Source organism: Phodopus roborovskii, unplaced genomic scaffold (genome assembly GCF_943737965.1).
Source record: "Phodopus roborovskii unplaced genomic scaffold, PHOROB, whole genome shotgun sequence".
In the NCBI taxonomy this organism is placed as follows: domain Eukaryota; kingdom Metazoa; phylum Chordata; class Mammalia; order Rodentia; family Cricetidae; genus Phodopus; species Phodopus roborovskii.
In genome coordinates, this window is record NW_026126647.1 from 30,002 (window position 1) to 102,090 (window position 72,089).

Consider the following 72,089-nt stretch of genomic DNA (forward strand, 5'->3'; position numbering starts at 1 on the left):
AATGGCCATTAAAGCATTAAATGGCCAGTACAGGCTTGAATGGCCACTATGGCATTTAATGGCCATTACAGAGTTTAATGTCGATTACGGACTTAATGTCCATTACGGCCTTTAATGGCCAATACGGACTTTAATTTCCATTACGGAAATTAATGACATTTCGAACTTTAATGGCCATTATGACCTTTATGTACATTAGAGCTTTTAATGGCCATTACGGACTCTAATGGCCATTATGGCCTTTAATGACCATTATGCCTTTAATGGCCATTACGGCCCTTAAAGCCATTACAGACTTAAATGTACATTACGGACTTTAAACGCCATTAAGGCCTTTAATAGCCATTACGTCTTTTAATGACCATTATGCCTTTAATGGCCATTACGGCCCTTAAAGCCATTACGGACGTAAATGTCCATTATGTCTTTTAATGTCCATTATGGCCTTTATTGCCATTACGTCCTTTTTGGCCATTACAGCCTTTAATGGACTTTATGGCCTTTAATGGCCATTATGTCCTTTAATGGCCATTACGAACTTTATGGCCATTATGGTCTTTAATGGCCATTATGGCCTTTATCACCATTACGGCCTTTAATGGCCATTACGTCCTTTAATGGCCATTACGGCCTTTATTGCCATTATGGCCTTTATTGCCATTACGGGCTTTAATGGCCATTACTGCCTTATGGCCATTACAGCCTTTAATGGCCATTATGGCCTTTATCGCCATTAAGGCATTTAATGGCCATTACGGACTTTAATGGCCATTACCGACTTCATAGCCTTTACGTACTTTAATGTACATTACGGCCTTTAATGTCCATTATGGCCTTTAATGGCCATTACAGACTTTAATGTCCATTACGGCCTTTAATAGCCATTACGGACTTTAATGGCCATTACGGACTTTAATGGCCATTATGGCCTTTATGGCAATTATGGCATTTTATCCCATTACGGCCTTTATCGCCTTACAGCCTTTAAGGCCAATACGGAATTTAATGGACATTATGGCCTTTAATGTCCATTACGGCCTTTAATGGCCATTATGGACATTAATGGCCATTACGGCCTTTATGGCAATTGTGGCATTTAATCCCATTATGGCCTTTATCGCCTTACAGCCTTTAATGTCCATTACGGCCTTTAATGGCCATTACGGACTTTAATGTCCATTACGGCCTTTATCGCCATTATGGCCTTTATGGCCAATATGGCCTTTAATGGCCATTACAGCCTTAAATGGCCATTATGTCCTTTAATGCCATTAATGCCTTATGGCCATTACAGCCTTTAATGACAGGAAAATTCTGGTGACTTCTCAACTAGTTCAAAAACAATTGGATGCAGGACATGTGATCTCCTCTACCTCTCCCTGAAATTCCCCTATATTTGCGATTTAATAGCCTCCGGAATAGGAAGATTACTCCAGGTTTTGAGAGCCATTAATTCAACAATGCAGCCTATGTGAACTCTTCAACCTGGCTGCCCTCACCTATGGTTATTCATAAAGATTGGCATCTACTTGTTAGTGATTTAAAGGATTGCTTCTTTTCCATCTGCTGCACTCCTAAGTTAGCCCCAGGTTTGCATATAGCCTTCCTTCGATTAAATTTCTTTCACTTTCAATGGGTGGTGCTGTCCCAAGGAATGGCTAATAGCCCTACAATATTCCAGGCTTATGTGCCTGGATCCTATCAGGCACAAGTTTTCTAATCTTTACATTATCCATTATAGGGATGATATTCTGCTGGCAGCACCTGCTGTGGAGAGATGTCTTGAAATGTTTGCTAAATTACAGGAGCTCCTTGAGGCTCATGGATTTATTTTGGCCCCAGAAAATATTCAAAAGAAACCTCCTTACACCTATCTAGGCCATCGGATCCAACAGGCTGTCCTCCAGCTTCAAAGACTCCAAATTGATTGTTCAAATTTAAAAACTCTTCACGATTGACAAAAGTTTTTGGGAGATGCTCAATGGATCCACCTCTCTCTCCATTAAAACAGGGGAGCTTAGACCAATATATGATATTCTTCCAGGGGATCCAGCTCAGACCTCTCACAGACAAATTACACCAAGGCCAAAGAGGCTATCCAATGCTATTAAAAATCATAGAAAAAGCCCATCTTTGCCGCCTAGATTATCAACAGCCTCTTGTTGTAGTTGTACTTTCCTCCAGTTTTTCACCCACTGCTGGTTTTTGGCAAACTGGCCCTTTATAATGGATTCATTTGCCAGCCTCCCCTAAGAAGTTGTTCAGACCCGGTCCAGACCTGTCAATACAAATACTAGATCTACTTCCCTAGCGAGATGTTTTAATGGGCAGGCCAGGACTTATCTTACTATGGCACCTGTATATGTCTGCCCTGGATCCCATCGAGACCGATCTATAGAGGACAAATGTGGCATTGAACAAGATTACTTTTGCGCTGCCTGGGGATGTGAGACCACTGGGGACACTTATTGGAAACCCTCCTCTAGTTGGGACCTTATAACGGTTAAGCGCCTAAATCCCCCTTCTTATGAGTTAAATTCAGGACCTGTTCCCTACAATCGACAATGCTCCAATCACTGGTGTAATCCTTTGTTGATATCTTTCACCAATGGGGGATAACAATTACAAAATTGGCCAACTTGAGGGGCTCAATGGGGTCTTAGCCTGTATATTTCAGGAGAAGATATAGGACTTACCTTTAAAATACAGCTACAAAAATCTCTTCCCTCAAGCCCTAAAACAGCCGTTGGCCCCAATCCTGAATTACACCAGAAGGGAAATGTCCCTCGTAGGCCTCCTGTTAGACCCTCTACAAAACCTTCCCCTTCCCCCGTGAAGGTCACAGGAATTTTTCAATCCACCTTACCCCCTGGACCTCCTTCCTCTGCAGAATTGATTCTTGCATTAGCCAATTCAATTATTCAAATCCTCCATCTGACCAATAATACAGACCTACAAGAATGCTGGATTTCCTTTTCTCCAGGTCCCCCTTTTTATGAAGGAATTGCTGTTTTTGATAATGTTATCTTTACTAATGATACTAGCCAGTTAAGATGGATCCCTACTTCCCCCACAGAACAAGGCCTAACCATTGGCCAAGTCTCAGGACTGGGTCTTTGTCTTCTTGGTCCTCACATGATTCCTCCCTCCTCATTAATTCCAATATGTAACCAAACGGTCGTAATTTCCTCACAATACATTTATGTTACAGCACCAGAAGGAACCTATCTTGCCTGCTCCTCTGGATTGACTACTTATGTGGTAGTCTCAGTTTTTCTAAAGAAACGAGACTATTGTACCTTGGTCCAGTTGGTACCTCGACATACTATACATGATCCAGAAACCTTCCTTAACTTCTGGGGTCGAGATACTTTCAGCCATGTAAAAAGAGAACTGGTAACTGCCATTACCTTGTCTGTTATTCTAGGTCTTGGAGCTACTGGGGCAGGGACAGGAATAGCCTCTCTAGTACAGACTAACTCCCATTTCAATAGACTCACAGTGGCAGTAGACAAAGATATTAAAGAATTACAATATGGACTAAAAATCTAAAGGATTCACATACTTCTTTAGCAGAAGTTGTGTTACAGAATAGAAGAGGGCTTGATTTATTATTCTTGCAACAGGGTGGCCTTTGTGCAGCCTTAAAAGAGAAATGTTGCTTTTATGCTGATAAGACTGGCTTAGTGAAAGACAGCTTAGATAGAGTACAAAAAAGTCTTGAGGAACGTAAACGACAGCGGGAACAGGCAGAGTCCTGGTATAAAAATTGGTTTTCCACCTCCCCTTGGCTTTCTACCTTGCTTCCTTCTTTCCTGGGACCATTGGTAGGATTATTGCTACTGCTGACTTTTGGGCCTTGGGCATTCCAGAGACTAACTCAATTGATCATAACTCAAATTGATTCCATACTCAAAAAACCTATTTCTGTACACTACTATCAGCTTTTGGAAAAAGAACAGGACTCCTCTGAGGAACCTGTTGAGGATGGTGACAATGCAAATTCTGATCCCCCTAGACAAGGACTTGATTTCACAGGACCCGGAGTACCTGGTTCTCTCAAATATGGAGACATCAATGACTGGAGTATCGTGGTGCCCCAAAACGGATGCAGACTCTCCTCTTCGGCTGGAGGTCCCCAACGACAGGAGTAGCATAGGGCCGTCTCTCAGGAGCCCATTCATCTTGCCCGAGTTTCTCGCCTGATTTTTGACTATGTCCTTGAGTGCTGAGGGCGGATGCACCCTATGTAGCCTAAGACAGAGGTCCTACCCATTCGTCACATAGTGACAAGCCCATCCCCAGTGTCCCAATTGTGGGAGCCCACTGTGTAGCCTAAGACAGACCCTCCATAAAAAATAATAAAATAGGGGGATATGTTGGGAGCCGGCCTTGAGTCACATCCTCTTGCAGAATTACTTACACCTTAAAACTCTAATTGAACTTTATCTTGGTAAAACAGAAAACTGCTAAAAAAAAAAAAAAAAGAAAAGAAAGAAAGAAAGAAAAAAAAAATCAGTCTGTTCCATTCAACCCAGGAACTGAGATGAACCAAGACGCCAGGAACTGAGATAAGCAGACATTTAGGGTCTGATATTTTTTGGCCAGGGAAAATACCAGAGCCCCAGAGTCAGCACAGCTACCCCTCCCCATTTCCTCCCTGTTTTGCTTTAAAAACCCCTCTTTGTTCCTAATAAAGTGAGACCTTGACAAAGATTGCTTAGTCTCGTTCCTTCTTCTCTCCCATTATTTTCAGGTTCTAGCCCACCTCGACCCATGAATAACTAGGCCCCACTGGTCAGCGCAAACTTATGCTGGAGAGGATGTGGAGAAAGGGGAATACTCCTCCACTGCTGGTGGGAGTGCAAACTCATACGGCCATTTTGGAGATCAGTATGGTGATGCCTCAGAAAATGGGAATTAGTTTACCACAGGACCCGGCAATCCTACTCTTAGGCATATACAAAATGATCCACATTCATGCAACAAAGACATGTGCTCAACCATGTTCATAGCAGCATTATTTGTAATAAGCAGCATTATTTGTAATAGCAAGAACCTGGAAGCAACCTAGATGCCCCTCAACTGAAGAATGGATAAAGAAGATGTGGCACATCTACACAATGGAATACTACTTGGTGAAAAAAAATATATATATATATATACTTCAATCTGGAAATCCGCAGGCAGGTGGGTGGCACTAGAAGAAACCATCCTGAATGAGGTACCCCAGTCACAAAAAGAGGAAAATGGTATGTACTCGCTCATGTATGGATTTTAGTGCTAGAGCAAAGGATCACCAGCCTATAGTTCACAGCACCAGAGGAACTAGGATACAGGGTGTATTCTAACAAATTCATATAATTTCACTCACAGAAGTGGGAAGGGACAAGTTCCACAGAGCACATGGAAGTGAGGGTGGGGGACAGTGAATGGAGAGGGAACTAGCAGAAAGAGAAGGGGTGAACAGGAAAGCATGTGGACTAGGAAGATTGAATCAGGGTAGGAATAGAAGACAGAAAAGAGAGCGAGAGAACATTAAAAAATGTAGCCTGGTGATGGTGACTCATACCTTTTAACTTCAACAGGCAGATTTCTGAGTTTCAGACACACCTACTCGACACAGGACAGCCATGGATACACAAAGTACACCCGTTTTCAGAAAAAAAAAAAAAAAAAAAAAAAACGAGAAGAATAGGGATAAAACACATGACTCTCACAGGATATTTTGGAATCCAAAGCATACAAACAGCCAGAGAGTGGTATCACATACCTCAAATTCCACAGCAGCTAGGAGACAGTTGTGTCACTGTGAGTTTTAGGCAAACCTAGTCCACAGAGAGTCCAAGACCTACCAAAGCATAGAAAAAGAAACAGCTTATTCTTAGGGGGAAAAGCAAGTAAAAGCTTGGAATGAGAGGTAACCACCATAATGCACTAAACAAAGCTATTACTAAAATCTTTATAGCATAAAAAGTGTAACAAGAACTAGTTCATAATAACTCTGCTGTTCTCTAAGAATCCATGTAGAAGGAGTTCTATTTCAGTTATAGCAACTTTGTGTACTATTTCCCATCAAGCAATTCTATCCATGCAAATGAGGTCATTTTTGTGGTAACTGATTGCAGGTAATTCTGATGGCTGCCCGATTCTGACATTTTGTGTCTCTGGTTGAGTAGAGGAATTCTGGGTTTTCTGCCCAAGGAATGTTTTTATAAGTTGGTTGAAAATTAGGTATGTGCTCCATCTGTGCTTTCTCTCCCTCTCCCTATCTCCCCTCACTTTATTATTTTATGCCTGACTATTTTGTCTGTTTGAATTAGTGGGTGCCCCACATGCATGCCAGGGGTGAGCAGAGTCCAGAAGATGGCCTCACCTATCTTGGAAGAGGAGTACAGGGTTACACCATGTATTTAAATTAAAATATAAGTAAATAAACAAAGCATCAGTCCTGTAACCTTGACTCACTCAAGACATAACTATGGCGATTTCCTGGGTTTTTGTTTTGTTTTGTTTTCAAGGCAGGGTTTCTCTGTGTAGCACGGGCCATCCTAAAACTTGCTCTGTTGACCATTATAAGGTTGCCTTTTTTATTATTATTGACCAATGACATTTGACTAAAAGGACAGAAGGTAAATAGCATATCCAGTCATCTGTGAACCACTTTATTTCACCATGAGAAATGCATGAAGACCGATTAGCCAGTAGATGTCACCAAAACACCATCTTTAGATTCCATCTTTTAATTGAGCCACTCCCTTTGCTTATTTTCATTTGTTCGTTGAGGTTCAGATTGTGTACCTCTTAGCTATCCACGACCAGGCTGACCTTGAACTCGGAGTTCCTCCTGTCTTTGTCTCCTCAATGCTAGAATCCAAGTGGATTCGGACCATGTTTACACATGATTCTGTGTAAACATGAATGGAAAAATGGAGAGCACATTTCTGTTCTAGGACCCTTGATTACTTACTTAATTACTTATAAATGAGTGAGGCGATGGTCCTGGGTATGTATGTGAAGGTCAGACAACAACTGCAGAGTCTTTTATCTTCTATCATGGGTTCTATGAACCCAATTAAGATGCTAGCACTTTTATACCAAGAATGGTCTGCTCCTTAGTATTGGTATTCCACCTGCATCACTAGGCATCACCTTGAAGCAATTTTGTTGAGTTGTTGTTGTTGTTTGCTTGTTTGTTGACACAGGGTTTTTCAGTATCTCCAGTCTTTCTGGAAGTCAATAAATACACCAGGCTTGCCTGCAAATCAGATATCTGCCTGCCTCACCCTCCTCTGTGCTTAGATTAAGGTGTGGACACCACACCTAGCCCAGGAGATATTTTCAGGGACTGACATTAAAGTTAGTAAAATCGTTCCCTCCTCTATCCATGTGATCACTGTAAGCAATTATAGTGAGACCTACTTTGCCTTTCAGGCGATGTTATCAAAGTTTGCCACCAGTTAGTAACATTTGGCAGACATGTTCAGCAGCACCTGATTCTACCCAGAGCTTCATGAAAACTTAACACTCATGAATTGGGTGTGCAGGTCTCTCAGGGATTATATCACAATCATGCCACACAGTCACTCAAGATAACTTCCAGGACAATGTAGAAGGTAAGATACATGGGTATACTGCTGTAGCAACTCATTATAAAGTTTCAGAAGCAGGTGTGAGTAGACAGTGAAGTTTCTGGCCAACCAGTTTGAGAAGCTAATTTTATCATTTATTGAGTGTTGGTGTTTTGCCTGCCTGCTTGCCTGAAAAACCCTTTGAGTTCCTGGAAGTAGTCTTCTGTGCTAATGTGTTCAAGGCTATTTCCTGCTTTTTCTTCTATCAGGTTTTACATAACTGGCATTATGTTGAGGTCTTTCATCCAATGGACTTCAGTTTTGTGCAGGATGATAGACATGGATCTATTTGTATTCATCTATATGACAATATCCATTTATGCTGACACTGTTTGTTGAAGGTGCTTTCTTGTTCCCAATTGTACAATTTTGGTTTCTTTGACAAAAACTAGGTGTTCATAGCTGTATGGATTAATGTCAGGATTTTCAACTTGATTCCATTGATTCAAGTATCTGTTTTTATGCTGCTACCACCCCCCCTTTTTTTAGGATGTTAGCTCTATTCTAGAGCAAGAAGTCAGGGATAGTGATTACTCTGGACATTCCCTTATTGTAGGTGGAAAGTTTTAGCTATCCTGGGTTTTTTGTTTTCCCATATGAAGTTGACTGTTGTTCATTGGAGGTCTGTGAAGACTTGTGTTGGTATTTTTATCTGTACTGTATTGAATTTGTGGATTGCTTTTGGGAAGATTGTCATTATTGCCAGGTGTTGGTGGTGGGCAGAGGCAGGTGGATCTCTGTGAGTTCAAAGCCAGTCTGCTCTATAGAGAGACTCCATGATGGGTTCCAAAAGAATACAGAGAAACCCGGTATCTAAAAACAGATTTACCCCAAGACATTTCATATTATTTGTGGCTGTTGCAACAGGTGTTTCTCTGACTTCTTTACATTGCCTTTATCCTTTGTATATAGGAGGGCTATAAAAATAAACACCAATGACAACTTATGCTGGAGAGGAGGATGTGGAGAAAGGGAACACTCCTCCCGTGCTGGTGGGAGTGCAAATTCATATGGCCATTTTGGAGATCAGTATGGTGATTCCTCAGAAAATGGGAATTAGTTTACCACAGGACCCGGCAATCCTACTCTTAGGCATATACAAAATGATCCACATTCATGCAACAAAGACATGTGCTCAACCATGTTCATAGCAGCATTATTTGTAATAGCAAGAACCTGGAAGCAACCTAGATGCCCCTCAACTGAAGAATGGATAAAGAAGATGTGGCACATCTACACAATGGAATACTACTTGGTGGACAAAAAAAAAAAAAAAAAAATACTTGAATCTTGAAATCTGCAGGCAGGTGGATGGCACTAGAAGAAACCATCCTGAATGAGGTACCCCAGTCACAAAAAGAGGAAAATGGTATGTACTCGCTCATGTATGGATTTTAGTGCTAGAGCAAAGGATCACCAGCCTATAGTTCACAGCACCATAGGAACTAGGATACAAGGTGTATTCTAACAAATTCATATAATTTCACTCACAGAAGTGGGAAGGGACAAGTTCCACAGAGCACATGGAAGTGAGGGTGGGGGACAGTGAATGGAGAGGGAACTAGCAGAAAGAGAAGGGGTGAACAGGAAAGCATGTGGACTAGGAAGATTGAGTCAGGGTAGGAATAGAAGACAGAAAAGAGAGAGAGAGAAAACATAAAAGATGGAGTCATTATTGGTTTGAAGAGAAAACTGTACCTAAAGAAATGTCTAGAGACCTACAAGACTGACTCCAACTAACAATTTGAGCAACAGTGGAAAGGCTACCATAAATGCCCTTCCCGGATAATGAGATCAACAAGTAACTTATCCACCATCATGGAGCCCTCATCTAGTACCTGTTGGAAACAGAAGCAAACACTCATAACTAAACACTGAGTCAAACTAGAATCCAGATGCAGACAGAGGACAAGACCAGGCTGCAGAAACACATAGAGACAGCTGACCTGAACAAGGAGGAGCTAATGGGCGCCCAGACTGATAGCTGGGAATCCAGCATGGGACTGATTCAGACACCCTGAACATGGGCCTCAGCTAGAAGGACTGAACAGTCTAAGCGACCTCAAACAGTGGAACCACATGACTATCTATGATTTTATGTGTACATAAATTAAATAAACATCTCATTAAGGCATTTTCTTAACTGAGCCTCCTTTCTCTGATGACTCTAGCTTGTGTCAAGTTAACACACAAAAGCAGTGCTACTGATTAGAAAATTTCTGAGGTACAGGACTTCTCTGTTGGATTAATCTCTTTCCTCGTATCCTCTACAGCTTTGCCACTGAGTTTCTGATACACAATCAAGTAAGTAGGTCAGCTTTGTCAAACCTGTTATCTGGTGTTTTTCTTCTGACATTCTCACATGGCACAGCTATTCTTGCCTCTGCCCAGAGACAGCTCTCTGCACGGAAGCTTCTCTCTAACCTCATCACTCCATCTGCTTCAGAGCAAGGATGTGGCTGTCCACAAATCCCACTCAGTCTACACCTGTGCTGAACTCAGCTTATCATATATTTACAAAAAGGGGTAACTTTAAAGAGAACCATTTACATATTTTAGTTGAGGTCTTAATTTCAAACAGTACCTTAGTTGAATTCTTTTTCCCCTGGAGAAAGGGTTTCTCTGTGTAACCCTGGTTGTCCTGGAACTCTCTCTGTAGACAGGGCTGACCTTGAACTCAGAGATCCGCCTACTTCTGCCTCTGGCTCTGAGTTGAAATCTTAATGTCATCTTTTTAAGTGCCTAAAATGTGGCACTTAAAAAGTGTGTTCTAGAGATGGCACAGTTGGTAAAATGCTTGCTGTGAAAGCATAAGGACCTGAGTTCGGATCCCCAGTGCCCACAAGAAAAGCCAGGCACAGCAGGAGCTGAGGAGAGAGGCAGGAGGGTCCCCAGAGCTTGCAGGCTAGACAGTCTAGACATAATGTTGATCTCAAGGTTCAGTAAGAGACTACTAAGACGGGGAAAAGTGAGGAAGATATCGGCATTCAACTTCTGGCTTCTGTGGGTGCATGGGTGCAGCTGGGCACGTGCACTCACACAGGCACACACGCGCGCGCGCACACACACACACACACACACACACACACACACACACACACACACAATACTGCTGTCACACAGAGTGGTAATAGGCCTCTGTTGAGTAGAGTTTATCCAAAACTAGAAATACTAAGCCACCAACCTGCTTTTGAGCAGTGTACTGAAATTAACTGCTTCATGTCAGAACTGAACAGTCTGAATGTTATGTTTTGGGAACAAACTTATTACAATTAGCAATACTACCACACTAATCTAAAAAACATTTGAAATAACACAAGTACACAAGTATTATTTAGTGTCTACAAAGCCAAGCAATCAAAGTTTCCAGTGTTTCCCACACTCCCCAGTCCAGGTTGGTCTCAAACTCTCATTAGTCTAGGGGAAGTTATCAGCCTGGGGCAGGGGACAGAAGACAGGGGTCAAGTGGTCATGTTGCTCCCAGTCAAACTTCTACCTTGTAAACAGCTAAAAAGCCTCTCTTCCTGTCAGAGTTCTAAAATTCATTTATTTAAAAACTGCATTTTAAAAATAACCCTCTTTGGGATGCTTATAAATCCAGAATTTTAATACTGGTATTGTGTATTGTTATGACAGTTCAAAAAAATAGTGTTTTAATAAAGCCATTTATTTGTTGTTTCAGACAAGGTATCATGGTATGACCCTGGCTGCCCTAGAACTCACTGTGCAGACCAGGCTGGTCTTGAATTCACAGATCCTGGGTCTCCTGAGTGCTGGGATCAATAGCATATATGCCTGGCTCTCTAACAAAGGTTTTAAAAAAGAACTGTGGTGAAACATGCATAACGTTTACCACCAGTGACACTTTGTACCTTCACCATTGTGAAAGTAGTTCCAGAACGTTGATCCCCAAAGGAAACTCCCTACTCGTCAAGCATCCATATCCCACTGTCCCTCACAGTCTCTGATCACACATTTGCTTTTGTCAGCTTCAGACACTTCATCCAACACACAGCCTCTCTCTCCATTTCTCTGGATATATACATACCCTTATATGTATGTGTGCAGTGTTCAACCTGGTGGATGCTTGGGCCATCTCCACCTTTCTGTTGTTATGATTACTGTGAGTATTCCTGTATGAAAGCTATTGTTTGACCAGGTTTCCAGTTTCTGGCATACAGCCAGGAGTGGGAGTGCTGGGTCACCCAGCAAGCTGTCTCCGCAGCTGCACCATTTTACATGCCCACAGTGAAAGGATTTCTCTGTGCATACTCCAACACTCATTTTCTGCTTTTAAAATTAGTCATTCTAATGGGAGTGAAGCAGTATCTCATTGCACTGTGGATTTGCATAACGACCAGTGATGGTAATTGTCTTCTTATGTGCTTGCCATTTGTATCGCTGTCTTAGACCTCTACTTACATCCTTTGAACATTTCTGACTGGATTGAAGGTCTGAATTCCTTTTATAGTCTGATTTCTAGTCTCTTACCTATGTATCATTTGCAACGGTTTTCTTCCATCCTGAGTTGTCTTTTCCCTTTCTGTGTGCAATTCCAGGCCAGTCCGGTGTTTTCCTCTCTGTCCTATTCCCCTGAGACAGGGCCTCTCACTTGACTGGAAGCTTGCTTTGTGCTTGGCTCATGGGCTGAGAACTCCTGGGATCTGCCTATATCTGCTCCTAGTTGCTGGGGTTACAGCAATGTCTGCTCGTGGAAACGTGGCTCCTGGGGACTGAAACTCAGGTCCAATTTATTTTTATTTATTATGGTTTTAGTGTCATATCCAGAAAACAATACCTAAGTCCAAGGTCACCAAGGATATGTTTCCTTCTCAGTATTATGGTTTTAATTCCTACTTTTAGATTTTTGATCTATATTGTATTAACTTTGCACACAATGTAAAGGACTGAACTCTATTCTTTTCCATGTGGGTATTTTTCCTAAATGCTTTGGCTTCCTTGCTGGAAATCAGCATGTCTAGTGCATTTTTCAAAGTTACTTCTGGATGTTTTCTTCAATTCTATGGTCTGTATGTTTATTTATGTACCAGTACCACACTGTTTTGTTTAAAGTAGCTTTGAAAAAAAAAGGGGGGGGAATTTGACACCTTCCCCCCTTTTCTTTTTAATTTTCTTTTTCGAGACATGGTTTCTCTGTGTAGCTTTGTAGACGAGGCTGGCCTTGAGCCCACAGAGATCCACCTGCCTCTGCCTCCGCAGTGCTGGGATTAAAGGTGTGTGCTACCACTGCCCAGCTACTCATTTCCCCATTATTAAACATGCTTGTTTTATTGGTCCTTTGGGGTCTCTTACAATTCCATATACATTTTAGGATTAACTTTCTCAATCCAGCAAAAAGTTCATTCAGGGCCCTGCAGGGAGTGTACCCAGCCTGTGAATGGTGGTGGGGTTGATGTCGTCTCCACACATTTCCAACCTGTAAACACAGGATACCTCTGGAGTATTTTCATCTCTTCCATTTCAGCAGCGTACAGACAGATCATCTACATGTGCTACCTCCTTGGTAAGTGGGTTCTATGTCTCATTTTCCCCATGTTATATGGTGCCTCCTTGATGTTCTCTCACTCTCCTGTGTGAGTGCATAGAAGCGTAACTGGCTTTCTGTGATCTTATACATAGCAACATTTCTGAAACATCAGTTAGCTAGTTTTTGTTTGTTTGGTTGGTTTTTGGCAGATTCTTTAGACTTTTTAAAGTGTAGGATTATACTGTCTGTTAATATAGGTTTTTATTAAAATCTGAATTCCCTATTTCTTATGTTCCCTTTCTCTAATTTATCTAGCTGGAATGCTAGCTCAGTGTTGGACAGCTCCACAGATGAGACATTTCCTTGACTACACTCTTTCATTGTGCAGTGGGTTTTCAGAAAGGCCTTTAGCAGGTTAAGGGAAGTTTCCACTTCCTAATTTTTTTTAACCATGAAAGGCTATCGCATTTTATTGAATACTTTAAAAATCCCCTCGTACTGCTCTAGAAGATGACAATGCTTTTCTTAAGAATTTTTTTGATTATTGACTTGGGCTCTGTACTTGCATAGATTTTTCACTTTTTGAATCAGTTTTTATAATTTGTATATAACTAGGCATTTACCCACCTAGTCTAGGTTATATGATTTTTTAGGAATTAATACTTACTTTTAATACATTTGTTTACATTTCAGTCAAGGTCTGATGCAATTCAATATTAAGACACTTGAGATGTTACGCTTTACACATTTACTTTCTTAGAGTAAAATGTATATATAATTCTATGAGTGATTCAAACAAACTTTTAAATAAATATTAAGGAACTTGCTGGGCATGGGGGTGCACTCCTTTAATCCTAGCAATTAGGAGGCAGAAGCATGGATATCTCTATGAGTTAAAGGCCAATCTGGTCTGTATAGTAAGTTCTAGGCCAGTCAGAACTACATAGACAGGGTCCCCCCTGTCTCAGAAAACAAAAACAAAAACAAAAATCATTTCAATAAAAAGGGACTCTGTTTCACTTTTTAAAGAAAGCAACTAAAATAAAGGCTATCCTAATATAAATAAGAATATATTAAGCATAGCATTATACTCTGAAAGAGTGGACATTAGTTTACATCCATTTTATATTAAGGTAATGACTTCTACCTTAAAGAAAATTTCATACAATATTACTGCCCGGGGCATTTACAAACAATAAACAATTCACTGAGACTATTAACATTCACATATGTAATTAGAGCTTACAAATGTACAAAATTTTGAGTAACAAACACTTTAAGCTTATTTTTCAAATATTAAATTAGCATCCCCCCTCCCAATTTTTTGATTACAAAGAAGCACAATGGGTCAAAATGTGAGATACAAACAAGGCAGCAGCAGACAGAATGTAAGAACAGGCAAACAATTGCATCAGTATCAAAAAGACAAACTCAAACAATCTTTTGTAGTATAAAAGAAAATAATCCACATAATTAAATACTAGTTAGGTGGAAGAACATTACTGAGTCTATAGTATTTGTTTTCTATACATAAACTTGCATATCTTAATATAAAGCATCCTGCTTTAATTGCAGTCATAGTCTACCACTCACAGTTCTTGGTGGATCTAGATGGGATGGAATGGCTATTTAAGTAGGACCTAGAGATCCTATCAAGGTTTTATTTGGTCAGTTTTATTTTCAATACTTCATATGTTTTTCTTTATTCTTGGGTTAAACCAGTTCTAGTAATAAAATTCACAACTAGAGTATATCATTGTACCTGAAAAAAACAGACATCATAGTCTTTAGTATGTCATTAAAATAGTGGTTTGGTTAAACATTAAAAAGTATGGAAGCTCATGTATGACAAACTTATCAAGTAGTATTTTAGAAGTTTATATGCTTGTACTATAATAACTATGGACAATGTGAATAAAATGTTCCTGAATAAAAATAGATGAAATTAACCAGTTAGTGCTGGATTGTTCTGGAGCAGTGAGTGCACTTGTCTTCATATTGTGTATCAGGAAGGTATGATCCCAGTCCGCCAGCTACAGCTTTAGTTTACAAAGAGATGAAGTATCTCATCCTGGTCCATCCATCCCTCCCTCCATTGTTTCAACATCTTCATTCTGAAATGAGGCACTCTGTGCCTAGGAATGTGGCATTGCATGCTCACTGTAAATGAACCCACCGATAGGACTGTCCTTGTAGAAATAAAGGGAGAGGGCAGCATCATTTAGAGAACAAAGCATAAAGTTATATCTTCACAGTCACGACACATGCTCCAGCTCGTCCTAGGCACAGTGGAGCAACCTGAAAAACAAGAGACACAGATGTTGGGGGTGAAAGAAGATGGATCATCTAGGTGTCCAGTGTGGAAGTTGAGTGACATGACAACCAGACAGACAGTGTAGCTTAGACAACTTGTTAAATACAACCACTTCCTGCTTTGGGATATCGGTGGCAGTGGGGTGGACAGTGACTGTGGACTTTGCAATCCCATTTCAGCCACTCTATAAATGTATTTTTTATACATTTGTTAATGTACTAAAATGAAAGCAGTTATTCTTCAGGCACTACAAGTCTAAGCTCATATTTTAAGTGCTTAAAACAGCAACAGACTAGTAGTACCTAAACACGACAGCTATGTGGCTACAGATTACTCACTTATAGTAAAGGCAAACTAGGTTCATTATGATTAAATCTCTATTTCTCAGGGATTTGCCTGTGTCCCACCTGTAATCTTAACAAACATGGTTCTAGGAAATGGCAACCATACCTTTGTTTCAGGAGATTGTTATGATCACCTTGCAACTATACCTTTGTTTCAAAAAGGTATGACCACCCTTTCCCCAAGTTGCTTTGTGGTTAATCTTCATCATTCATTTTGCTATACTCTAAAATCATGTAGGCAACACCTTTGCATGTGTCTGTGAGTGCATTTCCAGGGTCTTAATTAGGAGGGACAATCCATCCTGAATGTAGGTGGACTCATTCCATAGGGTCCTGGACTGAATTAAAAAGGAAAAGAATGGAGCACTGAATAAGAACGGATCCTCATATATTTGCATGCATGATCCCCAGCTGAGGAACTGTTTGGAAGGATTAGGAGGTGTGGCTTTAATGAAATAGCTGTGATCTTGGAGGAGATGTGTCACTGGGACTGGGCTTTGAGGTTTCAAATTTCCACACCAGGCCCATTTTCTCTGATGCCTATGGATCAAGATGTAAAGTTCTCAGCTCCAGGGCCATGCCTGCCTGCATAATGCCTTGCTTCCCATCATGATGATAATGGACTGGCCTTCTGAAATTGTAAGTAAGCCCCCAATTAAATGTTTTATTTTATAAGTTTGTCTTGGACGTGGTGTTTCTTCACAGCAATAGAACACTGACTAAAACAGGCATGAATATTTATTACTCTATACTTCCTGATTGCATACACAATGTGACCAGCTGCTTAATGCTTCTGACACTGTGCTTTTCCTAAAAGATGTGGCTTTTCCAGAATGAGATGTGGTTAGTGAGAAGTCTTTAATTAATAAGCTCACCACACTGAGTTTCTAACTTGTTAACGTAATTTAGGATTGCCATGCTTATTAGATTATAGCCAGAAAATATGCTTCCAAAATATTATTTAAAATTATTACTTATATCTGGGTACACTGTTCAAATATTTCTGACTGCTATCCTTGCTTATTTTCTACAGTATCCTCTTCCCTTGTACAACCTTCCTGCAGCCCTGTCATCTCTATCACTGCTAGAACATTTCTTCAAATGAATGGTAGTTGATAATTTATCTGAATATTAACTTCTACTTTAGAGGAATTTGGATTTTGTTATAAAATCATACACTTCCCCTTGTTTCTTCATATTTAATCAAGAGGCAACTTTATTTGATTAAAAAGATTGCTTTATTTTTGTTTTATGTGTATGAGTGTTTGCTTGCATGTGTGTATATGTACCATGTGTGTGCAGTTCTCATAGAATACAGAAGAGGACATTCAGATCCCCTAGAAATGGAGTTAGAGGATACTGTGAGCCTCCGTTCAAGGGCTGGGAATCAAACTTGGGTCCTTTGCAATAGCAGCAAATGATCTTTACAGCTGAGTCATCTTCCCAACCCCCACATTTGTGTGACACATGTCAATGTTGGATAAAGTAGAGAGGGTCTTTTCAAAAGAGTTGTTTTCACACTAGGAGACAAGTGAGACAATGAAAAATGAAATGGCATACCTGGGTCCATTCATTTGTTTGAGGGTCATAAGCCTCCACTATGTTCAGATAGGTCTGTCCATCATAACCCCCAACAGCATACAGCTTGTCACCAAGTAAACAGACGCCCACTGCATCTCTGCTAATGCTCATGGATGCCACTGCAGTCCACATGTCTGTTTTGGGATCATATCTGAAAGAAAATTTTACAGCTGGAGCTGACATTGCTCTTGAAATATTTTGTGTAAAAATGTTTGTCCTTCAAGTCTACCTTCTGCCATTTCTGTGATATAAATATGCTGAATACCTTTTAGAGAGAGAGTACTTTTCCAAAAACTTCCAAAGTGCATTGCTATAGATCATTTAGTAGATATAACACACTTAGGAACTCAACATGAATATAATAGTAAAACTGCTTCAAGACTTCAGTGTCCCTGTTGAAAACGTGGACAAAGCAAGATATTAAGCTCTGTGCAAGATGACTTATACTCTCAACTACGGTGGCTGTCATTGTTTTGGTCTTTCTATTCTTTTTAAACTAGAACTGCTCAATGACATCATTTAAAGGATAGAGACTTCATGCTAACATGCTATATTGCTTCTGATGTTTCTGGCACCAACACTCATCTTTTCCTTGGTGGACCACGTCACATAAAAGATTCCTGGATCTCCTTCTTGGATCATTACACAGAATGAACAGAGCTGGAGTCATCCTCTCTCCACTACAGATGAAGTGCAGCTGTAACAACCTCCTTCTGAAACAACACAGGTCTGCTTGGAATTCGAGACTGTTGGGTATCACCAGCAAGCGTAGACTTTAAGTCTGTCAGCCCTCTTGTCATTTATAGTTTACTAAGTGAATAATTCTAACCTTTAAAGAGTGGATCCATTCACCCTTTCTGCCACTCACATGTTATATTCTCCTTTAAAGATTTATTTATTTATGTGTTTATTTATCTGTGTATATGAGTATTTGCATGTATGTCTGCACACCAGAAGAGGCCATCAGATCACAAGGGAATATAATTGTAGACAATTATGAGCTGCCATATGGGTGCTGGGAATTGAACTTGGGACCTCTGGAAGAGAAGCTGGTGCTCTTAACCACTGAGCCATCTCACCAGCCCCTCATATTCTTCCTCTATCTCTTTGTCTCTCTCCCCCCCTTCCTCCCTCCCTCCCTCCCTCCCTTCCCTTCCCCTCTCTCTCCTTGGTTTTTCAAGACAGGGTTTCTATGTGTAGCCTTGACTATCCTGGAACTTACTACATAGGCCAGACTGGCCTCAAACTCATAGGAATCCATCTGTCTGCCTCCTGAGTGCTGGGATTAAAGACATGCACCACCACTGCACAGCTCATATTCCCCTTTAAAATCTAAAATTGTTATTAGTGCTCCAGCACTCTGTGTGACCCTCTCCATTTAGTCTGTCCATCCTGGTACTCTTCCATCACTCTGCTCTCTGGACACACAGTAGGCCTTCATTTTTCATGAGAACCATAGGCTTTTCTGTTTTTAAGTGCCCACACACAATTTCTGGTGATTCTTCCTCTACAATGCATTCAATTCTCTCTTATCCTTAAACTAAATAAAAACATTATATGAAGACCTACCCTGCAACTCAAATCTTCACTGCTAGTAGGTTCTCTACCCGATTTAAAAGCTGAGTTTCATACAACCACTATGGATGACTTGGTGAAGCCCTTAAGAGCTTTCCATTTTACTTTCTCATTTTCAAATATTTCATTGTACATCGAAATAGGTCAGATATGTCCCCTTCCTTTCCAGCTATTGTATATGTGGCTTCCAGCCCCTAACTCATTCTTTCTGAGATTCATCAAACTCCTTTGCTTTAGTGGTAAGGTTCAGAGTCCAGTACAAAACAGCTACACTAACTGTTTATCTCAATGGATGCATCGTGTGCTCAGTCCCAACCCATGTAAATGTGTGCGAGGCAGATGGTGAAAAAGCCAGAACAGAGAACCCAGTATCCACAGAACTGCATAGAGGCCACATTGCATGGGATGGATACTCAGTTCACACTTGTTACTTTGCCTAGAAATGTGAGAAACTTTTTTTTGTTGCTGGTTCTTAGTTTTCCTTCACAGGAAATTACCTCTCCACACAGTCTGAAAGTCTGGAAGTCAAGTTGGATGTGGGAGCATCGTGTCCTCCAATAGCATACAGCAGTCCGTTCCAGGTTGTCACTCCTACGCCGCCTCTCCTTTTTGACATCTGGGCACATGGTGTCCATTTATTAGTGTGAGGATCAAAGCATTCTACAGACTTGAGACAAGAACTCCCATCACGACCACCAACTGCATAAAGTCTGTAAAAAAAGAACAGAGGGAACAATAGCTAGGAAACAGAGCTGTGGTCAGGCTCACCACAAAAAAGCTATTCCTATGACAGTTCATTGAACTTAAGGTGCCACTGATGACACAGCTTGCTGAAGTTATGTGACGTAAAGAAAGAAGATATGCTACCAATTAGATGATATCCATCTAAAAATGACTTCCATTTTTCTGCCCATGAGGCACTTACAACAATACCACAGAACAAATGGGTCCTGAGGAAATAAGAGCTTAGGCATAAATAGAAAAATATTTATTAATACTTTCAATTTTTTATTTTTTGAGCAAGGGTCTGGCTTTGCAGTCTTGGCTGGCCTAGAGCCCATTATGTAGAACAAACTTGCTTCAACTTCAAAGTTGCTTCAAACTCAGAGTTCCACTTCCACCTCCTGAGTGCGGGGATTAAGGATGTGTGCCGCTTTACCCATCATCTTGTTTTTCTTATATCACAATTGTACAAATACCTTTATGGTCTGTTTTAACCTTCCTCTTCCCTTTTTCGGTGTTTACACAAAGGCAATGAAACAAAGAGATTGATTAAAAACCATTGAGGTATTTATTTTATGGTGAAAGAAAGGGTTAAAAAGGTTTGCATTTAGTCCTCATATAATTGAGAGCTGTGAGACCCTGGATAAATCTGTTTATTTACAGCAGGCAAAGGGTGAGCAAACACCTTTTCTTAAATCCATTCTGAGGTCACTAGTCTCCCAGGATAAGAAAGAAGAGGCACAGAAGTAAAGACCATGCAGAGAAATTGATGGAGAGAAGTTTTTAGGGATGCAATTTTTAAATTTATGCATCAATTTTTCCATTTTTCACATATGTAGACATGCATGTTTCCATATTGGGTATGTGGGCACACAGGTTTGTGGGTGCACATATATGTGCATGTGTGTGCATGTGGAGCCTGCGGTTGATGTCAGGTATCATCCTCCTCCATGGCTCTTCTACCTTATTTGCCAAGGCAGGTCTTTCAATCAAACCCACAGCTCCTGGATATGGTCAGCTTGCTAGGCCATTTGCTCTGGTGACACTCTGTCTCTGCCTTTCCAAGCTGAAATGACAGGTGGGCTGCAATACCCATCTGGTACTTGCATGGGTTTTAGGGACCCAACTCTTGTCCTCATGCTTATTTAGCATGCACTTTAACTGCAGCCATCTTCTGAACCAGCTGCAGTACTTTAAAAAGAGCATAAAATTTAAAGGTATTTAAAACACCAGATTGTTGCTATGCAATTTAATATGGGACATTTATATAAAACTTATTCACTCCAGATTAGAAATGTGAGGCTTCTACACATTAGAATGAAAGCTCAACTTAGCAACGAGCTATTAGGGCTATTATTTGTCAGCTTGCTCCAAGTACTCCCCTATACAATAATAAATGTGTTTATTGTGTCTGAAACAGAACTTTGAAATCTCCTTACTTTCCACTTAGTACTGCCACACCTACTGTGCTCCTGGGGGTGGACATCGTGGCAACAAAATTCCACTGGCGAGCCTGAGGGTCCCATCGCTCCACTGTATTCAGATAGCTCCAGCCATCATGCCCTCCTACTGCGTACATGGGGCCTTCCAATACAGCCACACCTACAAGTGGACAGGAAAGAGGGAAGGGTGTGAGATATGTTCAAAACTCATATTTTAATTAAGATTTAAGTACAATAAGTGTGAAATATTCAAACGCAACCAATCACACACTTAGGCTATAGATACTGGTCTTCCTCAAGGGTCTTCTGAGACAGCACTCCAATTCTTTTCCTGAAATTTAGAGACAGTATTTTGACTGCCAGATTGGCACACACTGCTATCATTAAAACATCCTTCAACACTCAGTGCTTTCACTCTCCCCTCTAGTACCTCAGATTCCTGGTAGCTGTTCATTACCATGGCCTATTGGTGTCACCATCAGGGAACAGAGTCAGAGCCATTTGTTAATTTATTCAGCAAACACCTCTTACGCTTTCACTAAGTTACAGGCACTCCACAGAACACAGAGGTAAGGGCTGGGCCCTTGTCCCAGGAGACAGATGCGACATTCACATCAGGCACATGCCAATTTAAACAATGGAGCAATGAAATTAAGGGTAGAGAGAGCCAGGAAGACCAGCACGATGAGATGACACGTGAGTAGAAGAACATGTACAGGAGAAGAAGTGAGACACAGTAACAGCATGTGAAGGACTGAGGGGTGCTTAACATGGCTGGGGTACCAACTATGTCTATTTGGCTGAGCACATAACTGAAGGGGAGAGGACAGAAGATGAGAGAGTCAGAAAATGCATTTGATCTTATCCCGTATTAGGACTTGAGATTTTATTATGAATGTGTGATGAGTCAGTCAAGGATTTGTTTGTTTGTGTGTCCTTGTTTTTTGACACAGGATCTCATTATGAAAACTAGGCTGCTCTCAAGCTAATGATTTTCCTTCCTTTGCTTCCCAAGAGCCAAGTGTTGGAATTACAGGTGTGCATCAGCACATGTGGCTAAGTAGACGATCTTGAGGAGGTATGACATGATCATGGCCAAAAACATCTCTGTAATTCAAACTTAGCAATCACGGCCAAGTCAGATAAAATAGCCATCACTTACATGTGACCTAAAACAACTAGTATTTCACTTGTTTTATATACACACACACACACTATACATACATACATACATATATATATGTATATGTATATGCTTGTACACATTACCAATTTTACAGAATATATCCGGTTTTACATATGCAAAGTATTTATTAAGGGCCTAGAAGGGTTCATTTTGTGTAACCTCTTCAATGTTGGGTCTGAAAATGTTGGCAAGAAAGTCCGTTTCCAAATTAAGTCTTCATGTAATTCCCATACAGAAAGAGATGTAAAAATGTCTTCATTAAGTTTACCTTGTAAATTCAGATATATAAAAATTATCTGCCAGGTGGCACACACCTTTATTCCCAGCACTTTTGAGGCAGAGGCAGGAGGATCTCTGTGAGTTCGAGTCCAGCCTGGTTTATAAAGCTACACAGAGAAACCCTGTCTTGAAAACAACAACAAAAAAATAAATAAATAAATAAATAAATAAATAAATAAATAAATAAAAAATAAAATTTATCTACTAAGCAAATGTAGTTTGGGGGAAACATTGGTGAAGCAATTAACTTTGATGTGCTATAAGGATTTACTCTAAATTAGAATTGTTTCTTTCCCTTTGGTGGTGGAATATACAAATTAATTACAATGGCCCTGGATTTTATGGTAAACCTAATTCTACAGGTTTCATTCATTATTAAAATATATTTTCCAGGATGGAGGTATATCCCTGTTTGATCCCCAGAATGGTGGTTTGTTTGTTCTTTTGAAACAGGTTTTCTCTGTTTAGCTTTAACTCTTCTGGAACTTACTCTGTAGATCAGGCTACCCTTGAACTCACAGGGATCCATCTGCCACTGCCTCCCGAGTGCTAGGATTAAAGTGGACACCACTGCCAGGTTAGAATAGTGATTTTATAAAAAGGGCTTGTGGTGGGAATAAAAGCTCATCTTGTGGAACCCCTGGCCCTCTGGTATTTTTCTGAATCTCCCAGCATGCCGATCTCTGTTCCCAGCCAGTTTTCATTTCTGGGTGCTAGCTTTGGGGGCAGCCTTTACTCGACATCTGTCTTCTATTTTGACCTATCAGATTCTTTATGCATTGCAACCTTTTCCAAGCTGTGATAATGTGAGACAATACCGTAGACTCTGACTTTGTGCTCTTTACAGCGTTGCCCTGCAGCTCCTCTTGGAAAGCGTGGGGATGCACTGCTTCACTTAGGAGTCCGGGCTTGACCGTGCCTTCTTTTGACAGGTGAAACGTCAGTAAGCATAATGCAAACAGAGATGTGAGAATCTGCTCTGGGGCTCACATTCCCTCACTGCTTTTGATACTCTGTGATGTTGCCATGGTATACATGTAAGTGAGACTGTCCTACACCACCAACCATCCCACACAGATTAAAGAAAATCAACAGAGACTATCCAAACTTCCAGAGCCCATCCAGAGCAACTAAAGTCAAACTGACCAGGTAAGTCACAAGCCCACAGGCTACATTAATAAGTCTCTGCTTTATGTTTCTATGTTCCAGCCAGTTGTGGCAGGATGGGCTTGCAGTTTCAGCACTGGAGAGATGGAGGCAGGAGGATCAGTAATGTAAGGCTAGCCTCAGCTACATAGTGAATTTGAGGCCAGCCTAGATTCTATGAGATCCTGTCTCAAAACAAAACTACAACAAAAGGCTTCTAAGTTTTGGCATAGTTCGTTCTGTAGCAAAAACTGGTGATACATATACACTTCAAACCCCAATTTTATGTCTACAATTTTCCACTCTTATCTAATAATTCTTTCTCTTTTTTTCCCCAGAGAAAATAGAGTTCCCTAAATTCACTTGTCCTTGTTCATGTATCATCAATTCCTTCAGGATGAAGAAAGTGTATTTCTTTTCATTTCTGCGTGCTAGTCTGATGGCAGCCACTATTCTGGCTCTCCATAGTTCTAAACTGAGTACAGTACAACCTACACAAGCTAAACTCAACTTGCTTTCACTGTTCTTCAACTATCTTTTGCAACGACCCATCAGATTCTTGATTGCAGCTGTTTTAAACCTTTTCCAGTCTGTGATAAGTTGATAATAGGACCACAGACTCTTTCTTTTTCACAGTGTGACTCTGCAGACCCCGTGAATCTATAGAGCCAAGGACATACACTACAGGCAGCATTGTCTGCTCACTGAGTGATCTCACAAGAGTGAAAGAGAGGCTGGAGAGATGGTTCAGCAGCTAGGAGCACAGCATCTGTTTTTCTAGAGGACTGGGGTTCAATTTCTAGGAGCCATTTGACAGCTTATAACCATTTGTAATTCTAGTTCCTGGAGATCTGCCACCTTGCACTACATACAAGTGGCACACATGCACGCATGCACACACACACACACACACACACACACACACACACACACAGAGAGAGAGGGGGGGGCAAATACCCAGACATAGAAACAAATAAAATGAAATGTCTGTACTACATTCAATTTTGGTGTGTGTGTGAATTCACTCACTTCTGCTTAAAAACTAGAATACATATACATTTGTCAATGTTGTTTTTCATATACATATGGAGACTAAAAATGTTACTTTTAGTGTGTATTTTAACTAGACTACTAACACAAAGTACAAATGTAAGAGCATGGTTTGTCAGTCCATCATGCTTTGCCAACTCCCTTAGGTCCCGTGCTGTCTGGTGTACCGGTTGTTGCCACATTTATGTAAGTGTTCTGGTTTCAGCTTTTCAGGTATGAGAAATGCTTGGCAATGGATGTTAGCTAAGCCCACCCATTGGTTTTCTGCCAGGTATGGTAAAAATATAGTGTCAGCCTGGCTTTCTAAGTGGGTTTGCAAATACACTTACCAAGACCATGCCTATGTGTGGACATAGGGGGCATCACACTCCAGGTTTTCGTTTTGGGGTTGTAGCACTCTACAGTGTTCAAAGTCTTCAGTCCATCACGACCGCCAACCACGTACAGTTTGTCATCTAACACCGCAACACCGAATTGCAGCCTTCTCCCATTCATGTTTGCTACAGGAGTCCACATATTGGTACGGAGATCATACTTCTCAATACTTGTTGCTCCTTAATAGTAAGAAGAGAGTTATGTAACTATGTTACATACACAGAAGTAGAATTTTATCTCCTGTGTGTGGAGTAATATGTATTCATGTGCGCACACACACACATGCTTGTGCACATGCCTGAGTGTACATACGACGTTGAGGTTAATGTGTGGTGTCTTCCTCTTTCACTCTCCACTTTGTTTATCCAGAGGTGTCTCATTGAACCTGGAACTCACTGTTTTGGTTAGGTAAAGTTGATTCAATTGTCTCAGCCTCCCCAGCACTGGGCTTACACATGTGTGCGAGCTCTGTATGTGGTTTCTGGAGGATCTGAACTCAGGTCCTCATGCTCGCAAGGAAAAGCACTTTACCAACAGAGCCATCTCCCTAGCCACAAAGCACATAGATTTTTTTTTTTAATTAGCATTGATAGTAACATTTTTATTCTATCCCACGAAGCTCAGCAGTATGGCCATTGCCTACCTCCATGGCCTTTTCTCCTATTATTCTCCCAGGCATATACTCCTGTATTAAAACGCCTAACAGGAAAGTCTCTCCATTCAAAGAGGCTGAGAAGACATTCAGAAGTGGAAGGAAAGGCAGGGGAGCTTAGAATCATGGAAGCCAGAGATACAAACGTTTACAGCAGTTAGTTCCGCTAACAGTATCAAACTCATGGAGAGGAACACATAAAAAGTAAAAATCATAGGGTTTAGCGACACGGAGGTCACTGGGAACTTTTGGGAGAGTTCCTTATTTGGGTGGCTGATGAAGAAATGCAGGCAGGGAGCTCCACAGAAGATTGTTCTTAGAAGTCTGGTCTCTGCAGAAAGGGATTCCTAGGCAGATGAAACAAGGCTTTGTCTCCCTGTTATTCTGAGACTGTGGGGTTGGCTTGTAGATGTAATGGACAGGGTCTAGTTCAGAGGAAGGAAACTGATGATGTATGCAGGCAAAACAGCCATAAGCTTAAAAACGTGTGTGTGTGTGTGTGTGTGTGTGTGTGTGTGTGTGCGCGCGCGCGCGCGTGTGTGGTGTATTTCTGTGTACTGAACCCAGGAGCTTTCATTCATGTATTGGCATGAGAGATAATAAAGGAAACAATTATTATGTGATGTTCTGGAGGAAGGGGAAAACATGGTGTGCATGGTGCTGATTCCCACACAAGGGAGGGCACCATCCCCAGAAAGGGGGAAGGACAAAGGTCATTTGGGAACCAGACTGCCAGAACTGAAGGGAGTTACTGTCCATAGGGTTTACCTCAGAAAATTCTAGAACTCCTTTGTTCTCTTCAAGGTGTGGGGCCAGTGGAGATTTAGGAAAGCAAGTAAAAGAAACAAACAAACAAACAAAACAAAAACAAAAAAAAAAAAAAACCTAACTCCCAGTTATGTAGAATTTGAGTCCTTTTCTCTCTTTAAGTTGCTAATTTAACAGCAGCCAGTTCTAGCTTTACACAGTGAACACTTACTCCACAGGTTGTATCATTAGACTATTAGAGTCACTATTGCTGATGAACTCCCCAAACCAGAAACTGTCTCTTTTATTAGTTACTGTTTAGATTTACCTAGTGCAATTTTAAGATTGACAACAAGTCTTTTGTTGTTGTTGTTATCTTTGTATTCTTTTTCTTTTTTCCTCTCTTTCTGCCTTCTTTCTTCCTTTCCTTCCTTCCTTCCTTCCCTCCTGTCTTTGAGACAGGATTTCTCTATGTAGACCTGACTGTCCTGGAACTCACTCTGTAGATCAGGCTGGCCTCAAACTCACAGAGATCCACCTGCTTCTGCCTCCCAAGTGCTGGGATTAAAGGCATGTACTACTACAGCTTAGATCATTTTACACCACCAAACAGAATTGCTTCTAAACACCAGGTAGTAAAAAATATTTTTGGATTTGCATAATCTTTCTTTGTAACATTTGGCAGTAAGGATACTTTATTCATATACCTATATACTTAGATTATGCATATGTGTAAATTATCAAGATTATATTCACTTGATTCTTCACTCCAATCACTAAAATCTTTCATCAAATAAGTCAAAATACAATGAAAATTGCCTTCCATCAAATAAAAATTTTCCTTCATTGATGAATTTTCAAACTATTTTTCCTCTTGAATCTTGTCTTCTTTTATATATAATTTATGAAGTAGTAGGATTTTGTTATAAACTGGAAACTCCAATTTTAAACATCTAAAATAATAAAACAAATATGTATGTTTAAGCTTGTATGTGTGTTGGGTGGCTGGAGAGATGACAGAGTGGTTAAGAGCACTGGCTGATCTTCCAGGGGACCTGGGTTTAATTCCTAATGTTCACATGGTGGCTCACAGCTTTCTGTAACTTTAGCTTGATGTGGGAGGATCTAATGCCCTCTTCTGGCTTCCACAGGCACTGCATGCTCATGGTGCAAAGCTGTATGCAGGCAAAACAGCCATATGCTTAAAACGTGTGTGTGTGTGTGTGTGTGGTGTGTGTGTGTGTGTGTGTGTGTGTGTGTGTGTGTGTGTGTGTGTGTGTGTGTGTGTGTGTGGTGTATTTCTGTGTACTGAACCCAGGAGCTTTCATTCATGTATTGGCCAAACACTCTACCACTGACCTACATCCTCCTGGCTCAGTATAGTATTTACAGTCTTTCATCCATGAACCTAAAGTTAAGTAGCAATCTGACATATGGCTCATAATGTTATATTCCTTAAAGTTACTATATATGGAAGAAATATTAAAATGTGGCAAATGCACCAAGAGCTTTAGTCATATAAGTATTTCAAGATATGACAAAGGCATTTGACAACTACTTAGGGGCACAGTGTCAGCAAAGTATTATTGCAGGCTCTTTGGATATATTAATATGAATATTAATATGGATGTACTAATGAGAAAAATCTTCATGCTTTTCTACTTACTGGAGTAGGAAGAGGTAAAGAAACCATAAGTAGATGTATCAAATACGGTGCAGAAAATGCAATGCAGAGTAATGACATTTAAAAAAAAATAAATGTGGGAAGTAGGCAAGAGGCTGCTATCCAAGAGTCATGAAAAGCCTCTGTGGCACACTGACATTTGAAAGGACATCTGAGTGAATGGTAATGCCACCATCAGAGGGAAGTGATAAGAACATCTAATGTAGCATCTTTGGTATGTAGAAATGTGTTTTGGCATGTTAGATAAACAAGTTGTCCAATGGGCAGAGACTGGGAAATCTATAGAAAGAAGTCAGAGAGCTTTTGCCAGGAGCTGCAGGCACCAGTTAGCTTAAGAATATGGGCAGAGCTTCCAAATATACAGCAAGCTCCCATAACAACCGACTGCCAATGGCACCATGCATGGTCTTCAACCATTAGTAACATCTGTTGCCAGAATGGTTCAAAGAACTGCCAGCCACCTTCACCAAGGTTCCCAAATGTTTGTGTTTAGCTTTCTTTCCTATGTATGAATGTATGTATGCATGCATGAATTTTTCTCAATTATTTAAAAATAAATCACAGAAATGATGACCCTGTGGCCATAAATAATTCAGCTTATCTTCTTCAGAACAAAACATTTTCTTTAAAAACTAAAATATAACCAACTGGAAATTAACATTTATAGTGCTATTATGTAGCATTTTGTCATCAGTTTCAATCATGACCTCTGTGACAAAACAAAGCAACAACAAACAAAATATTAGAATAGTTGATTTCCCCCCATGTTCTGTAATCTGGAATCAAGTTGGATTTTTTTCTTTAGATATTTAAAAATTACATGTATGTGTGTATTTGTCACTCTTTGTATATGTACATGCACACTTGTTTGGATGCCTTTGGAGGCCGGAAGGTTTCAGATGCCCTGAAGCTTGAGTTACACATTGTTGTGAGCCATGTGATGTGGGTGCTGGGAACAAACTCTGGTTCCCTGCAGTGGCACCAAGGGCTGCTTCATCTCTCCAGCTCCTAAAGTCTAAATTTTGAAGTATATTTTATGGTATCAGCATCTTTTAAGTCTATAGACAAACAAGGTATTCTGTAGGTCCCAGTTTGGTTCCCTGATTCAGGTGATGCTTTTTACTGCTGACTTCTGGGGAGTGGCCCTATTAAAGCACTTGCTGTCTGGTCTTATCACTGGCAACATTAGCTTTTGTTACTTGGTTAAGTATTGTGTGTCAGTTCTCAGTACCTGTAATGACATCATTTTACCTCTTGTAACAACCAAGCTGGGAGATAAATGCTTCAATATCTGAAACATTTTGGGTATCAAGTCTTCTCCAAGAATTTCTGATTTTCAAAGTAGAGTTGTTATATTTTGGTGGCTGCCAAATAGATAATCTTTCTTTCCATCTCTTCCTGCCTGTGCATGCATGCATGTGTGTGTGTGTACGTGTGTGTGTGTGTGTGTGTGTGTGTGTGTGTGTGTATGTGTATGCATGTATGTGTGTGGCAGTACTGGGGATTGAACCCAGTGGATCAGGCATGAGAAGTGAATATTCTCACTAAGCTAGAGTCCTAGCACAAAGTAAATACTTTTTTATAATCTCATCTTCCTTTCTGTACCAGTTGGCACTCTACTAAAAGAAATAGCTTTCTTTTACATGTATCACTGTGATTTTGTGGAGACTTTGAGTTTACATTATCTGCATTTACTGTAATTACTTACTTTGATTCTCAAATAACTTTAAACTCAATGGAACCTACCAACAAGATGTTTTCTTTATCTTCTGACTTGTCCATTACCATTTCTTGAATACTTTCTGACACTAGAATTGTTTTCCATACTCATGTTTTTCCTGTCCTTGTCCCTGAACCAGCCATTTCTCCATGGGGCATCTTGGTAGTAGCATGTATTAACCTCTGCTCCTCCAGATCAAAGATTATCCAATACCTTTTGTTGAATCCATTCCTCCAACTGCAAATAAGGTCCCAACAGTTGACTTCCGAGGTTTTGTTCGAGGACTCTGTAACATGGGTCGTCTCTCAGGTAATAAATGATACTTCATTGCTTCCATAATGAGTTTCTGACATTCTATGTCATCCCGGAAAAGTGCATTGTTTTCCAAGTCTGCCAGGAACTAGGAAAGAACAGAGTGTATGCATGACAAAGACATGCAAGATATACTTCTTAACTCTTTGCTTTGTTCTATTGGTCAGCTTGTTTTTATGATTTTTGTGGCCCTGGTTGGACTGGGATTAATGATGTAGACCAGGCTACTCTTGAACTCCAAATTCTCCTTCTCAGCCTCTCATGTATTAAATTATAAGCAGGGGGCATGATGATGGTTTATGAGTGCTTCTGCCTCCTGAGTGCCAGGATTAAAGGTGTCCACCATCCCCTGCTCTTCCCTATTTGTGTTGTTTCTGAGGCAGAAACTCACTTGGACTGGCCTTGAACTCAATCTATCATCCAGGCTGGCTCTGAACTCCTGGCCCTCCTGCCTTAGCTTTCCAGGTGCTGAGACTATTGGCAGGAGCTGCCACAACCAGATTATTAATGCTTTAATAGCACACTCTGAAATCTGACATTTTCAGCCTCCTCTCATCAAGTTTCATGTTCTTCTTGGATATCTGAGGTTTAGTTTTCCATGTCAATTTAAGAGTCATTTAGTTCTCTTTTATTGTCTTGATTTTCTTGGCTTTTTAGTGTGAGCTGCACCAAAATTATTTTATTAATTAAGGATAATATACCCTTTATGATATTATGTCTTTCTGTTCAAGATACCTTTTTACTTGTATGATTTTCTTTACTGTCTTTATCTTCATTTTATTACATTTATTTTTATATATGTAATTATTTTTATTACCACTTTACTCTGTTAAACCTTCATTTTAAAAAAAATATGTTTTATTGGAGAAGGAAAAAAAGCCTAATGATTATTGTAACTTGTATTTTAGTCTGGTACTTTGCCACACTCACTAAGTTCTAGCTGTGATACACCCACTCATCATTGAATAGCAATAGTTTGGTAGCATTTTCTGGGTAGACACCAATTATTTCAGTTTATTGTACCATCCAAATCTTCAATGTAATGGTAAATAATTGGGTAAAATGGGATCTCTCTCACTCTCCATCCTTTGTCTCAAATGATACCACCTTCACTAATCTCATTCTAACACATGATCACAGTGGGCCCTTCTAACCCAGTCATTAAGTTTTGTCAGTTTCTGGTAATCTCTTTCCGACACTGCATGAGGGTCTTCTTCGCCTGGCTGAGTTCTGACAGCCTTTCTAATGGGTTTCTAGTGTTGACCCCAATTCATTCTCTGTAGTGCATTTATAGTGGTCACCCCCAAACAGAAGTATGTCATGCCATTCCTATTATAAAATATTTCCATCCTTCCTTATTGCTTTTAAGATAAAATCTAAACTCCTTGGCATACTAAAGGTTCTTCATGATCTCGTTTAATTCCCTATGCTCACTTCTTGACACCACCCTCTTTATTTTTGGGTTCCAGTCAAGTAAGTGTCTTCAAATCCCATAATATATGTCTCATACCAGTCTCTTTCCTGGACATGTCCCCCAACACCCTGCCATGCTTTTCTTGGCTAACACAAGATGTAGATCACATGACATTTAAGGACGTTATTCTGGTTCCCTACCATTTGTGTATGTGGGGGGGGGAGCGGTATTCATTATTTCCATGTCATGTTTATTCACCTATCTCTTCAGAGCCTCTTTTTACTACATTATAACCATACCTAGCTTGTGTTCTGTTTCCTCTTTAACCCAAACCCTGCAATTTTATACATGGTGTGTTTAATAGACAGAATGGGTTAAAATCCTAGCTCTGACTCTCAAGAGCTCCATGTTAATCAAGTAGCAAAGGCAGGCAGAGCCACAGTGAGAAGGGCAAGATGCACAAGTTATTCTGTGGTTGTGAAAATCTGGTTTTACTTGCTTCCGCTGGATGCTTTGCTTGTGCCCTAGGTGTTGGACTTAATGATCTCTGGTCTTTCTAAGGACTCAGGGGAACGTTCTGTTCCTAAGTTCACGGGAACAGGAGTTTTAAAGTTTGGCAAGAGGCGTGTCATGAGAAGTGCCTTTCAACTGCAGAACTGAATTACATTTCCAGGTTATGTGGTTACTCAGGATCTTCCCAACATCTATTAAGATGTTTCATATTTTATTTTCTTTCACTCAGAAAAGAATAGGAAGGAATATCTGTCAGGAAGCAAGAAAGCTTTAAGGGCCCTCTTTAAATCTGATTTCAAGAGAAATCCTTTATTACGTTATTTTTCCTGAGTTGCCATCCATTCATGCAGTTCCTATTGTGAATAGGAAGGGTATAGCATGAGGCCTTAGCAGTGACTTTTGATTTTGCTAGGTAGAGTGCAAACAGTAACTTTCACTCACAGAAGCCAGAAATAATGCAGTATTTGCAAAATTAATATACACAAGGCAGCATTTGTGACATTATAAATAATAAGAAAAAGGAAAGAAGGCCAAGCAAGAGCTCTCACCTTCTCTGCATTCAAGGTCTCTTTCTCTATTCAATGCCTGAGATAAGCAGGGAAAAAAAATGCTGGGGAAATTCCTATATATTTCAGAGAAAACTGTACAAAGGTAGAATTGTACAAGTATGTAATGACTGACAACTTTGAACACACTGACCAGAGGCCTCTTCATTCAGCAACAATGGCATTATTTATAGCACATTTTGTTTAGAAGACTGCATTTCTCTCATCGTAATCCTGAGACAATCAGACAAGAGGTATCTCTACATGATCAGAAAAGATGCCATCTCTGCCTCATAGATGGGGAGGTTGTGGTATGTGAACACTGAGTTACAAGTCAAAGCTTCAAGTGTCAGAGCATTTACCCTAGGAAACAGCAGCCAACGTGTGACAATGAGTTGATCTAAAATTTTGACTCCTAAACTGTTAAGTAGGTTAGGTTGATAGTAGAATCCAATAAAATTGCTAACTCAAAATCAAGAGTGGTCTTTAATAAATAGAATTTAGATAGCTTGACCCTCTGAACTGTAAACAGAAGTGGCATTTTGCTACTTTAATATTTCTTAACTGCTATATTTCACATGAATACATGTATAAATTACTTTGACAGACTAGCCAAAGAAAAACACTGTAGACGAGTGCCAATTAAATTACCTGTGGTGCAAGGAGAGGTAGCCTAATATAAGCCAAAAGTTTACTGAGATCTTTCCGCCTCTGCTCCAAATCATGCCGGACCCAAGTAAGAAGTGCATTCAATATTGTCTCCTCATTAGGAATGTTCATATCATCACTGGCCAAGAGCTTTGCAATTTCATTGGCTGGGAGTAATACAAATTCTTGGTTTCTGATCACTTCCATGAAATGTTCCTAGAGGGGAAAAAGCAAATGGATTGCATTGTTCCATTTATCCATCACTATTTATATGAAAGAAGTTAAATATTTTATATTAAGTGTCTGGAATTCTGGAATAATTTGTACTTTAGACACAGTTTTATAGCCACCCATTAGGAAAGACAGCCAGAGGTCACACTAAACAGTGTCAGCTTGCTACACTGTGAAGTGGACCTCCTATGACATTTATTTACTGCATTGCTCAAGATATGGAATAGTTTTGATGAGGCTTCTCAAGAAAGGCTGAAATGAAGCCAACACCAAGGAGGATGACTAATATCAGGCTTCGGTTCTTAAGGAATTTCGGCAGCAGTGAAGGTGCTGCTGGCCCAGGAATTGCCTCCAGGCTGGCCACGCTTCCTAATAGTCTAGATCAAAGTCCTATAACATGACATGACAAAACACTTGTCTTTAAGCTTATTCAACAATCAAAGAAGCCATTAACATTTTGTTCTGATCTGTTTTGTTTTAAAGACTGTGTCTACCCACATAGTCCAGGCTGGCCTTGAACTCAAGGTTCTTTACTTCTGGGGTCATAGATGTGTGCTCAAAAGCATTCCTATGCCTTTTAGAAGACCACTCAGCATTTCAGATCTTTTTAGAAAACTTCAATCTTTTAATCTGATTTATGCAGAGTTAGTTTGCTTTTAGCAAAAAGAACCAAAGCAAAACTGTTAACATAGCATGTACTAGGATCAGGACCTGGGACCATACATGATGGAATCCTGAGTGCATGATAGAATCAAGCTGTCTGTGATTTGAAAGGAGACACTAGAAATGCCCTCGGGGCAAAATAACTAGTTTATAATGTTAAGTAATCTGGAGAGAGAGAAATCTTTTCTTTTGTTTTTGAAGGAGTGTGAATGCATGTGTGTCTGGGTGTGGGTGCAGTGCTTGCAGAGACCAGAAGCTAGTCATGGGTAGTTGGGAGCTATCTAAATATGTGTCTTCTGCAAGAGCAGTACACAACCGCCGATTCATCTCTCTACCCTGAGAGAGAGAAATCTCACTCTCTCTGCTTTGAAGTCTGTAAGGCTTAATGAATAATGGATATAAATACAAACTCCAGACATGTGATCTTGTAATGCTTCTCTTATACTTCCTAATGTATTGGAAAGGGTTTTAGTAAAATAGCTAATGTTGCTTAAATTAGAGTTAGAGATAAGGCCTATCAATAACCATCTTCCATGTTAAAATTAAAATCATATTTTCCATTTAGCCTGTTACCCAAGTGAGATACTGATCTGAAATCTATCTTGGGATGGCATTTCTTTCAGAAGATTCTTAGGAGGAAAACCATTCATGAATAATTAACTAAATTCAATTGCTCCAATTCATCATGATTTGTTAAAAGACACCAAAGTGAATCTACTTTATGTGATTGATTATCATTTTCAGGAACATATTTTAATAAAATCTCAGTGCTGGAATGGCTTCAAGCAAACTGTTCTACTCAGTTGCAGACTGACATTGTAAGATGATTTGGGAACACACAGCAAGAGCCAAGAATTATCAAAACTAGGCTGGGGCTGTAGGTTGGCAGTGAAATGCTTGCCTGGCATGAGACCTGAGGTTCAACTCCCAGCACTGTGAAACCCTCAGCCCATTTACCCCACGTGTCATTTTGATCCTTAATAAATACTTTGCACAATGGGAAACAACGCCAGCCACCTATTGATGCTCCTTTTATCATTATTTTTTCAAAGTAAAATAGACAAATATAACTCAATAACTATTAAGCAAGCAATATAAATTTGGAGATCACATAGTTGTATGCAACAACATTTAATATATAATGTTAGGTGAGAGTCTTGAGAAGTAAATATGTATTTCTGGTCATTTAACAATATGTTACAGCCAGGCATCATGGCACACACCTGCAATCCCAACTCAGAGGAACATGAGGCAGGAGAACTATGAATTTGAGGTCAGACTGGGTATAACTATGGTATATTGGCTAAGCAACACATTTGCACAACACTAATGTGATATGGGATGTCCTTCTCAATTCTATGAATATGTGTTGCTTTTATTGGTTGATGAATAAAGCTGATTTGACCAATGGCCAGGCAGAATAGAGCCAGGCAGAAAATCCAAACAAAGATACAGATATAAAGAAGGCGGAGTCAGGGAGATGCTATGTAGCTACCAGAAAAGCAAAATGTGAGGTAACAAGCCATGAGCCTCATGGGAAAATATAAACCAACAGAAATGGGTTAATTTAATTGTGAGAGCTAGTCAGTAATATGCCTGAGCCATTGGTCAAACAATTATAATTAATATTAAGCCTCTGAGTGTTTATTCTGGAACTGGTGGACGGGAGACAAACTTCCATTTATACTAATGTGGCTGCTGTTCTACTTTTCAAGGGTATCAGCTGCATTTAATCAGTAAGAGGGGGCTACTTGAAGAACTGTTACTGTATCTATTTCAGAGAAAAGCCCTTTCCACTATAGTATAATTTACATTATCCCAAAATTGAGCTTTTCAATAGATTATATAATACTATTGGCACAAGTCTAAACACAAAGTTCTTTCCAAAAGCATGGGTTAGATTTAAAGTAGCTATTTTAGAAGAATTCGATGACTTTTTAAAATAAATTTTCTAGACTGAAAAATCACATTTAGAATTGAAAAAGCAAATGTTCGTGTTTGCTTAATAAAAACTCTAACGGCATTAAGTAGTTGTAATGATCAACTAATCTAGAATGTTCTTCCAGGTCATGCTCAGTAGCAGTGGAGGAACGGAAAAGAAGCTGTAAGGATTCAGGCACTATGCTGGCCTGCCCCCGTCACCTGGCAGAATGCACACAGGCAGTACCCTGGTCAGCCCAGGGTTCTATGGCTGCTAAATCATTACGTCATCTGCACACAGGTACAAAGGACCCTTTAAAAGGAAAACCCCACACATTCTTCTCCCTTCTCTTCTGTCCTCCTCTGTCTCTGTGTCTCTGTACCTCTTTTCTTCCCTTACTTCCTTACCCTCTCCACCCTCAATAAAACTTTCGGCAGTCTCTGTTTCCCCTCCCGTCCCAGCTGCTACGGGACTACCCTCATCCCTCACCAGCGCATTCACATCATTCTATATTCCTAACAAAAGCTTCCAGACTCCGGTATCCCGAGGAGCTTGTGCCCACTCCTGCCCATGCTTATGCAGGATATCTAAGCATGCCTGGCATGTCACTATGTACCGACAGAATTCACCCGCCCAGCATTATGCCTGCCTTAGACTTACAATCTGTTTTTATGAAACAAGCAGGAATCATGCTACCAGACGTTCCTAAAGCTGCCCTTTCCCCTTCAGAATTGCTTTTAAGCAAATGAAATTACTGAGAGATTTATTTAAACTGAAGATTGAATTTTGCTTTACATTCTTATTCAGTTCCCATGGCAACATTCAAATCAGACAATCTGCCTCTAAATTACTTTATTGTTATTAGAGTTCCATCGCATTTCTCTGTTGAAACTAAGTAATGTCAAGTAATGACCTTGACATTAAAAAAAAAAAAAATCTACTGCAATCAATTGGCTATGAAAATAGCTTTAAAAGCATCCAGCTAATTCCAATTAAATTTGCATCTAAACCTTAAAGCAGCAACCATGCCTGTACTGTAAACAATGGTATGACCTAAATGCATACAAATATTTTCACATGTATAAAAGTCCTTCATAAGAAAGAGACCCTGGGCCTGGAGAGATGGCTCAATGATAAAAGCACTTGCCCACAAGCCCGACCACTGAGCTTGATCCTGGGACCCACACAGTGGAATGAGAGAACCGACTCTTGCAAGTCGTCCTTTGATCCCCACATGTGCACTTGCTCACACATAAATATATGTAATAAAATTATAATATTAACAAAAAGAAAAGATATTAAGTTATAAGCTTATTAGGAAGAAAACAAACATAGATCTACTTTATTTACTTATACTTATCCTATTCCAGAATGTATTTGAAACTGCAGATATAAAGTTAAAATAAAAAATGAGGGGCTGGAGAGATGGCTCTGCAGTTAAGAGCACTGGCTGCTTTTCTAGAGGACCCAGGTTCAATTCCTAGCACCCTCATGGCCGTTACTGGAGTCTGTAACTCCAGTTCCAGGAAATCCAACTTCTGGTCTTCACAGGCACTAGGCATGCAAGTGGTGCACAGACATCCATGTAGGCAATATAGTCATACACATAAGGAAAAGAAATCTACAAAGTGTGGTGAAGTGGACAGATTCAAAGGACTTAGAACCTTTTAGCTCACACTGCATATTGTTGTGCTGCTGTTCTGTTTTCTCCGGATGCCCTATGACAATAATAAAGAGGATTCCCTCCTCGGAAGGGATGAGACCAGAGAAGAAAAGTCTTATCACAACTATGTGGTTTTGTATTTGTGCTTCTGTTAAGAAAAAAAATTCATAGCTTTTTTCAAAACTGCTAAAGCACCATGAATCTGTTCCAAGACAAACTTAAGTGTGGATTTGAATAACTAAACTGATGTACAGGAATGGTCACATTCTATGCTGCCCTCATTGTAGATTTAAGGCAACACTTTAATCATTGCCCTTGTGTTAAGATGGGTCGTTCTTTAAAAATCCATCTCCCTCTTCCCGATCCCTTCTACTGTTCAAACTGGAGGCTTCCTGACAAGACATCATCTATATGCCCTAGTCCCTTGCTATCCTACATCAATCCATAGTCTATTATCTCTCAGGCTGCTGGATCAGAACCTCCTCGGATTTATTTTGAACACTTAAGAGTATTATTCTACACGGTGGCAAGCACTTCATGCATGTAATCAGAGGCATCTGAAGTAGGAGGTCTCCCATTCTTCTTTACGCTGTTCATCTTAGTGCTGTCACCAGTTTCCACCAGTGACTTGACAGATCTGAAATTCATCCACGTGCTGCAGTGGAATGTCTAGGAAATTCTGCTTTTAAAAGCAGCTCACCTGCCATTAGCACTGGCGATCAGGAGACTCCCTGCCTGTTTCCCTTTCCCAACTTAGTGCTACATCATGAACGTGAACCTCAGAACTTGTGGCAAAACCACATGAAACCAGCCATGTGTACACACGCTTCTGAAGATAAGAAATGGGACAAGGAGGACACGACTTTCTGATTTTCAAAAAATACATACCATAGTGTAATTGTGGGCCACTTTATGCAAGTCTGTGCAGCCTTGAGCATCGGCAAAAGAACGGATTCCAAGGCAATTGGACGGGTGGAGCTGTTTCATTAGAAATTTACAACATGCTTCCACAACTTGGGAAAGCTGGAGAAGGCATGCTGTAGACAGCAGGCACTCAATGTTATCTTCTTTTAGTTCCAGCCGGCCTTAATAGAGTAAATGCCATTAATGACAGAACTTTATGAATCTTGTTTTCATACAATAACTGTTGTTGACAACAGGATTTATAAATAAAATGCTTATTACACATGTTACAGACCCAGAAGGCTTAACATTCCAAAAAAGAAAAAAAAATAAATGTTAATAGTTTTATCCCTTTGTGACCTCTACTTAAAAGAAATGGCAGCTGGAATGGTGGCTTTTCATCCCAGCACTCCAGAGGTATAGGCAGATGTTTTTCTGTGAGTTCAAGGACAGCCTGGTCTACAAAGAGAGTTCCAGGACAGTCTGGCCTATTACACAGAAAACCCTGTGTTGAAAAACCAAAATAAAATCAATAAACCAACCAACCAAACAAACAAATAAAACCAAAACAGGAAGGAGGGCTTATTTTTGAAATGTTACATTAAATAGACCTTATAAGATCTAGGATTAAATAACTCTAAAATTTTAAATGAAAAAAATTTGACTATATTATACAACACACACACATCAGAGAGAGAGAGAGAGAGAGAGAGAGAGAGAGAGAGAGAGAGAGAGAGAGAGATTGTGTGTCTACTGGAGTGCAGAAGAGGAGGGCATCAAGTGCCTCGTTTTACCATTCCAAGAAAGAGTATCTCACTGCACATGGCAAAGTTTTTTTTAACCTTGTCAGGCCAGCCAGCAATATGTGGGTGCTGGGGATCTGAACTCCAGGTCCTCATGTTTGCAAAACAACTGCTCTTATCCACTGAGTCATTTCCCCAAACCCAACTCATGTTATTTTTATATAAAATTTTTATGTCTCTAGTCTCTCCATGGTCACCTGCTACACTCACATGTACATGTATACACACATACACACACACACACACACACACACACACACAGTTAAAGAAATCTTTAATTTACAAGCTTCACGAGAGAAAGGAAAATAAATCAAATAACAGCATAAATTTAAAGGGTTTCCATTTACTATCTGACTTGTTACCTGTGTATGCATACTGAATTAAGGACCACAACGAATTCGGCTCTACACCTTCCATCTTTATTTCTTCTTGCCTTGCCTCCCTGACATCATTAGTAAACATAGCAGCGAAATAATCTGAGACGGAGGACAGCACCAGTCTGAGGATACATTGGAAAAGCAATCAATGAGCACATTAAAGCTGGGTCTTCATTAATAAATGCATTCTCTTCCTTTTTCATTTGGCACTCACAGGAGTCCATGGTACTGGGAAATGTAGCCTATATTTGACAAAACCTTTTATGTTCTACTTCCTCCTTTTGAATAATAAATTATCATTACTGAAAATCTCCCGCTGAGGTAAACAATTTTTCTATGCAAACACCATTTTATGACATCTTAAAAAAAAAAAAAAAAAAAGCTGTAAGTACTTGGTGTTGACTAGATATATATATAGATATGAAAAGAAAAAAGTAACAGTTATTCTTCTTTTTGCCAATCTTGAAAATAACCAAAACCATTTGGGGCAGAAGTGAATGTGTATAACATACTTGAAAATGGTGTTAGCAAATTTTATGATATTTCAAACTTTTAATACTCTTGTTCTTTTGTCACCATCTGGTATAGTTAATTAAAAGGTGGTGAGTACTATAGGATAAAAAGTAGGACAAAGATAGATGGTGTCACTTGGGCAAATACCTGTTGCTTAAAATTCATTATTATTATTATTATCATTATTGAGGGAGGTGAAGACTTTTGTCCTGGAGATGCCTGGGATAGGATTGGCACAGAAGGAATAGTCATTGCCTCAGTCACTGGCAGAAGGGGCTCACGGTAGTGCACAGGCACCCAAGAGGGCTCTGTGAGGCTCCTGCCCACTGTACCAGAGGGGCAATGGCAAGTGAGTTGCACAGGTTGCCAAATGTACTTTGGCTTTGAACTCAGTGACCTGGAGGGTGGCTGAAAGCTTTTCAATGCAGGGGAGGAGGGAGCAGAGTACCCGTGGGGTCATCTGTGTGAGTGGTGGTATCAGTACATGCCCTGGCTGAGCTGATGAGCTCGGTTTCAGAGCCACTATGAGATAGATGTCTTTGGGAAATTCATGTTGAGATCTCATCTCCAAGAAACCATGTTTATAACACAGGCTTTTCATCACAGGAATTTGTCAGTAAATATATGCTAATTGACAGTCATAAATCCAAGTTCCTTCTTTCTAATTTTTACACAATGTTAATTATTGTTAATTAGTATATGGTGATTAACAATGACTAACTGAACAAATATAAATTATCAGAAGAAAATTAATTACTTTTCTTTCTTAAACATTTTTCTTTCTTTTTACCTTAAGAAATATGTCATTTGTGTTAAAGGATCCCCACTGCCACTATCATTTTTCATAGTTCGTAGAGGTCAACAAACAAAATTAGGGAACACACTGGTGTTTTAAAACTTGCTAAGGGGCAGAAGTGTACCTAAATGGTACACTGCTTAGCATACAGGCCTGGGTTCAGTCCACAGCGTTAAAAAGAAAAACTGTAAATATTTTGTGAACTCTATTCTGTGAGATGTTTTGCTTCTGGCTATCCACAAACTCTAATTTCCATCAAGTTTATTTAAAGCATTTAATGAGCATTTAATGTTCAGGGAAATTGATTACTATAGCTGGTATCCACAGCAAAAAATATTGACTAATATGAGGCTAATGCCTGTGTTTCTGCAAAGGAAAACAGGGGCATGGGAGTTTAGGAATCTCACATGCAGTGTTCTTATAGATACTCTATGAGATGGATCGCCTCCACGAAGCCTAAGGGGTAACAAGGTACATCTCACCACATGTAATAATTTACCTAGGGAATATTTCACATGGACAGAGATTTACAAAACATTAATTACCTGTGAGCTGGAATCCTACGATCGCCAGCAACTAAAATGACATCACACAGTTGCTTATGTCTCAAGTAGTTTTCCATTTTCTTAAATGTTTGCTCTGCATGGTTAAGGGCTTGAAAGAATTCATCTGATGAACATGGCTCCATAGTATGGCAGGGTGACAGTGTCTGACTGCTGTTGGAAGTCCTGCGGAAAAGGAAACATACATTTTAAACAATCACCATGCCATGAAAGCTTTTCCCCCAACTCAGTCTCTTTAAAACCTTCACGTGCAATGTAAGAAACAATGCCACCAGTCAGTATTAGAGGATAATTACTCGTTGTCTTAAAGATTTTTTTTTCCTGTATAGGATCTCACAGCATAATCCAGGCTCACTCTAAACTCTAGCCATCTTGGCCTCAGTGTACTAAGTCTGAGATTACAGGTGTAGTGTGGCTTACTGCTTTTCTGCTTTAAAATCAATGATGCTTGGGTATGTGTGTCTTGTAAACACAAGAATGAAGGTGATACCAACAGCTATAGCTATGCATATTCTCTGTATTGTGATTTTTTTTTTAGTTCTCACCAGTAAATCCTGGGAATCTGCTGAAAAAAGAGCCAAGCTGTATTCATACTGATGGATGTTATTTCCTAATATATTTAATGGTGTCATTATTATTTTGTTTGAGAAACAGATTACTCTTTACTTAAAAATGGGTTATTTTCATAGGTTATCTATGAAATACACTGTCATAAAAACCAGCATTGTAAATGATTCTATCAAAAACTCAGATAACCAATAATATGTACTTAAAAAGCAAAATTGGTTGAAAGTAACTTGAAGGCTGGAATCCAGGGCACATATGCTGGAATGGACCACTGCACCTAATAATCTAGGACCATTTGAGTCAGTCAATACCCAGGCAGCATTTAACTTAGTTCTTATTTTCCAGCAGCTCTGTGGAATGCTTTATTGAATTATGCTTCAGCATATTTGAAGACTATTTTCTTAATATAACTAATAACCTTATAAAAACTAAGAACTCTTACTTCTTAAAATAAGATTATCTGAAATCAAAGAAATTAGTAAATTCCTTGCCAAGAGTTAAGAGTTAAGAATTTGCTCATGCTTGTGGAGACTGATGTTTCATAAAGGCTTTTTGCTCCTGGGAGGCAGCTAGACTGCATTTCCTGCCTGTCTTACACGTAGGTGTGTTCTGGGGAAGGCAATGCATGCATTAATATCTTAAGAGTGGGAGAAAAAAATTGCAGAATCTTCTATTTGTAAAGCACAAATTCTCCCAAAAACAAAATAAAGGAAGTCCTTCTTTCCTAGAATTCTAATGTTGATGTAAGGCTTCAAGCATTATGGTGGCCTGCCACCTGGCAGAATGCACTCAGGCAAGCTCTCTGGTCAGCCCAGGGTTCCACGATTTCCTAGTTTGCAGGCAGGTGCAAAGGACACCTTTAAAAGACAGACCCCACCCACTTATGCTCTCTTCTCTTTCCCTCTCTCTTTCCTGCTGTTCGCCTGGGGAAGACAGAACTTCTCCTGTCTCCCTCTTTTCTGTCCTCTCTCTTGTGTCTCTTTATCTCTTTTCTCTTTCTTTCCCCCTCCATTCCCTTTCTAAAAAAACTTCTCACTTAAGCTCTGTCTGCCTGGCTTGTTTGTCCCCCGCCTTAGTCGCCCCTGCCTGCCATGGAATCCGCAAGGTCCCCACAAGCTTTATTATAACAGTTGCTGTCCCCATTTGTTGGGTTTCATCTTAAATTAGCAGTAAAGACTAGCCAACGAGTAAGCTGAAAGATTTGAGCCATCATCCTATCATAAACACTAAGCAATATTCAACTTAAACACTCACCCTGTAATACTATCATCACTTAGTTATTGCAGTCTAACTTTGGCATTGAGAGGAACCCAATTCACTAGGAGTCCACCTCATTCCCTGTTATGAATTTTCAGGGAACTTTGGTTCGGATCCCCAGACAAATCCAGTATCATGGGGATCAGTCACACTTGGGGCATCTCATTTGGTCTGCAGTTAGAACCTGACCAAAGCCTGAGGTGATGCTAATATTTTCATGGCTGAGGACCACTGGTATACACTTTGGTTAAGGGGTATATATTAGAAAGCTCAGTGTATGATGAACCTACAGTTCAAAACTGATTTGCAAAATGGAATCTTTGCTTCCAATATATAGAAACTGAGTTTCCTAGAATAAAATATTTAAATGAACTAGTAGAACTTAAATGGAATATTTGTTACCTTTAAAAATGAGCATATAGGCAAAATATTTTAACTATTTTTACATTCTAGTTATTTATTTGTATCTATGTATGTGTGTCTGAATGTATATAAGTACAACATGTGTGTGCACAGGTCAGAAAAGATTCCAGATACCCCTGAAACTGGTCTTATAGACAATTGTGGGCTGCCATATGGGTGCTGTAAACCAAATCTGAATTCTCTGGAAGAAAATACTGCTGAGTCACTTCTTCTGACCCAACACTGTCCACAAAAGCACTAACTAAAATGCCTTATGTTTCTAAAATAACTCTAAATCAAACTTCTTTATTTGCCATCAAGTCTTCAGCTGCTGCCACCTTAGTGCACATTATTTCAATGTGACAATTACAGGTTCCTGGAGACTGAAATCATGTCCACTGCTTCAAATGAAGGATGGAATGAAATGCAGGCTTCTGGTTTGTGGTCCACTGAAAAGTACAGCTATGTTCACAAAGTAGGCTTGAAGGACAAGAAGCACAGCTCCTCAATAGACCTATGGCTGCACAACTCCCCAGCAAGTCTTGCTTTTGTTTTTTAAAGGCAGTTGGGACTTCATAATACAATTCTAACAAGTACATTCTTAAAAAAGAAATTTTACTGTACATTCACTCAATTACAGGGAATTAAATATATGCATTCAAACTACTATACAGAAATTTTACAGCTTAAAAAACCCTATTTTTCATTTAATTAAAATGTCTTATCTTGCAAATGAGAAAATTTGAGATATCAACTGGTTAACATGACTAGCCAAGGACATACAGGACAGCCAGTGACAGACATTGGATCACAAGTGTTCAGAGCCAGAAAAGAATGGGAAGTCTTGTTTAACTTTATGCTAAGTCCAAGGAATACAGCGTTAGTCAAGGACTAGAGATTTGATGGGAGAATGAAGACTCACTGAGGACAGGCACCAGAATTAAGGATTTCAGGTAAACACACTCCCATATGACAGCTGGGGATCTAGCAATGGGAAAGCAACAGCTTCCGAGGTTCCCACGGCATGGAGACAGTTCCCTGTCTTTACAGAGATGACAATGTAAACTTTTCCTGACCCTCACCTCATTTTAAGTGTTGAGGGCTGAGTTGGAGAGTACTGGACAGTGATGGAGAGCATTTTAGGAAGGTTCTAGAGTTCATATCCAATACAATAGTAACTGGTCATTTTGAATCCATTTCAATAAAAAACAAAACAAAACACTGTTTTAGTTTAATAAAATAAAAGTTCGATTTTTAGTAGTTGCAGTACTCACACCTTAAATAAATATCCGATATAGTCCCATGGGATTAGTGGCTATCAAACCAGCTGATACACGTGTAGCATTTCCATCAATGCATGGAGTCCTGTTGCACAGTCCTGATCCACAATCCAACAGACCTGGCTGGCTCGCTCTCTCTCTCTCTCTCTCTCTCTCTCTCTCTCTCTCTCTCTCTCTCTCTCTCTCTCCCTGCCCCCCATCAAAACAGGAGTAATTCAGATGATTCCTTGTAGAGGATTATGAAATGAATCAATTCCTGCACAGTGCACTCAGGGTAAATTCAAAATCAAGGTGAGTCACTGGTGGGAGAGGTCGCTTTGCAGTAGGCGAAAGGCCTGCCATCTCAACCTTGTGTCAACATGATACTGCGTGTTTGGTTGTCTTTTAAAAGATGATCCCCATTATTACCAATTTATGCAACTTAATTTCATAGTTCCTCTTCCCAATGGCCTTTAGTAAACCCAGCAGGCATCCTAACTCACAATAGAAGCATCTCTCTGCTTGATCACTAAGACAGAGGAACTTCATCTAGCATCTCTGCTTAGTTCTGTTTACAGGATATTATAAGATGGTAAGTTATATTTCAAAGAACTGCATGACATTTTTCAAATCATCTGTGGGAAACCTTCACTACAATGAGCTACAAATTGATGAATATTTCCTGGCTATATAGAAATGCTTAATTCACTAGGAAGTGAATTTAAGTCAGAAAATGGCTGCACACACACACACACACACACACACACACACACACACACACACAAAACAGGAAAGAACCAAAAAGGTTCGGATCACCAACTATTTACCTTGTAATTCTCAAGGTATGGCACTGTGCCATCAAGATGCTGAGGGGATGCTTAGAAAGGAGCCTTAGTGAAAGGGTCTGGAATTTGAACTCACGTTATAGGACAGAAAATATCTAACTGGCAACATGGCTCAGCGCCTGTGGTTCTCGAGGTTTCACAGGTACCTGCCTGTGTATATACAATAAGTGCATAACCACCTTTCCATGCCCCTCTCTTTGGGACAGGATCTCACCAAGTAATTGTGGCTGGCCTGGAACTCATTCTATAGACCAGGCTGGACTCAAACATGGAGATTTTCGTCTTCTGTGCCCCCTAGTAATAGGATGAAAGGTATGTGCCACTGCTGGAACACAAAGAGAAAAAGATCCACTGGGTATTTGTGAAGGCAAGAAATAGGGGAAGTTTGCAGGGATGTGAAGAAGAAGAGGGGGCTTTGCTGTCCACCTTGAAGAATGCTCCCTTCTCCCATCCAAGTACTAACTAAGCCTGACTCTGCTTAGCTTCTGAGATACGAGCATTCAGGGTGGTACAGCCATTGACGAGAGTTCACCCACCTAAGGACAAGGCTGTTGTATAAAGAGTTGTATCAAGAGCTCAAGAATGTTTAAGGACTGGAACTGCAGTTCAGTGGTAGAGTGCATGCTCAGCAAGGGTGAGGCCTAGGGTTCAATCCCCAGTGCCCCTCAAAACAAAAAAGCATCTTTGTCCATTATCTTCTCAAGAAACCCCCCCTTCCCCCAACAGACACTATGGCAAGGATATCTGTGGCAAAGAGTTACAATTATTCTGAGAATCGTAAGTAACCAGCACAAAGGGGAAGGTTCAACAGGGACAATGGTAGAGAGAATTAAAATGGCAACAATCTTTGTGAAATGACTTTGAGAATACAAATCAAGAACCTTAGAAACATGAGGTAGCCCCAAATCTCTGTCCTGAGGAAATAATGGTCTATGTATACAGAGGTTGAACCACAGGGAAGAGTTATTAAAGACTGTCTAGGGGGAAATACAGCAATAATCTAAATGTCTGTTAAACAAAAGATGTGTCTATACACAGAAGCATGTCAACACATTTTTAAAAGACTGAAGATAGGGCTAAGGAGAGGGCTGCATCAGGGAAGTGCTGGCCCCTCAGGAATGAGCACCTGAGTTTGGTTCTCCAGCATTCCCACTAACTAATGCTTCTGGAACTGCAATCTTTACCAGCACTTTTTACCTTTTGGTTTTTCAAGACAGGGTTTCTGTCTTGACAGGTGGCTCTGCTGTCCTGAAACTAGCTTTGTAGACCAGGCTGGCTTCGAACTCACAGAGATCCACGTGCCTCTGCCTCCCAAGTGCTGGAATTAAAGACATGAGCCAGCACTGGCCTATAGCACTTTTTATTACAACTTTAAATCTCTTCTCTATTTCTACAATAATGACTTTCAGCTGGACACATGGCTACACTCAGGTAGAGACTACATTCCAACTAGACGTGGCCACACGACTAAGTTTTCACTGGAATAAGAGAAACATGACTCCTTTGTTTCACATCCTGTCTTTTCTTTGGTCTTCCCTTCAGATGAGAATGGACAGGGCTGCTGAGTAAGCTTTGAACACACTGAAAGGATATACCCTACATTGTGGAGAAAGATATGCCACCACATATGGGCCTCTGAATAAAGCTGTGAGGCAGGTCTATCTGCCTTTGGCTGCTGGTCCACATGTCATCTGTGCTTCTGATATTCTTTGACAAATCATTTCAGTCTATGATCTATTAGCACACTCATTTCTAAAGTTCCATAACCAAATGTGGTTATGGGTCAATGTGTGCTGTGTGTGTGTGTGTGTGTGTGTGTGTGTGTGTGTGTGTGTGTAGGCACATGTGTGCCATTGCTTTCATGGCTGGTTCTAAAACTTTAAAACCTCACTGTCCAGATTCAAATTGGATACAAGTAAAATAATATATGACCAGTAAAGATCACACATGGGTTCTTTTCCTTTAAAAGTCTGGAGTTTAAAAGGCCAATTGTAGTTGGGAATAGTGGGCACATGCCTGTAATCACCACACTTGGGAGGCTAAGGCAGGAGGATTGAGTTCAAGGCCAATCTGAACTATGTCATCTTAATATGAAGCTGGAGAAATAGCTCAACAGTTAAGAGCACTTACTGCTCTTGCAGAGGACCCAGGTTCATTTCCCAGCACTCATGTGGCATCTCATAACTGTATGCAACACCAGTTCCAGGTGATTTGATGCCCTCTTCTGATTTCTACAGGATCTTGCACACATGTGGTGCACATATGTACACTCAGACACAGGTTATATTTAAGAACATATATTTATGTTAAGATACAAATACACATGCAATAACTATATATGAAAAAAATAGGTCATGAAATTGAGGAATACATGGGAGGGTTTGGAGGGAGGAAAGGGAAGGGAAAAATGTTGTAATTATATTATAATCTCAAAAAAGGAATAAAGAAATGTATACATATACATATACTATATATATATACATATATATATATGGTATTATATTTAGAATAGTGATGGGGAGGCATAAGGAGTCTAGGATATCCAGAGTTGAAACACAGAGTTGAGTTCTAGGGATTCAGGTGCTTTGTTCTGGCCTCTGTGGGTACCAGGCACACATATGGTACACATACACACATGCAGGCAAATACTCATTCACATAAAATTAAATTAAAATTAAATCTTTAAAACTAGTACTGTGAAAACTAAATGGGTTGACATATTAAAGGGCTTAGAACAGTCCCTCATAGTTGAATGACACTGAGGGAACTTCAGTTATGATTTTTTACAAAAATAATTTAAATTGCAGTAACATTTTGTGTAAAATTGACTTTAAAAGTTCAAATATCTAAAAGGTTAAGGTTTATGAATAAAATTTAATTTCTTTACTTAGTAGGTGTCAAAAATCACCTAATTTTACAGTAAGTCCAGTGGTGTATAAGTCATTTATACTATGATCACATGGTAGTAGTGCTGCCTTGTTGACCCTGGTAAGAACCTGTCTGGAATTGAGATCTTAGAAATCTGTCTCACATAGAAATGAAGATTCAATTTTTAAAGTATGAAACTCCTCATGCTATACTACAAAACAAAGTTTCTATTTCAGTACTAAAGTTGACCCCCCACAGAGAAAGTACCACTAGGCTATAGAGTCAATATGAAAGCCAAAGGGTGAGAAATGTTTAAATGCTTTAGAGAAATGGCAGAGAAAGTGGTCAGAGGCCAATACTTGAGCAGACTTTTCAGCCAGAATACAGATGACAAAGCACACTCCTTGCATAGAAGACTTGCAGCCATTGCCTTCAACTGTTCACATCCACCATGGGTGTTAGGATTCTAATTATGCAAAATCCACTCAGTTGTCCTTCCCCATCCTAAAAACCCAAGAGTAATATTTAAGTTCTGCCACATCTGTTGGTGACTGTTCAAAGAAGAAATTACAATGATACATGTGCATCTTCATTGTATCTTTAATATTTTCAGATATCAACTTATATATGATTATAAATTATAATATGCTCAGAAGGCTTCTTATACACAAATACACACAAAAATTATTGCTTGAAATTACATACAAGAATCTGATGAACATCACTGCAACTTCTTTGACAATAGTAGCAATGGGCTTTGATTTGCTTAGGACAACCACTTTGAGAACCACTTTGGCCATTTAAAAAGCTGAAGGCAACACATGTATCCCTGTGACAAGGTTAAAGACTCAACCAAATGACTGACAGAGGGCATAAAAATTGGATACATTTAATCTAGATGAACATGCAGATGTGAAGCACAAAACACATTCTAAACTCTATACCATTTTTTTGCAATAAGATTGAAATGGTAAAGCAATAAGAATATGTATCTGCTCTTATATGTCCCCCTAAGATCTAAAAATTAGACATAGTCTTTTATTACATTTTATTGTATAGGTATTATTTTTAAGTTCGGTCTCTGAAGATGTGAACTGTCTACCTCCATCTTTCACCATGCTCTTGATTAGCATTTCATTTTTTATTACTATAAATAAAAAGATCAATTTAAGATTCTTGAAGAATATACAATAGATATCTCTGGGTCAAAACAAAAATCTTTTCTTTTATAACTAATTCTTCACCAAAATAATTCAGTGTGCATACAAATAAGAGGATTAAATTTTGGTATTCACTGATTACATAAACTACCTGTGATGTAAGGAACTGTGTGTAAATTTTTCCAATATTACACATGTACATAAATTGTATGCTCACATAATTTCCCTGGGTAGTAAGTAGATGTTAATAGTTGTATAACCTAAGCTGGTAAAGAAATGAATGCTTTGTGTTTTAAAATTGCTTAAGTATTATTAATATACTGATTTGTCAAATGGAATGATTATTTACTAGCACACAAAAATTGGTAAAAATCATAAAATTATACATTTGATGTTTTCTTTATGGCAACAAGTCCCCTCCCCCAAATATAATAGAATCACATTTGTTCAGTTAATCTTAATATTAAAATTATTCATGGCTCCTCTTCCCTTAGGATAGCCTAGTCATGAAGTAATCAAAAAATTTTAAAATACACTATTTACCTAAGTAAAGACTTCCCTCTCTCCATTATACAGACAATTACAGACAACTGGTCTATGTTTTTATCCTGTCACAGGTCAGAATTCCCTGTTCTGAAGGTTAGAGGAGAAGGTGGTGACTATTCTCAAGCATGAGACACTTGAATATATGAATGCATTTGATCTCAATTCTTCAGAATGCCTACACTGACAATCAACTTAGAGATTATAAAAATCAAGACCTGCAGAGAGAAATTTTAAAGAGAAAAAAAGTAATCAAATGCCAAGTGAGAAGCTATTTGTGCCTTTACATAGTTTAGCGTGATCAAGAAAATCATCTCAAAAATAGGGATTCAAGAAGAATAAAATTACTGTCAATTTATTACTTTTTTCTTTAATGTATTTCTTCTGACTCATTCTCCTTATCTCTGTTTTTGCCACTTGACCTCATTGAGCACCACCATCCCATATTCCCTTAAACTTTCCTAAAAAAATATCTTTCCTCTCCTTAAACAGCATGGCTTTCAGTGGAAAGTAAGGGCAACGGGAATTAATAGGTGTTATCCTTGAAAGAGACATGTTACTTAGTATTAGTATTCTGTCTTAGTCCAGAGAGCTGCAGCATACACAGGACAAAGAGAAATAACCACAGAAAAATAGTATTGACAACTAAAATGGTGTCAAAATGTGGGAACTATGATGTATGTCTCTCTGTGTAAAACCTTTCATTTTCATCCCATTAAAAATGACTCCATAATCTATTGTAACCCAAAATGCCACCAAGATTTATACTGTAGGAATGTCATATAGTTTTTCTATGGTATAGAAGGCAGAGGAATAAAATCAGGCAACAATGTCTAAAACTGCTGCCATGTGTTACTTTCAAAGCAGAACCCACACCTACACATGAAATGCAAGGTATTTCAAAATGAAAGCTACGTGTTGTCTTTAAATTTCATAGAATTAATGTTGAGACATTTTCCAAATCCTAGCAAAACATCCACGTCCTTACCAAGAAGCTATTCATGTAGACAGTACACAGGAAGCAGGTGTATGTACAATCACAGAGCTTAGCCAGTAAATACTCAATTATTCTCAAATAACATAGAGAATACACCCACACCCCACACCCCACCTCTGACGGTAAGAAAATAATCAACCTGCTCGAGCTGGAATCAGATTCATTTTCCTCTTCACTAGTGCCATCATCCACTTCTGGTCTATCCAACCAATGTGCACCAGCACCGTCTTCTGTGGTAAACTCAAAGGCAGGGACTTCAGAGGTCGATGCCATTGGCCAAGAAGGTGAATTCTGAAAATCCAGTTGGCTGGACCTTCGGTAACCAATTGAAGCCAAAGGCAATTGTAGGTTACATGGATCAAAAAACTTTCTCCCACCGTTTGCTCCAGTCTGTCCTCGGTTCCAAAATTCTCCCTGCTGGCTGTCAACCGAAGAATTAGATGATGCTTGATGGCCAAACCACCTCCATCTGATTTTCAAAATCTGTTTTACATCAAACTCTTTACGAGAACCAGACATCCTCAGAGAAACCAAGTGATCGTCTAGGCAACGGGCAAAAAGCACGGAACACAGATTTGTGCATCCAACCAAGACAAGAGAAGTCTATTTCCCGCTGTATACAACAAACAGCTCCAACGGAAAATAAATCGTCCATATATATATCTACATTTACTTTCATCCCAGTATATCAGACTATAAAGAACAAAGGATAATGAATAAAGATGAACCGCGGTGGAACATTCCGTTCAATCAGAGCAAACTCCAATCCACCTATCCTGAAGCAGCCACAGCAATTTCTCAGCTCTCCTTTCCCGTACAGACCCTTGCTCTGGCAAACACTGCCGGCATTCATTAAAGTCCTTTCAAATGCAGAACACCACCCCCTTTTCTAAACCACAAATGACAGAGACAGAGAGCACCATCCCGCTGCAGAATCGCAGCCTCCACTGCTCTGTGTATTAACTCTTTTATTGCTGAAGCAAGAACAGAGTGTTTTCCTTTGTACTTCAAAACCACATCACCACCAGTAGCTCCTGCTTTTAGACCATGTTCCTAGGTGAGATATCACAAAACAAGAGACCTGAGTTTAAGGATTCTTGAGCTGCGCATTGTGCGGGGATGAGGAGGAGAGAGTTCAAGGTGGGGCTCTGGACCACTTTCCTCCGCTGTCTCTCCCCTTCAGAAGAAATGTACAATGACATCGTGGGTAGGAGCTCTTTTGAACAAAGGATAATGAGAAAAACTAGAAGAAAAAGTTTGAAAACTACAAAGGACCAAAAAAAATGTAAACTCTTACTCTTTTTAACAAAAAATACCCTGCCTCCAATACTGCTGTCTAATTGAAACAAGGCTGCTTCCATTCAGTTTAACACCGAGTTAAGCTCAAGAAGGCTCCAAGGAGAAGGTGTCCTTGGCTGCAGGAGTGCCCGCCCTGGACAGTGTTCTCTGTGGTTAACAAGACAAAGCAGTGGTGTGGACATGGTCACTAGAAATCAATAAGGAAAAAAAAATCAAAAATTTAAAAAGTAGTTACTTAGAATATTCTATTGGGCATGGCGAGAGATAGAGGTACACACATACCAACATTTCACCTCCAAAATGAGTAAAAACAGCTACAGAAGCCAATAAAAAAATATTTGATTGATAAAATATAAAACATTATAACGCTATAATATTAAAAATCAATGCAGAACAGGATTGAACATTTCAGGGAGTTCACGACTGATTCCCTATCAAACACTTTTAACACAAAGCGCACTGACCCTGGCTGACCAAAAGACAGATGCCTGATTTGGAGATATAAAAGTACTGTGAGGCCTGCACCTCACATAGCCCCTAAGAATAAAAACTGCTCAGAAAAAAAAACAAGATAGGAAGCCTGAAAAGTCACGTGCAGTCTGCACTGAGCATTGTGGGGAAATCTCCAAATCAGCCCTACTAGCCTCTGAGTAGGACGTTCAGGCTGAATGATGCTCGGGTTATATAAGCTGACACTCAGGAAAACATGAAGAATGCTGACAAGGAGGGATTCAGCTAACCAGCCACGCCTAGCTAGCTTTAAGAACTGGAAAGAAAGTTAAAGGAATCAATGAGACAAATTGCCCTGAGCACAAAGTTGAGGTGCTTTTAAGTAGACCGTTGAGGAGAGTGAAGTCTTTGAAAGTTAGTTTGCTGGGAGTAGACAGCAAGCATTAGGCAGGGACATGACACCCTTAGGTCTGCCCTCGTCAGTCCCACTAACTCTACTCTACCTACATTCATTACTAGCTACAGCACTGGCACCCTACTCCATCAGTCTACATGATGTCATGACGTCACTCCTTCCATCACAGTGCTGTTTGGGTTCCAATTTCCCTGGCTTTAAAATCTCACTCCTTTCTCCAAGTTCATTCATCTTGGGCATTGCCGACTTTATAGACAATTACTCGACCACTCTGGGCTTGCGGTTCCTAATGGTGGTAGCAAATCTCCCTCCCAACCAAAAAAAATAAAAAGTTTCTGCAAACTGGAGAAGTAGCTTTTAGCGACTGAGATGACCAGGGAGTTCTATGGCCTTGAGAAGGCAGGTGCCAAAGATGGCATGCTCAGCTTTTTACATGGGTGCTGGGGACACCAACTAAGTCTTTGTGATTATTGTTCTTACCAATGAGCCATCTCTGCAGTCCCATAAAATAAAGTGATATATGTGTGTGTGTATACATATATATATATGAACATATATATATATATATGAATTTATATAAGTGAAATTTTAAATTGGGTTGAATCAATGTGAGAACATTTGCCAGTGCTCTGAATTCCAGGAAACGCTAGTTTTTAATAGTTAGAAGTGGTTTGATTGTTATCTTCCTTGGTGAGTCACTGAAACCTGAATTCAACGGTGTCTTTCATCAAGGACCACTGAGATGTGAGGTGTGTCTCAACAGTAATTCTCCAGAAGAAGAAATTCAGACTTAAGGAGCCAATGATGCTAAACTGCAGGGCCACACTCCCACTGCTGAAAGGGTCCAAAGAACCTTTTATCAAAGGAATTGGGCCATACATTGATTGTATACCTACTTAAACTAGTAGCTGTTCTGAGTCAGCTGCTAGCCAGTAAGACAGAAGGTTTCACGGTTCTAAAGGGACACCAGGCTTGCAGAGGGACAAACAGCATTTAACTGCTGCCATCAAGACCAGGATCTAATCCCCGCTTCGATGCCTCACTCACAATAACACACACACACACACACACACACACACACACACACACACACACACACACGAGTGTTGTTACAGGATTATTGCTAGAAGAGAGATCATACTGAATGTAAAATTTGAACATTTCTCTTTTCCTTTTGAAATTTTTAAATTAAGTGTAGGTGTATCTGTTTAGATGTGGATATGTACACATGAACACAGATGCCGTCAGAGGCCAGATGTTTAGAATCCCATGGAGCTGGAGTTACCATCCTACCTGGGTCTGGGAACTGAGCTCAGTCCTCTGGAAGAGAGCAGCGAGTGCTCTTAACCACTGAGCTATCTCTCTAGCCCTGCATGTTGCTTTCCTTATATAATTTCATAACCACATGGAGATACCAATAATCTTTTCTTTTTAACAGTTTCATGACATTTCATAGTTGTAAAACACTTCATGACCGTCTCTTTGAGGTAAACATGGTGCCTCATCCTGCAAATTTCAAAACTAAGGAGGCTGCAGCAGAAGCATTGCCATGAATTTGAGGCCAGCGTGGGTTCTACCTCAAATTCCAAGCCAGCCTTATGTACATCATCAGACCATTTCAAATAAAACAAAAACAAACCAAAAGAAAACAAAATCTCCTTGAAAATAATAGGCCTGAAGTTGATTTTGACATTTTGTTTGATGTTAAGGCAACACTAAGTGTCCTGTGAGGCTTTTCTATATACACAATCTATTCCCAGCAGAACTACTGCCTTGAAGGAATACTCATTTCAATTCTGAGTAGCTTAACTTTCCTCAATTCACACTGCTGATGCAAAGACGGTCTTTCATGCCGGACACTGGCAATGTGTGGTGCAATTCCTTTAACTTTTGCATGACTACTGGCCTTTTTATAGGTTCACTACCATTTCTGAACTAGCTAGATCTATTTTTTCCCTAGGCTATTTGTCTTTATTTTACCACCAAGTAGAGACTTTTCAGCTTGTACAGAGAGACTGTATTTTCTTGTTTTAGAATTTTTTCTCTAGTCTATTTCCAAAGGACAGCAACTAGCTTTTGTACCTTCAAAACCATGGTAAAATAACAAGAGTTTAAATCACAAGTGGAAAACACAATATATTTTCATGATATGAACAAATGGCATAATTTTCACTAAGGTACAGGGACAATAACCAACACTCAAGCTGTCTTTGTGCTCCTTCCCAAAGGTAACCACAACCCTTAGTACAGATTCCCTTTCTCAAATGTATTCTTCTGTTCATTATTGCCCTAAAATTTAATTCATAGACAGGAGCTGGAAGTATAGCACATATGTAGCTCAATTTTTCCCACCACACCAAAAACAATCTGTTGTTTATACCACTTAATAATTTTTATGACTGTATGACATTATGAACATACATACACACACATACATACATATATAGGACCACTAAAATCACTTCTATTGCTGACAAGATCCTTGAGTTGTTTTTAGTTTTAGACTTTTGTCAATACTGCTGTTATGAACATTCTTGTATATGTGATCTGACACACACACACACATAAGCATTGTTATATATGGGGGTTATTACATTAAGGGGTATACATGTGTTCTACTGTGATTGTTGCCCCAGTTTACACTATTAAAGTACTGTATGAAAACCCCCACTACTCTATTGTCAGAGTTGGGATTCCTATTGCTGTGAAGAGACACCATGGTCATGGCAACTCATAAAGAAAACATTTAATCAGATGGCTAGCTTATAGTTTCAGAGGTTCAGTCTATTATAATCATGGTAGGGAGCATGGAGGCATGCAAGCAGATGCGGTGCTGGCTACATCTTGGCTTGCAGGCAACAGGAAGTTGACTAAAACACTGTGTGGTATAGGAAACCTCAAAGTCCACCCCCACAGTGTCACACTTCCTCCAAAAAGTACATACCCACTCCAACAAAGCCACGCCTGCTAATAGTGACACTCCCTATGAGATTATGGGGCCAATTACATTTAAACTGCAATATCTACCCAGCCAACATTGGAAATGTCAGACATTTTAAAAAAGATTACTTTATCTTTAATTATGTGAATAAATGTGTGTGCCAGTGCCTGCAGAGACCAGAAGAGGGTGTCAAATCCCTGGAGCAGGAGGCGGGTACTGTGAATTGAGCTCAGGTCCTCTGAAAGCAGTGGGCACATTTAACCTCTGAGCCACCCCTTCAGCTCTCCAAATGTCTTTCTACCGTTGGTCAGTTGGTTGGGTATGCAGTTTGGTTTTTAATACATTTGATTATGACAGTGAGTAGTTTTTCATTTTAATTCATTTCTCAGATACCAAAATGGACGTTTAATGTCTCTTGCTCTTTATTCTTATCATCTTATTTTCACTCCTCTTTGTGGAAGGTGTTAAACTTCCCATATTGCCTTTATCATAGGCTGGGCACTAATGTTGCTATGCCACGAAACTCTACAGTGCTTCCTTCCTTCCTTCCTCCCTTCCTCCTTTCTTTCCTCCCTCCTTCCCTCCCTCTCCTTCCCCTCCCTTCCCCTCACTGTTTGTCTGTTTCTGTCACTCTCTATTTTTCTTTCTTTCTGAGGCATGGTCTCACTACATAGCTCTTGCTGGCTTGGAACTCAATATCCACAACTAAGCACTGGGCAGAGCTCCCAGAGTCTAGTTAAAGAGAGGGAAGAGCAATAATAAGAACAAAGGGGTCACAACCATGATGGGGAAACCCACAGAAACAGCTGACTTGAGCTAGTTCCAGCTCACTAACTCCAGATTGACAGCTGGAGAACCTACATAAGACCAAACTAGGCCCTCTGAGTGTGAGTGACAGTTGTGTGGCTTGGGCAGTTTATGGGGCCACTGGCAGTGGGACCAGGATTCATCCCTAGTTGCTTGATCTGGCTTTTTGGAGCACATTCACTATGGAGGGACACCTTGCTCAGCCTAGATACAAGGGTAGGGCCTTGGTCCTGCTTCAAAATGATGGACAGACTTTGTCAACTCCCCATGGGAGTAGATGTGGGGTAGAAGGTTAGTGGGGGGAGTAGGAGTAGGGTAGGAGGGGAAACTGGGATTGGTATGTAAAATAAAAGATTGTTTTATTAAAAAAAATAATAAAGTCCTAAGGCAAAAGGTAGATAAACAGTAACAGGCTAATTTAAGCTAAAAGAGCTAGCCAGTAATATGCCTAAGCTAGGCCGAGCATTCAAAACTAATAAGTCTCTGTGTCATGATTTGGGAGCTGGTTGGTAGCTCAAAATAAAAAAGGCTGGTACAAACCTACAGTTGACTCTCTTAGCTCTATGCCCCCAGCAATGGCAATCTGTAGAAGTGGGTATGTCCTCACCATTACTAGACCACATCGCTTCCAGTAAAAATGGTTTCCTAGGCTACTCAGTTTTCATTAGGACTCCTATCAAGAAACCCTAGCTTTGAGGTCCCTAGGAGGTCTCTTAACAATTCATATCCTTTTCAAGATCCTGGAAGCCAAGTCCATGGAGCTGTTTAGAGACACTGCTAGAAGAGAAGAGCACACATAGCTAATAAGAAAAAGAATGTTTGCTTACTGAGCATAAACATCAAGTTAGTGAAGAGATATGATGACAGGATGTTAAAAATCTAAAAAATGTTCAGATAAAAGGTGTCTTAGAGAGCAATTTGCATAGTAGAAAAGTGCTGAACTAGTCACATGGGAAAGGCTTCTTTCTTTCTGCAGTAATAGCTTTGAGGTAAAGCCAGGGAGCCTGAAATCAGGATAGAACCACATGACAGTTAAGAATTGGACAATTCAGTCACTGTCTTAGTTTGGGTGATTATTGTTGTGAAGAGACACCAAGACTATGACAACTCTTTAGTTGAGGTGGTGGCCTACAATTTCAGAGGTTCAGTCCATCATCATCATGGTGAGGAGCATGGTGGCATGCAGGCAGACATCAATAGCTGAGATTCCTGTATCTTGCAAGCAAAAGAGAGTCTACTGAGACACTGGGCAGTATCCTGAGCATAGGAAACCTCAAAGCCCATCCCTATAGTGACACACTTCCTCCAACAAAGCCATACACAGCCCAACAAGACCACACTCCCTATGAGGTTACAGGGGCCAATAACATTCAAACTACCACTGTCCCCTATACCTTGGAAGAGGAAGAAGAGATAAACAAAAGGAATAGGATAAAGATGGTGTTTGTCTGTGTTTGTCTAGTTTTCCTTCTCATCCTGATTATCATAATCAATCTGTTTCAACAGAATTTACAAGATGACACTAATTGTACAGATTTTTTCTTAAAAATGGACCTCAGGTTCCTTTAACCTCAGGTTTCTTAGCATGCTACTAGAACTGCCTCCTTTTCTACAAAATTACCAGTTACTATGCTATATTTTTTTAGGGTAACTCCATTATTTCCAAACTAACAGTGATTCTCAAGCTTCCTAAGACTGCTTAATCTAATATTTCCTAACACTTTAATAACGTTCCTCATGCTGTGGTAACCCCTAACCATAAGGTCATTTTCGTTGCTACTTCATAACTATAACATTGCTATTATCATGAATAGGAATGTAAATGACTGTTTTCTAATGGCCTTAGGTGACCCCTGTGAAAGGGTTGTTCAACCCCCAAAGGGGTTACAGGTTGAGAACCACTGATGGGGTTCCACCTCCACATTACACTTACAGAATGCTAGGTTTGCAGAAACTGCAAAAAAGCTATAGTTTCAAGCATGTGAACTCTTAGGTCAAAGCACTGTTATAAGAGCAAAACAGAGAAAGGTTAGCTAACAGAGAAGCAGAACAATGGAATATATGTGCAGAGAGAACCTGACAAAAAAATTAAACACAGAAAAGAGTCCTATTTCCTGATTTACTGTTAGTAATGCCAATTGCCTCAAGGCCCAACTGCATTTCTGGTCTCTGACTCTGACACAAAGCTACATCATTGTTAACAAAACACTCTGGTTGCTTAAACTAGTTTAAGTAATTTTGTGTAACTTGTTTGGAAATAAAGTTAAGAGAAAAACAAAGGGATAGTACAAAGTATAGTGTGTGTGTGTGTGTGTGTGTGTGTGTGTGTGTGGTGTTGAGTGTTATTCTGCAATATTTTGTTGATATCATCTTAAAGAGAAAGAAAGAACTCAAATTATAGCTATTTTTTCTTGGCACTATAAATGCCTATTCACTGTTTTATTCTCAGAAGACCTAACAGTGCCTTATACACAACATTTAACAACTTTGTATTGAATGGACATACAGTTCAAAATGAAACTCACTTGATAAAAATAGTACATCTAATTGTGGGGTTTTCAATAGTGCTTCATTTCAAATTAAGATGTTCTTTATAATTCTCATTACCATAATTCTGTCTAAATACAAATACACAAAGGAATGCTGTTTTCTGTTTGTTAAATAGAAGACTGGAAACCGTGGTTTTTGTTTTTTGGGTTTTTTTTTTTTTTTTTTTTTTTAGATCGTGTGTTCACTCCTATGATTAGGAAGCCTGCCCAGTGTAGTGGTCACTAAGATAGATAGTTCACAGACGGGACCAGATCTCTTGCTTCTGTCCACATGGTAAAGTTGCACTTTTCTACTTGTTTAAAGTTAGGTATAACTATAAAAGTTACAGTGGTCACTTCCAGGTGGAAGGCTTGAAAAGCCAATGCATTGTTATTATCTGGCACCTTCTTTCCCCTCTCCTACCAATAGTGGAAGAATGTGCTGCAATGCAGTCTCTCACTGCCTGGGGCATCTAAGTGACTAATGGAAATGGAGTTCTCATGCTGACCCTCAGTCATGTACAGTATGACAGAAACAAACCTTTGCAGACTTAAGCCACTAGGGTGTGACGATCTTTTGTGACCACAACCTAACCTATTTTCTCTGATACTCAACAAACATCTTCCTCACAAATGGGGTGAACAGAATAAAGAGCATTGGCTCTGAATGTTTCAGAATGGTAACACTTGTATACCTGTTCAAGTTTTTTTTTTTTTTTTTTTAACTTTTGTATAGAAGTATTACACTTCTATGCATGGGCTCCAGATACATTCTCAAACCAATTCCTCATCCTCTCAACCTGACTTCTGAAACCCAGGATCTAAATACAATCTGGATAAGATGCTATTCTTGCACTCTAGACTCTTGCCACCTGTGTTCCTTTGCATCCTTAAGGCTGTTTTACTACCAATACCCAGGAATTCTCATCATTTATGCCATGAAGAAACTGTCTGCTACAACCACACTAGTCTTAGAAACAAGAATACAGATGCCAAGAGCTCATAAACTTGCTGGAAAGAGTCCTACACATTGATAAATGCAATTATAGGTTTTGGGTTCCAGATCTCTCTCCCTTTTGTTGTTGCTTTGAGACAGGGTCTCATAATGTAACCCTGGATAGCCTGGAACTTGCTATGTAGGCCAGACTGGCCTCTAACTCATGGAGAACTTGAGTTTCTAGCTCCAGAGTGCTGGGATTAAAGGTATGATCCACCGTAGCCAGCTTTTTTGCTCTTTCTACGTGTGGCAAGTTTTCTAACATCTTTCATAGCTACAAAATGTAGGATTTCACAGTAAACTAATAGTACAAATAATGTTTGTAATAAAATGCATGCAAATCACATATTTAATAATAGTAATAGGAAGCAATCCTTCAAAGATTCTTACTTGCCTAAACCTATTCTAATTCTTAAACAGTAAACATTCCAAAGCATAAAAGAGAAATCCCACAGGGCATCTGGTCTGACAGGCAACTTGCAGAAGATGTATGGAGTATGAGAGCAGCCTTTTCCTTTGATGTATACTGGATTAAAACCCTGACTTCTGGATTAGCTTCATTTTGGTCATTCCCAAATTTCACAAACATCAAACATTTTGTTCTCCAGTTATCCCATCTCAAGGAGTAAGAAACATTCATGAAGAACTGCTGTATTAAATGTGGATTAGGTCACAGCACACATTCTCCTTCAGGCAACTGATTTATAGCTGCATTGTAAAAAACAGTCAAGAAACTGGGTAAAAAGCTTTGCAATTTGAATAATCCAGGTAACTCAAGTTAATTTGAACTCAGAATCTTTTTTTCTCTTCCCTTGTTCTGGAGCTGGAACAACACAGGATCTTGTACAGAGTAGACAAGAAAGTCCTGTGACTTCTTCATGTAGACACTGAGCTACAAACTGCCCAAGTTCTTGAGTTTAGTTAAAAAACTAAATTATTAACCTGCTATTCTTTAAAGCATGGCTTGGGAAATACTAGTTCAGATAATCAGAACCAAGGATTCACAGAACATATCCTTCTAATTTTATTATTGCCTTATAGTGAAAAACTATTTTTTTGGTACAGAATTTACAATTTTTGCTGGGATCTTTTATTAAAGATGTCAACTGCTACCATCTCTCTCCCTTTCCTGGGACCCATCAGAAACTGTTTCAGTCCTCATTACTAGAAAAATGCCTTGCTTAGGCAGAAGAACTGGTTTGGTTATTTAGTTAAAAAAAAAAAAAAAAAAAAAAAAAAAACTGGAATTTGAAACATGCTTACTTTTTCCCTTTCCTGGCTCCAAGGAAGTTCAAAAGCCAAACTAAGACTCTTGAGTTGTGCAAGACCTGACAACATGCACTGCCTATTCCCTACCCCTCCCCATTTCTGCCCAACCCCAATATTCTCACTCAGTTTATTTTACAATATTGTACACATAGAAACAAAATTACTTCAAATGTCTCAATATCCATATTATGTGTGTATATCTACCTATCTTCGTCCTTTTTCTTACAATTTTGTATTTATTTATCTCTCCTTGTCACAAAATTATTAGTGTATTCACCTTTATCTGAAAGTTTGTTCACAAATCCCTATAAGAACATAAACATTCACTACAGTAGTCAAACCTGCAAATGTTGAAAATAAGAAAACAGAAAAGTTGTGAGTCTTATTAACAGCGATCTAATAATAAAAGGCCTAATTTTAAAACTGTTTCTTAACAGGAGGATTTATTAAACTCATGTTAACATTTATTGTGCAAGAATAAAACTGCTAGGCATATTAACAGCAGTTCAATTTTCACAACAAAGTTGGAGGGCATCTGCCAGTGCATAATCCCTGAACCATGCTGAACCATGCGGAAGAAATTGACCTTTCTTGGCGGTGGAAGGAGGGGTGGGGGCACTCTCTGTACATCCCTTTTAGTAAAAGTCTCACATCAGATGAGAGAATCATAATGGCATTAATATATACTCTCTGACAGCCAAGTTCTCCCAGAAGCTTCTCATTCAGGAACACGCACTGAGGCAACTGTCCAAAGTTGCAACCGGTCAAAACCAAACACAGGAAACTACAACCTTATTCTCTACCTTCGAGGACAAGCCCATTACTTTAAAAACTCTAACAAGGGGATCAGAAACAGTGTCCAGCTTGCTTTATTCTAGGGAACAGTTCTGGAAAGCAGCACTCGCTCCTCCCCCCGTCTGCCTATCCTATCCGCAGCCGCGTGGAGAACTTTGAGCAACTCCAGGGCGGCGGGGCCGTGGGCGGTGAGGGGAGAACCAGGTTCGAGTACCGGTTGCGGCTCGAGAGCCCCTAGCCTGGGCTGGCGCGTCCGGAGGGCAGGTCACCCTGGCCAGCGAGTCCTCATCGAACTCAGACCCCGAGGACCACGGATGGTCGCGCTTGCACGGGGAGCGGGCCTTCGTCCTCCGCGCCGAGGAGGAAGCCGCACTTACCGCGCTGGACCAGCGCCCGGGGTCACCGTGGCGCGGGGCTGCGGGCGGGGAAGCTGCGCGGGGCGCGGGCGGGCGCGCACAGCGGAGGGATGCTCGGCCCCGCGCGCGCCCCCAACCCCTTCCCCACAGCGGCGCCCCGCGCAGCAGCCCTCCCGGGCCGAGCCGCTCCGCTCCGTCAGGCGACGCCAGGCCAGGAGTCAAACTTGTCCCGCAGCCCCGGAGGGCGCGGACGGGCGCGCACCGCAGGGAGTGGGGGTCGAGCACCCGCTCGCCCGTCAGTCCCGGAGTGGCCGCCCCGCCCCACGACGGCAGACCCCGCCCACCGCCGAGTCCCCGCCCGCCCGCCGCACTGCTCAGGGTGCTAAGCCCTGCCCACTCCCGGCGGGCCCAAAGATTGGCAGTTTCTTCTGGGTGACGGCGGGAGGCAGTGGAGGGGCAGGGGGAAGCCGAATTGGGGCGGGAAGGGTGCAGGTCCCGGCTTGGAGGACTGGGGCACTGGGTACGTCATTCTGGGCGGGGCTGACGAGGAGGGGGCGGGCAGAGAGTAAAGAGCTCAGGATGTGCCAACCCCCAGAAACTGGGAGCAGGGGAATTCCCAGGCTTGGAAAATGAGGGAGAGTTTCCTCTGCAGGACCGGAAGGCGACCAGAGAGAGATGGCCTGTGTGCTTCTCAGCTAACAGGGGAAATCAGCAAAAGTCTGTCTTGGCCAGCGCCTGCCACCTTTCTTGTTGCAAGAGTCTGAGCAGAGTGCTCTAAGTAGTGTGTTTGTGCCATCGAAGTTATGATGTGCAGCTCTTGTCCTTGTCTTTGTTTTGCAATGGTGGAGCATAATTTACTCTTGTATAAAACACGTAACTCCTCCATGCACAGTGCTGAGAAAAACTATAATCTATCCAGCACCTAGATATGTCAACACTAATCTGAAACACTTTGATCTATTAGTAAATGTAAGAAACACTTATGATCTCATGAGGGGACTCCTTGTGAGTTAGTCATATGTGGATGGAGTGCCTGGTCGTACTTGGTTCTTAAAGTAATTCACATATCCAGTGTGTGTATGTGTGTGTGTGTGTGTGTGTGTGTGTGTGTGTGTGTGTGTGTGTTGTGTGTGGTATGGAATTGGTACTGGCTAGTCTAATCTGGCTGCCTCTCTTCCGTGGTGGCTAACTGTGGCTGTTGCCCAAAAATGACATTTGCTCATGAGGTGTTCAAATGTCTCCCCAATAGAAGCCCAGTGCATAGCAGAGGACCTGTCGACTAATACTGGAATAGTGATAGGAGATGTCATTCTGTATATGTTTCTCATACTGGTTTAATGAATAAAGCACTGTTGGCCAATAGGAAAGGAAGATAGGAGGGACTAAGAGACAAGGAAGAAATAGGAAGTAGTAAGGAGGGTCAAGATGGAGAGTCTGGAGAGAGCAGAACTGCTGTTCCTCCACTCTCGGTAAGACCACGTGGAAATACATAGAAATGGGTTAATAATTAAGACAGAGCTAGCCCATAAGAAACAAGTAACTGGCCAACAGCTTATATCTATACAGAATCTGTGTGCATTATTTGGGGCTGGCGTGGCGGTGGGACAAGACCAGCAGCAGGAGGAAAAAACCATACACCTTACAGAATAGCATAACCTAATTGTGTAGGAGCTTTGGAGTGATTCGGAGAGCTGTTGAAGGAAGTTTTCTGAACTGGGAAAAAGGTTAGAAAAAGCAACAATGTGAAACAATGAAGCATTGACAAGGACTGCTAATTCAAAGGGAGAAAGGATAGAATCATTTAATGCTGTTACAATCAGGAAATGGACACACCAAGAAACCTAGGAAAGCTCCAAGCACAAAGCACAAGATAGTTTGTATCAGAGGCAGTGGAAAGGCACTGCAGTGGCACCTACACACAACTTCAGCAGCATTGTCTTTAATTACAGAATGCAGTGCATAAACCCACAGTCTGCATTTGTGGAAACCACTTTGAGGCTTGGTTTGCTTTTTCAGTGCTAATGTGTGTGCACTTCCTGTTCACAATTATTTAGTGTTCAGTTTTGCAGTGTTAACTTCATATTTTTCTTTGGAGTTATAGTGAGAAAAACTAGAAAAGTGTGGCAGCCAAATCAGACACAATGATAAAAAGGCAGATCCTAATTTAAAACAGGGGTTCTCATATACCATTTCCTCTCCCATTAGATTTACTAATTAATTCTGATTTTCAAGTGATTTGTCCCATCACTCCAGCAGAAGCAATCAAAATATCCTTTACAATCTGGATCACTAATTGTAGCCTGTGTTTCTATCTCCTGCTCTCTTTTAGCTGTTCCCTACCCTGGACTACTCTCTCTGTGTCCACACACCAAGGGTCCCTTGTGCGGCATGCTGTTAGCCTGTCACATAGCTGGCTCCTTCTTTGTTAACTTTCCTAACTATCCTATGGAAACCTCCAACCCTCACCCAGCTCCTCACTTTCAGCACTAAGTACCCAGCACCTGCCACTTCTGATTCCCTCCTCTTGTTTACATGTTAGCCCCATGAGATACAACATTGCTAATTTAGCTCACTGCTGTGTCTCGGTATCTGATACTTCCTATGTCCATCACCGAGAAGATGTGTAAAAAATATGTTTCTGGTATATAACTGATCCCACATATGAGACCTGTTTTATATTCCCTTTTGTAACTGCCAAAGACTTTCATATCATTTTTCTTTTTGAGCTATATGGTTTAGACATATTAATAAAGTCTGAAACTTAGTCCAATTTGACCCTGTTTAAGTCTAGAGTTGAAAAGCTGGTTTTGACCTTCCACTGTAGCTATATTATTCAACCGTGTTTGAAGAAAGAGTTACAGTTAGGCTTCTATGATGTGATCTTATAACCTGCCCAGTAAGGACATCCACAGATGTCAGTATTTGTCCCTGAAATAAAACAATATAACAGTGAGCACAAGTGGAATAATTGAATGTAGGCTCTTATTGCTGATAAGATAGCAATGGAGTTAATACAGTGTCTTTTGTATGTGCTCAAATAAATTTAGTCAACAATATAAAATTGAGGTTAATTGTTGGCACTCAAAAATACTCCAAAATGAAAACTCCAAAAATAATCTTAGAGATGGAGAGGTGTTTTCTACTACTATATCTGCTCTCTGTGTTTTGACATGAACAGTTCTAATCCAAACAGTCTCATGGACATACAGAGATTTAAGACACACATTCTTCTGATGTCCCAAACCTGGAAGGAAGAAATGTTACAAATGGGCCAGTAAGATGGCTCAGGGGGTAGAGGTGCTTTCCATACAGGTCTCATGTATCCAGAGCCCATAGTAAGGAGGAGGATTGCCTTTTTCATACAGTTCACTGACTTCCACAGGCACACTGTGGCACATACACACCAAATAAATAAATAAATAAAATATAAAAATTAATCATAATAACACAGCTAGGTATGATGGTACACACCTTTGATCCCAGAGCTTGAAAAGCAGAAATAGGTGGCTCTCTGTGAGTTTGAGGTCAGCATGGTCTGTATATAGAGCTCGAGGTCAGTCTTGCTGGAGGAAGTATGTTGCTTGGGGCAGACTTTGAGAACTTAAAAGCCTTACCCTACTTTAACTTTGCTCTCTGCCAGCTGTTGAGTGTGTTTTCTTACATTCTTGCTCCAGCTGTCTGCTGCCTGCTGCCTACTGCCATTATGGACAACATAAAGCCTTCTTCCTATAAGCTGCCTTGGTCATAGTAGCTTACCATAGTAACAGAAAAGTAACCTAAAACGATCTAGTAAGATCATTTTCCTGCCTTTCCCGTGAGAGTCATGGAGTTTACCCCTGGCATGGGAGAAGCTAAAGCCCCCTTGTTCTCTAGACCATATGGTCAGGCAGATAGGGAATAGTCCCTGTCAAATCCCAGACCACGAGCCCATTTTCCTGGGAAGCCTCATTCTTTACAATGGAAGGAAGGCGATTTCCTCTTATAGCCTGCAGAACGTTTACCTCAACTGCTCCACACAATACTGGGGACATGGGGAGGAATATACATTCTCTTACAGTTTCATTCACCCACCCATAAGTAGATCTGTCTGAAAGACCACACTTTCTGACTTGGAGATGAGGCTGAGGGACCCTGATTAACACACTTCTGTGACTATTTTATGATGATATTGCTTTCATGCTGCTCACCACAGTATGGCATAAGGCTTCTGGTGGTCTAACTCCTGTCTGTTACTCCAGCACTGTGCCCATTTTGAAGTTTGCTTTGTTTATACCACATTATTTCTCCCACATTTAGGCCTTTAAATTTTATGCCCCCCATATCATTTCCCCCCAATATCTTCTGGTCCTGAAGACTTCTCCTTCCCTGGTGATCTTTATCTGGACTGTTCCAAGCTTTCTTGGTTCTTCCTACAAGCTCCAATACCATGCTTTAGTAGTACCCAGGGTGTCTCACCCTCTGCTGTGGTATTTACTGGCTATAAATGTGGGTTCACTTGCCTGTCACTCTGAGTAGTGGAGAGTATCTGCTATAGGAACTCATACATAATTTATAAAAGAATGAATGAAAAATACTCTTGACCTATAAAATAGAAACTCACTAGAATAAGAAAGACATTTCTCCCTGAGTGTTGCAACACAGACAGACAGAAACTTCCTTCTGATTTACAGTATTTTACCCCAAGTTTCACAAAATTCTAGGCTTTAAATTTATTATTCCACCATCTTACAAGGATGAGAGGATGAACACAAAGTGCTTGTGTTTGTTTTCATGTATTAAAATAATCTAACTTCTCAGTGTGCTTGTTATACGCTGTAAAAATAAATAAATAATGGTGGCATGGCTAGTGATTAATGCTGCTGTCTCATGAGTTAAAGACTATTCCAGAATGTTTCTTTGTGTTTGATGTATCATTTCCTGATGATTATCTAACAGACAGGAACAACCTGCTTTGCTTTCTGATTTCGTGTCCTCTAAGAGCAAGTTCATAGCTACTATGTACACGTTTACAGATTTAGCTTTGTAGCTATGAGTGCCAGTGGTCCACCTGTAATGTACTCATCCATCCACACCTACCAAGCACATGAAGAGGTTCATAGCTCAGGAGGCACAGCACTGCTCATTATGGAATAGAGAACGAACAATGATGAATCAGAGTCATATAAGCCCAAAACCGCTCGTTGATCCTATTTCACCTCCATCTTGTTCATCTGCTAAGCACACCACACACACTCTCTGCCTTCACACTTGCAGTCTGGATGCAGTGTCTCTACTTAGCACAGAGTTCTTGGAGAAAGATTCTGGCTGTGTGATAAGCAGCTGACCTGAGATACAAAAACATCGGGTGAGTACAAGGTGGCACACTGCACACCGGAGGGCAATCAGATGGAAGTCTACATGATACCAAGGAGAGGCAAAACACTGCCTTTCATATTGTGGCTCCACCAAGAGAAAGTCAAGAAATGCTGCTAATAAGATTCAGAAAGCCTCTCTTGTTGCAGCCAAGTTTGTTTCTGTTGCTTTTAAATCTGAGCCTACAACTATTGAATCTGATATTTTCAGACTGAGCCATTGATTTTTTACTTTATCAAGCAGTTGAAGGTTGTTACATTGTTCTAGCATGGTGAAGGGTGTTTTGATTATGTATTTCCACTTCTGCTATGCACACACCTAAGATAAGGCACTTCAGTATCAAAGGAGTTGTTCAAAGCTTTGTGGCCAGAGGCTGGAATGCCTCAGGGACAGGGGTGCTCATACAGGCTGGCTGTCCTTTCTGAGGGTAATAGCTGAGCAGGCAAGAAGGTGGCTCCAACAGGTTCTTTCCTGCATAGGCTGCTACTACAATAGGGTTTGTTAATAAAAACAAGTCCTCCCTTCCAGGCACAGGTGATGTGGGTGGGGAAGGTGTCCACAAAGCAGCCAGTGGTGTGTGGACCGGATGTAAATCCTGAGGAAGCATAAATAAGAAGGTAGCTGCTGAGTTCTGAGTGTTATCAGCACAGCAGTGGCGGATCAAGCCAGATTTCCCCCTGAGGAAAAAATGAACAGAGTAGTTCACAGCTTGAGGTCTAAGACAGGTTCTCAGAGTGGCTCTTAGAGCTGGTTCCAAGGTTGGACTACTGATTCTCCCCACCATTGGAGGGTGCTGTCCAGTGTGCCCTTATGCTCTGGTGTGATCTGTCATGACCTCACTACAGACATGGCAGATAATGAAGAAGGAAGATGTCTGCCATCCCTTCTTAGCCTATTGTGAGGCTCTGAATTTCCAGTCAGTGCTGTTTAAACTCCTGACAAGGGAATATGTGCCAGCCTTGGGAACAACATTATAACTCCTTTCTCAATAATCTCCATTTCTAAAACAGCACAAAGGATATGAGGGAAGGAAAAGATTAGGGAGGAGAATGTTACAATTTACAGAAGTAAAAATCTACTCCTTCTAGTGTTCAGTTCCAGAATTTTAACTAAAATATAGTTGCCATAAACACCAACATAGTCATGCAACATTTCTATGATATAACAATTCCCTTGTGTCTTGATGTTTTCTACGTCCAGCCTATGGCAACCACAGATCTGTTTTCTCTCCCTATGGTTTAAATCTTGCCCCAAGTGGCATGTGAATGGAATAATACAAGGCCGATAAGCATTATACCTCAGATGAAAATGTATCCTGGCAGTCGGGAGCCAAGGGATACCACAAAGTCACCATAAGCATAGTAGCACTGCACCAGGGAAAGGTTTCCCCAAATGCAAGTTTAACAACTCTGCTCAGCCCCCACCCCCACACACATACACACACCTAAAGTTGTTACAGCCCTGCTAGCCTCTGCTATGCTAGGGGAAAGTTTCCCCTGCCAAAGTGTTACAGTTCTGCTTCACTCCAGCAATAGTTGATACAGCTGGGCTCCCCTCTGCTCAGGCAAAAGTGTCACAACACAACAAACATCACGCAAGATTTATGGGAAGGAAGAATCCAGGAGGGTGGCTGCCTCTAGGGTGAGCAGCAGCAGATGGAACAGGGAACAGAGCTCACACAGGGTTTCTTGGAGCTTCCAGGGTGGTTTGGGAAGGTGGTGGTGGATTTTTGTGGTCTGATGCCAAGGGAAGCTCAGGGATTGATGCTATTTCAAGCCCTGATTTTGGGTTCAAGTCGAGATCAAGGTGTTTTTGTTTTTGTTTTTTTCCCTTGACCCCTTTCTCCCTATGAGGCCTCTTAAGCATCTTCATATAGTCAAACTCTTATCCCAATCTCTGCTATATGATTTCCCCTTCATACTTGGCCTGTTTTTTGTTTTATTTATTTATTTATTTATTTATTTTTTTATTTTTTTAACATGGAACATTGCCTGAGAGTTAAGTGATTTCTGTCTCTTATTTGAGTATTCATTTGCACAAGGAAGTCAAACAAGGATGTCGTCTAAGTCTGCCACTGAGTCTCCAGGGTTCACAAAGTAAACTGAGTGTTCAGTAAATATTTGTTGAATGAAGTGTAACGTGAATGAAGAGAAAGGAGGTTCCTGGAACCCTCTGTCCTCAGATAGACCCTCGTTAGGAAGAGATTATTTTCCTTACAAAATGTATTAATTGAAGCATTTGTCTGTTGCCAAAGTAGCTGGTTGTCTGAGGGTAATACAATTAGAAGACATTGGGATGATGGATTACTTCTTTAAATTCACCTGGATGGTGAGATTAACCAGCACAGAAACAGCCTGGAGTGAGAACAACAGCAGGTTGTCCTGGGGATGTTATGGGCATTAGATGACTTCATGGACATGAAATGTTTACTGCAGTGGGTTTCAGTTGGGAACAGTTTTGTTCCCCCTGGGGCTATGCCAATGTCTGGAGAGATTTTATTGTCAAAACTGGGACAGAGAGGACAGCTACTGGACTCTGCTGAAGATCACAAAATATACATTATGGACCACCAGCCCCAAACCCTGGGTAAATGTGCAGTCAGGCCTGAAGAAAGGACTGTGTGTGTGTGTGTGTGTGTGTGTGTGGTTGCTAAAGTACAACAGAGGTGCCAAATTGCCCCCAATGGAGTTACAGGTGTTCTAGAACCTCCAGCTCACTCAGAAAACCCCATTCCTCTCTCTCTCTCTCTCTCTCTCTCTCTCTCTCTCTCTCTCTCTCTCTCTCACCCACTCAGGGAATCTCTGAACAAACGGAAGGCACCAAAAAGCCAAGTCCCTCATTATTGGTGACTACAGCAGCTTTTCCCCCCTGAAGTTGTCAGCAGCCCAAGTCCCTTCCTAAAGTGTTCAGCTTTTGACCATACTTGGGCACAAACCTAGCTTGTGGTGAACACATCATCACTCCTTGAGTACAAGCTATATAATCTCCCTGCTTTGGTTTGGGAGCATGGCTTCTCTGGCCTTGATATCTGGGACTGGAGAACCTATCCAGAGCTGCTTTGCTCAAATAAACCTGCTGTTATACTTTTTCAATTCGGTTTGATCTAGCTTACTACATCGGCAGAGAAATCTATTATTGGGGGACAGAAATCTATTATTGGTGAGTTGCCTCATATATGTG

At 40.3% G+C, this 72,089-nt stretch overlaps 1 protein-coding gene across 1 annotated transcript; it reads right to left on the reverse strand.

The window, feature by feature from the left end:
- Window positions 1–14,228: 14,228 nt before the first annotated feature.
- Window positions 14,229–52,530, reverse strand: Klhl5 (kelch like family member 5). Its single transcript, XM_051174032.1, has 11 exons — window positions 51,840–52,530; window positions 41,785–41,967; window positions 39,916–40,052; window positions 38,736–38,932; window positions 33,373–33,585; window positions 30,151–30,337; window positions 25,089–25,313; window positions 21,096–21,258; window positions 19,431–19,643; window positions 17,338–17,509; window positions 14,229–15,417 (listed from the first exon to the last, which is right to left on the reverse strand). The coding sequence occupies exons 1-11, from the start codon at window positions 52,217–52,219 to the stop codon at window positions 15,361–15,363; spliced, it is 2,127 nt and encodes a 708-aa protein (XP_051029989.1). The 5' UTR covers window positions 52,220–52,530; the 3' UTR covers window positions 14,229–15,360.
- Between the last annotated feature and the right edge of the window lie 19,559 nt (window positions 52,531–72,089).

Bases quoted from the DNA above. Each gene is read 5' to 3' on its own strand.
- Klhl5 (XM_051174032.1), bottom strand. From the start codon at position 52,219: ATGTCTGGTTCTCGTAAAGAGTTTGATGTAAAACAGATTTTGAAAATC. The intron at 40,053-41,784 runs GTAATTAATGTT...ATGTATCCTCAG, and splicing joins CGTAGGATTCCAGCTCACAG to ACTGGTGCTGTCCTCCGTCT. The intron at 19,644-21,095 runs GTAAGGAGATTT...CTTTTTTTACAG, and splicing joins GTGGCAGTACTAAGTGGAAA to ACTTTATGCAGTTGGTGGTC.